At 26.9% G+C, this 72,089-nt stretch overlaps 3 protein-coding genes across 4 annotated transcripts; 2 read left to right on the plus strand and 1 right to left on the minus strand.

Annotated features, from left to right (window-relative positions):
• Positions 1–21,750: 21,750 nt before the first annotated feature.
• Positions 21,751–24,782, minus strand: LOC145839180 (EF-hand calcium-binding domain-containing protein 10-like). Its single transcript, XM_082946788.1, has 4 exons — positions 24,620–24,782; positions 24,114–24,201; positions 23,792–23,868; positions 21,751–21,851 (listed from the first exon to the last, which is right to left on the minus strand). The coding sequence occupies exons 1-4, from the start codon at positions 24,780–24,782 to the stop codon at positions 21,751–21,753; spliced, it is 429 nt and encodes a 142-aa protein (XP_082802914.1).
• A 5,899-nt stretch (positions 24,783–30,681) lies between these two features.
• Positions 30,682–51,684, plus strand: LOC145838057 (uncharacterized). Of its 2 annotated transcripts, none has more exons than XM_082945586.1 (13): positions 30,682–30,917; positions 32,354–32,512; positions 37,987–38,122; positions 38,419–38,587; positions 40,933–41,016; positions 43,691–43,859; positions 47,129–47,259; positions 47,610–47,798; positions 48,438–48,601; positions 49,686–49,862; positions 50,106–50,252; positions 50,677–50,849; positions 51,263–51,684. In XM_082945586.1, the coding sequence occupies exons 1-13, from the start codon at positions 30,728–30,730 to the stop codon at positions 51,463–51,465; spliced, it is 2,091 nt and encodes a 696-aa protein (XP_082801712.1). In that variant the 5' UTR covers positions 30,682–30,727; the 3' UTR covers positions 51,466–51,684. The 2 variants fall into 2 exon arrangements, with proteins under 2 accessions (XP_082801712.1, XP_082801713.1); XM_082945587.1 differs by having other exon boundaries at positions 48,438–48,583.
• An 18,121-nt stretch (positions 51,685–69,805) lies between these two features.
• On the plus strand, positions 69,806–71,206 carry LOC145839182 (protein FAM221B-like). The gene is made up of 2 exons (XM_082946789.1): positions 69,806–70,635; positions 70,966–71,206. The coding sequence occupies exons 1-2, from the start codon at positions 69,806–69,808 to the stop codon at positions 71,204–71,206; spliced, it is 1,071 nt and encodes a 356-aa protein (XP_082802915.1).
• The last annotated feature ends 883 nt before the right edge of the window (positions 71,207–72,089 follow it).

A 72,089-nucleotide genomic window follows, 5' to 3' on the forward strand; every position in this document is an offset into this window, starting at 1 on the left:
ACATACTGTTAAGCTACTTTAAATGTGTTTTTTAATAAAAAAGTGAGGAAAGCACTAAAAATAATTATATGATAGATATTTTGTGCAAAATAAAATTTCATAACTCAACATGTAAAAGTCTTTAAAAATTTAGGGATTTTCAAGATTTTTTAGCCTAAATTGTCGAATTCAAAGTTTTTCCAGAATTCAAGGTTTTTTGACAACACTTATTGTTCTCACTTATATGTATACAATAATCAAATAATTTTTCAATTTGTAGCAGCTGCTAGACTTTAAATTTTACATATATTATTATTAAAACTAAAATTGTGAACTGAACAAAACATACCTCACAATTTTACCTTACAGCCGTGTGGCAATGTTAAATTGTTTATTTGCTTATATTTTAACTATCTTGATTAAAAACGAATAGAACAGAAAATTTACAACCCCATGATCCAGTTTGTATTAAACAGGTAGTTCCAAAAAGAAGTATCTGTGTATATAAGTATGCAATGAATAGAAATTATTTACATTAGCCAAAAAAATATTGTTTAAAAAATAAAAATAAATACTGAACAAAAAATGTTTTAAATAATGTCATATATGTTGATTAAAGTATGTCTGTACACACTTAGAAATTATATGTAAAAATACTATGATAGGAAACTTTGCTTAACTACACTTAATCTAATCTAAGTTTAAATAAAAAGTGGTTTAGAAATGAGCATCTTTGTACATTGGTGTATTTAGGAACTAATTTAGAGTGCACAGAAAACTTCTAGAACAATAAAAATTTGTTAAAATTCTTAAAAAAACCTTATTTCTTAATATCTTAAATGCTTTTGTGCGCACTCAAATACAGCATATAGTGTAAAAAAATCTAAAAAAGTAATAAATACAGAATATAATATATATACCTAACCTAACCTGTAAACGAATGAAAATTTAATTAATTACTGTAATTATTTTTGTACTCAATTAAAAAAATTTACATTTTTTTAATTTACTTAATAATCATTGTAAAATAACTAACTAAGTCTTAGTTTTTTTGACACTTCTTTTAAAGACCATAAGTTGATATTGTAAAATGAAAGTTATAATGAAACTGAGAAAAAAACACTGCTAAAATGCTAATCTGTATTCTCACATTTTTAAGCCAAATCCTTTAATTTTTTTTATTGTTACATAATATTAAACATGGACTTACAACGAAACTAATAAAATAAAACTAATAACCGAAATAAAAATTAGCTTAAAATGTACTTTTGCTCAGCAGGCCACATTTACATGCTCGTGGGCCGCAGAGTTTTCTTTTGCGGGCCGCATTCCATTCAAAAAATAAACGTGCTCGCGGGCAACAGATTTACTCTTCAAGGGCCGCAGTTTGCCGACCTCTGGTTTAGGTGGTTAATTGAGTTATAAATGTTTTCATGAGTTATAATAAAGTTTTGCATTTTACTAAATTTTTTTTGAGCTAGTTTAAAATTTCGGTGGTTATCAACCTTTTTATATACTTTTTGTAAACTTCTGTTAATATGTTAGGCTATTTCAAAATCTAATGTTACTGTTTTATCCTTATCATTTTCATATAAAAAGGTTTTGCAGTACTTAATTCGAGATTAGGTTTTACGTAGCTACAAATATTTTCAAAATTTGGGTTTTTTCAAACATTTTCTTTGGTAGCTGTGAAATTTGCACGAGCGTACAAAATTGCACGAGGAGACAAAATTGCACAAGTGCACAAAGATGCACCAATATGCTTTTGCACGAAGACACTTTTGCACAAGGAATAAAACTGCACGAAAATAATATTGCATGGATACAATTGTGCACGAGTTAAACTTTTTTTAATCATTTTTTTAAGCTTTTTATTAATTATGTTTACTTATTTTTTCAATTTACATTTTCTTTTATTATCACTGTTACCCCTAATTCTTACCCTCGGTTTGTTAGTTTTATTTTTTTATCTAGTTTTTTTTTAATTTAAAATCTTTATTTACTATCACTGTTACCCTAACCCTTACCTCAGTCTGCAGCATTTTTTTAACAATTTTATATCATATTTTTAAATTTATATTAGTTATTTTTTTTACAATCACTGTAACTCCTTACCCTAGGTCAGTAGTTTTTATTTATTTAAGTAATTATCTTTTTTTTTTCTGTTTTTATTTTAATTTATTATTATTCTGTATCTTTTTACTCCCGTGCAAAATTTAATTGGTGCAAACTTGGCTTCGTGCAATTTTGTCTTCGTGCAAATTCGACCCGTTCCCATTTTCTTCATATTCAAAACTTTTTAACAGCTTATTAAAATTTATTTTGAATTTGTTTCATAATGTTAAGAAAATGACTTGTTTGTCTTACTTTTTTTTTACTAATTAAGTTTTTCATTTAATAATTTTATAACTTAGATCGATATATATTTCTTGGTTTTGTTATTTTTAGAATAAAGTGGTATAAAACGTTTAATTGAGGTTTGAATTAAGCTGATGAATGGTCATAAGCATGTTGGAGATTTTTTGACTTGTCAAATAGAGTCCGATTATTTTTCGACAGTTAATTATTTATGTCTTCAAAATTTGCCATTTTAAAATCACACGAATCTTTTTTGTCATTGATAACTTGTTGAATTTTAATTTTAAATGAAATCAAGTTACGGTCACAGGTATTTGTTAATGGAAGGTAGTTGAATGAGACATGATTCTATCTAGACTAAAATTGTTGCAAATTAACAGATTAAGTATGTTTCCACTTTTATGGGTTGGACTTTCGATTACCTGAGTTAAAAAATTATCCATGCAAAAATTAAGAAAAAAACTCATGGGATTCAGTGTAGTCTGCGTTAGGAATATTAAGGGGTACTAAGTTTTGATATATACGCGTAATGCTTTGAAACTGGAATAAGAGGCGCCCAAGGTTTTTTGACTTGGAAACTTATAGCAGTGCTTCTGAACCTTTTTCTAGTGGCGGAACCCTTTTCCAAAGTTCAACTTTTCCGCGGAACCCCTAATTTTAATTTTACATAAAATGTTAAATTAAATAAATGTTCTTTTTTAAATTTCGAAAGGCTTCGCGGAACCCCTGAGAAGCGTCGCGGAACCCTAGGGTTCCGCGGAACCCCATTTCAGAAGCACTGACTTATAGTATAAAAGTATATACATTTAAAAAGAAGAGACATGAGTTAACTAGTTTTAAAAGCCTTTAAGCTATAACATAATAAATTAAAACTTGTAACTTAACTTACAGAGCAAATTTTTCAATGTTGTTTAAATGTTGTAAATAAGTTTTAACAATAATTATGAAAACAATTGCAGATACTATGTTCATTAGGGTGCTTATTTTTACAGCTACTTTTGATTTTCCGGGTGGAAAAACTTTATTTTTCGAAATTATCATAAAAACAGATTATGCAAAATACTAGATGATTTGAAGAAAATTTCACCTTGGCACCAACCGATTTTCTAAAAACCCCTCTTTCAAATGTATTAGACCAAAAAATGCGACGTTGGAGTTTTAAGTGTTGCCAATTATCACACAAACACATAGTGAACTATTTGAAACAGCTTTAAAAAGGCTTTATGGTGGCTTTTCTTGAATTTATGTAGTTTTTATCAATTTTGTAAGATTTCTTGAATATCCAGTTCTTTTTTTAAAAATAAAAGAAATTTTGATACAGTGAATACCTTAAGAGTAAAAGTGTTATTTTAAATTTTTAAGATAAAAGTGAACACATAACTGCTAAACATTTGATAGACATATATCATGTTATTTTTTCTTAAGTTTACTAAGTTTGTTGGATATTGTATTATTTTAACTGATCAAAAAATAAATTAACTCTTAATTTTATTTTTGTTACTCCATAGAGAAATTAATTAAGATAAACGAACAAATTTAATTAAATATTCATAAAGTTTAAACTAATAAATTTTGTAACTGATTTGAACTTCAATTATTTCATAACTACTTTAAATTTTTTATAGTGGTATTTAAAAAGGTAGTAAAAATAGCTAAATTTTAATTTAACTCTAAATACATTTTTGTATATTTTAAATACATTACAAACACCTCAAGTACCAATATAACTATGCTTGTTTATAGCTAAACTTATAGTGGTGGTACAAAACTACAATTATTTAAGTAGTTGTAATAAAATCTCTTAAAGAATAAAAAAAAATTCATATAATATATTTTATTTCAATCTTTGATAACCATTAAGTAAAATGAAGTTTGAAAATAGTAAGTAGATTTTATAAATATTTTCAAGGTTATTAGTATATAAGTGCAAGTTAGAGGAAAAAATATTAACGAGTAAGATATTTTACAACTTTATTGATATTCTTATAGTATACATAGTTACATAATAGTTTAATAACGATGATTGCCTACCGGACCCTTTAGCTTAAACAAGTTGCATGCGGATAACAAATTAATAAAAACTAGATTCAGAAAAGCTTTTGTAATGAATTTACTCTAAAATTATTCTAACAGCTTTCAATAAAATCAATGCAATAGAGAACTTTTAAGTTGTAGTTGCTTTTGTTTTCTAATTTGCTATTTGTAAATGCTGTAGTTTGTAGCTCAAGCCAAATTTAAATTCAAGCGTTTTGAGGTATTACAAAAAGTATATATTTTGTATACAGCTCAATCTTATGAAACTTGATTTTTAGCGGCTCTGTTTAGAAAAAGAGTCAAAAAAAACATCAAAAAAAAAAAAATTTATGTCAAGCAAGGTTGCAAGAAAAATATAACTCTGAATATTCGCTAGATATTTATTTACCTTAACCTTAAAACTTAGTTGCCGGAACTATTCAGCTATCGATTGCCCTCCTATTAGTTTTGTCTGAAAATTGACGTTTACAATTTTTAACCGTCGAGTGTCGCTACAGAGCTAAGTTTGACTCTATTTAGACTAACAATAAAAGTTTTAGCTTACAGGTTATAGTATAGCTTAAAAGTTATAGTATACTGCTTTTCTCACAAACTTTCAGTTTATGAAAGTAAATTTATTCGTAAAAATACTTAAAGGCATTTTGCAACCGAGCAAAACAATATTAAAAATTTACTTGTAGAAAATACATTTTTATTTATTAAAGTGCTTATGATTTCCAAAACAAAGAGTCTGCTCACTGGGTTCGCATATTTGAATTAGCCTACTCAGTTAATTTACCAAATTTTTACTTCGCACTGCTGTTTAAGTTTGCGTTTTTAACCTAAAAATTTTGCTTTAAAATATCTCTTTCCGATTTTAAAATAATTAATCTATTTTGAAAATTAATATTTAAACATAATTACTTTAAACTTAATGAATCGTTTTACAAACAGGTGATCTGAATTTGTAAAAAAGTAGGAAAGTAAAGAAAACATATTGTAGAATTTTTATTTATGTTAAACGGTCTAATCAACTAAAGTTATTAGTTAGTTCACAATCATAGTTTGTCTTTGTAAATTCAGTCTTAAAATAAAAGTAACAAACTTTTTTAATTCCTAAAAAGTAAACTATACGATTGTTTATGAACTTTTATGGACAACCGACCCCGTTATATATAAGTAAATTAATTTAATGTTTAGACTTTTACTAATTAAAAAAAAACAGTTTACAGTAACTTAAACATTTATAATTTTTTTTGTTGTAAAAGTTTGCTTAAATGTTTAAAATCAAAATGAAAAAATCAAACTTTCTTTTATTTTTAATAGATTATTTTATTTATCAAACATAGTTGTTAGGCATTGAACACTGTCATTTATATTTTTTACAAATATACATTGACTAAACAATGACAATTAAGGTTCGTGTACTTAACAAAAACGTTATTTTAAAGTTTTATACTACAATTTATAAGCTAAAAGCTTGTAACTTAATCTCATAAGAATATATTCCTGTAATAAACAACTTTTTGTAAAAACATAAAGAAACAAATAAAAATATTTTAATGTAATAGTTGGATGCATTTTGGGTATAGGGTACAGAAAATTTTTAAATATAAAGAAAATCTACTAGCAATAAGTTTATATTTTAAAGCCAAATTATGCATTTTTCACGTACTTGAAATATATTCAGTTACTTATGAAAAAAAAATCAAAAAAAGTTTAACATAAGCTAATAAAAACTAAAGCTTTATCACAGTAAATACATAAATAGTATAGATAACGAAACAAATCATTGACTATACATTTATTTATTTTACTATTTTACTGTTTACTATTTTAAGTTTAGCAAAACTAAAAATGTAAAAACACCTTACAATCAGTAAATATAGTTAACAATTTAGAGTACCCAGATAATTTTTATTTCAAATTTCAAACTATAAAGCTCACCAAAAGTTTGAAGATGGTATTTTCTATCAAATAACTTCTATTTAATGATCTAATAACTATAACGAGTATCAATAATTATAAGTTTATTGCATTAAAATAGTCATTGAGCCTAAAATATATACTAAGGAAAGAAATAGCATAAAATCGTTCTATGTACGCGATACTGAAAATTGCGAAGCTAAAAAAATATCATAAAATTTTAAATCTTAATAATAACTTCAATAAAAGTTTTACAAAGTCTACTACAGTTAGGACATTTAAAATAAATAAATATAACTTTTGTTTGTTTTAAACGTATAGTAAAACATTTTTTTAAAGCTTAAAGAAAAAAAAAACGATTAAAAAAAATTGTAATTTTTACAGAGAAAATGATTTGAAAGAAGTTAATAGCACTTATAAAGCTGAAATTTGTACATGAAAAAATAAAATTTATATAAAAATATAAAAGTGAAATAAATTTTGCATGCAAAAAGTCTGTTGTGAAGTAAAGCAGTGTATAAAACAACTATACTTTTCAGCAAGCCTGATAACAAAATAAAGAATGCTAACTTTATCTCAAAGCGTTGAAAACCTTTCTAAATAAAAATTTGTTTTTCTATAAAGATTCTTACGACAACAAATTGTTGCTTTCATTTCACTACTTATGTTTTTATTGATTACTTAAAAGAAAAACTTTTAATTAGTAAAACAGACAACACAATTAATCTGATTACAAATTGATATAATAGTAGAACATAACCCTAACGTAAGCAGTTTTAATGATAAGATTTATGGAAAGTATAGCTTTTAAAGTTTAAAATAAATCAGTTTTTACTAGAATTTTGTTTTCAGTTTCTCTAAAATAAAACATTGCATACGTACTCTTGTAACAAAATAAAGTGTAAAATACAGCAAATTTTAAAAAGTATAATTTTAAATTTTATTAACTATAACACCTGACTTAAAAAAAGGTTTATTACACTAATTATATAGCTAAATGTTACTGCAAAAGTGTAATTTGGTTACTGAAAAATTAAAAATGGATTTTTAACCTTACTTAAATTTATTGTTCTTGCCTTGTTTTCTATTAAAATACAGCTTTTAAATTGGTTTTATAGTTTGTGAAGATCAAAGCACCTGATGCCGGATAAAAGAAACAAGTTCGTCAAAAAGTCTCATGAGTGTGCCCACTACAGAATAAAGATGCGCAAAATGGAAGGAAAACAACTGAAAAGCGACAAGAGTCAAAGACCTACAGTTGAGCATGAGGAAGACAAAAGTTCTAAAAAGAAGCCAGCAAAAAAACAACATAGTTAAAGTATTATTTCAGTGCATGAGTCTATGACTTATGAGTGCTATAATTTAGTTTATTTATATGTATAAATTGATACTAATAACCTTTTGAATACATAAACGTATATTAAGAGCTTAAAAATTTCTGTTAATTCAAAAGTTAGATTGCATGCATATCAAATGCTTTTTATAAGTTTTAAGCTAATGCTTTTTATAAACTGCTTCAGAAGTTTATTCGTGTGAATAAAATAACACCTGAACCTTATCTTCTCATATTATGAAACTTGTTTAGAACTATATTACGTAAGTTAATTATTTTTTAAATTATGACTTGAATTAGATGAAACATAAATAACTTAAATTTTCAAAATCCTTGTCTTATTATTTGATTTTAGTTTGCTATCTACTAAAATAATATATTGATTTTATTTGTAGTTCCTAATCATTCTAGTCAAAAGGCTAAAACTAAAACGTAATCGTATTTTTGTTACTCTACTTTTTAATTGATTTTTTAGTATGATGGTTTGGTTACAAAACGGTTGTTTTGGTTGTAGTAAACGGTTGGTTTTGAATAACATAATTTCTTAAATTGTTTCAAAGTATAAATAAGATACTGAAACTGATAAGTTATTTATATGTGAAACTGTGGCTTTTAAAGATTAAGTTTTATAACGTTTTTGTGATATATTTTTTATTATATGTTTACTTAGTTTTTTTTAGCAAATAAAGTGTTTGTTTGAGTCTAGTTGCTAGGTTTTATTGCTAGAGTTTTATCTTGTTGTAAAACATTCATAGAAGACGGTAAAACTTAAAAAGAAAACACTAAATTAATTAAATTATCATTGAGTTTAAAATGGAGCCAGTAAATGATAGTTATTTTTACTATTATAAGTATATATACAAAATAAGGTTGTTATTTAAAATTGAACACCTTCTACAGAGCCCACTTGAAGGGCTTTTAAATAAGTTACTGGAAAAGTAAAATTTTAAGAATACAGTGCTTATTCACTTATTCGGACACGTTGGGCAAGATTTTTCTGTAAATAAACGGATAACTAAAAATCCGGATAATTACAAAAACTTATTTTTTTCATATAATACTATAACTGCTGCATATAATGCAGTGCATAATAAAAGTGTTATGGTAAAAACAAATACATAGTAATTGTGAGTAATATATAATAAAAAGATAAATAATAAAAGCTAAACTTTAAGTTAACTTGTTTTTTTTATGGTAGAAAAACATCAGACTTACTAACCCTCTACAACTAAATACGTTTTTTGAGGGTCAAGCAAGTAAAATTCATCATTTGCAATTCCACCTCCCCTAACTAATAATTAAAAAAAAGATCAACTTTTGTTTAAGAGAAAATATGAATTAAATTGATCTTTAAAAAAGAATGATCTAAAACTATCCCTTTTAAATAAATAAAATATTTTTTTATTAAAAAAACAGACAAAAAGAAAACGAGAAACTTTGACTAAGTTTAAAGTTAATTTAACGGAAACATATCACTCCTAACAAACTAGTTTTTATTTGAAGTTTTACTTAAATAAGAAGTAATAAACGTTTGTTTTATATTTTTTCCACGTTTTTCAGCAGAAAACTCATGGAATTTAAAAAGTTGTGAAACTTTTTGAATGAATTTTTGTGTTTACTATTGAAATTTTTTTGAATTTTCTTCTGACCGAATCTGTCCGGATAAGTGAGCGTCCGGATAAGTGAATAAGCACTGTACTGTTAAGTTATACAAAAAAACAGAAAACTTTATGACGTAATATTGTGCATTACAAGAATTCAGTACAAAAATCGATCTACTATCTAACTTTCAAACAACCAAAATTAACAAAGACCCTAGTTAAGTGTCTATAAAACACTTCAAAATTTATTGTATTTTAAGAAGAGCTTTTTCATATGTCGACAAGACTATATGAATTCATTCCTCTTATTTGAACAACCTTCCTTTTTTAACGCATACATAACAGCTGTTGATTCTTTAAAGCACAGCCAGTAGGATCAAACTACGACAGAAGGAAAAAAAGATAAAACGCATTGTTAAACAGTTGTTTAATACAAACAACTTTGAGAAACCAAACGAAAAAAAATACTTGATGAATTAAGAACTTTACAACAAGTAGACCCTAATTTAAATATACATGACCAGAATATTTTTTTATAGATTAAACCAGGGTTTCCAAAAGTAGTAAATTATTCAAAAATTTTAAAAAGCCAAGTTTTTTTTTCATTAATTTTTAAAAACAAACTTTCATAAACTATGTCCCCTAAATAATCAATTTTGATTTTAAATATACGTATTTATCTTACATTTATGATCGTTACATTACTTAAGCAGCTAGCTAATAACCACCATCAATAGAATTAAGTTGTGTAAATTATTAAAACAATGTTTCGAAATATATGAAACTTGTAGATACTACACAAACCACGGTAATAAAATATAGTTAAACATAATGAGCTTTGGAACACTAGAAAGACTTTGATTATGTAAATTTTTAACTCTACAAGTTAAATTGGAAAAGTAAATTTTACATAAAAAATATCCTATTAAACTTGTTAAGTGAGTAGGATTTAAGAAACAAAAATTTATATTCAATTTTTAAGCAATAGACTTTAGCAATAGAATTTAATATAAAACTTAATACTACATAAATTATATTTCATGATGATGTTTTATGAAGTTTTTTAGCAACGAGAATTATTAACTTATGCTTTTTTAACTTTAAAAACAGTTACTTTAAAACATTACAACTGCACTCATAAATATAAAAGTTCCCAATTATATTTCTGTTCAGTCTTTTTTGACACTTATGTTTGCATTTTCAGTAAAAAAGCATAAATCAAAATAAAACAAGCTAGTTTGCTTACAAAAAATGTTATTTTACTGATTTTATACCCTAATTTTTACATTCCTCTAAAAAAAAAGTAAAGCAAGATATTTATGTTTGACAAAAAATAATTAATGTTTATAACCTGTTTCATAATTACAACAGGTCATAAAATTAGTCTATCAACTTATAACAATATTAAATATTGTAAAATTTTGTTGTACTTTTGACTCTTCTTAAACACTTTTCGAACTTTAATTTTGTAACACTTTTCGAACTTTAATTTTGTAAGTTTGATGAATCACTAAAATTAAACTTGATATTTAATCTTAAACAATTTTTTCACAGCTTATACTACTTTGTTATAATTTTGAAGTTTTAAATATTTTATTGTTAACGTCACAAAAAATCATAATAATTCAATTTGTGAAGATAAAATAATTTAAATATATTAGTGATTAAAACCTTGGATATCGTTTAGTGTAACAGGCAAAAATCAAGTGAATAAATATTTTTAACATATTTTATATTAGGCTTTCTGCTTGGCTTGGTTTATTTTTGAGATGAATTTTTTAACATTTCGTTTATATCTTTGCACATAGTATTAAAATAATAATTAGAAGGCAACTTTTGTTAAACTTTCTAAATAAACTTAAACAATCTATAAACTTCAGCTAATCAAAATAAACTAGTTTTTGCCGTATTTTTGCAATTCAAAGCACACAATACAACTTTTAAAATGTATTTAGAACAGTTATACGCATAGACGAAGTAAATTTTTTTAGTTTAATTTGGTAGATACTAAAACTAAAGCATTCATTGAAATTTAATCTTTAATTTATATCAAAAATAGTAATTTCAGAAAAAAACTGTCCTTATTTTTTAAACACTAGTTGTATTGCTACATACTGTTTGTTGCTATTTTGAAAAATTTACCACTTATCAGTACTTAAACAGTTTATTAACAACTCATAGAGTTACAATAAAAGTATTACGAAAACATACATATTTTTATTGTTTCGAACAGCATTTGCATTCCACACATGTACACACTTTTCCTTGAGCTGTTAATTGAATTGTTCAACTTATATATTTTAACTTATACATATTATCTGTAAAAATAAACTTGTTTTTTTTTTGACTTTTTTAAATACAACGGTTTAAAACAAGCTATTCAAAAAAGAACAATGATTAGCCCTTGGTAATAAACTTAACATTAGTTTTTCCTACAGTTATGGTTAGACTTATCCAAAAATAATAAGGAAACAATAAATTCATAGTACTGCAAAAGAAGGGTTGAATTTAATTACATCCAATTTACAAAGTTACTTTGAAAGAAAACTACAGTTTTTTAAGTTCGAAAATATAATTTAATCTTACCAAGTACTTATTTAAAACTTAATATAATATAGTGAATTTTTCAAAACTACAAGCTTTACCTTTCACGTTTTACTGCTTGAAGCTGTTTAGAATTTTTTAATAGAAAAATAGACAAGACTCATAAAATAAAATAAATACATTTAATTAAATTTTATGAAAAATTACTTTTACATCCACAAACGTCCATTATTGTTTTTATTTGTTTTCAAATTTTTTCAAGTTAGCAGTTCGAATATGATTTGATACGATTGCAATCGAGTATTTAAACAAAATTCAAATACGTCATCATTAACATACGTCATAATCGACCACACGTCACGTATCTTCGATTCATTTCCGCATGCAGTTTTCGTCATGTAATGTTTTCTTATTCAACAGGTTAGATGACAATCTATTATACAAATAGATGTTTAATATGTTTTAAGTGAGAGTTTTAATTTGGGAAAATTATTATAAAGATAGTTTTTAATTGTATATAGCAATATTACGTGGCTGTGTCCTGTACAACAAGTTGAACTGTATCCAAGAGGTGTGTGACTCGACAACCGAAAGGTTTTTTTGTTCACTAGGTCCTTGACTCAAATTTTTTTGAAGGCATTTTTTGTCATTAAGTAAAAATTGTTAATCAAACTGAATGTTTTTTTTACATATTTTTACCACATGTACCATTTAGTATATAGTTTTTCATGTTTATTCAATAAAAATTCGTAGTTTTTGCGATTAAAGTCCAGATTCTGATAATTTTGCTACTGTAGAACGCTTTTATTTTTAATATTAAACTAACATAAACTGAAAAAAAAAGTAACACGATTTTGGGCAATAAGCAGCGGTTTTTAAAATTAAAAATAAATAGTGCAATTAATTTGTAAAAAATACCAGACTATTAAAAGTTGATTGTTTTCTGATCTGTTTATAAAAGTTCGTACTCTTTTTAATTAACATAAAGTTTGGTACTAAAGCGGTTGTTTATTAAGTTTATTTTAGTAAACTAAAATAAGCAGTTTTTGACTAGTATTTAATGTATTATTTACAAATTTTAATAAAGGTTTTTTTTTCTCTGTAACTCATTATTTTGTAAAAAAACTATGTTAAGTTTTAAGTCGTTTATAATATTCTTTTGGTTTTGAATATAACAATTAGAGATCGCAACTAGTGATTAAGGAAAAATATGTTTTTTAAATTTCTTTAAGTCATTAAATTTCCAATCACACCAATTTTATCTTACAGCTTAAGATTTAAAGACGGTAAAGACTCTAAATGATAACAAACCCTTTACAATCAATTAAAACATGCTTTGATTAAAAACAATAGTTTGTATACTTAATAAAAACGCTTTTAGTGTATTTTTATTATTACTTATAAAAACCGCAACATAGTTTTTATTCTATTTTCGTTATAGATTCATATTTCAATCGGATACAAAAGCTTCTAGCACTATTTAAGAAAATAGTTTAAACACAGTGCAATGAAACGAACACGAAGGCAAAAAGATGAAAGTTAGGCATTTACGGCTTCAAGTTATAAAACTTATTTAGAGATATATGCTTAAAAACATTTTTTAACAAGTTTAAAAAACAAAACTTTGTTCTTGTTTTCGTTATTTGCGTAATTATTACCGAAGGAAATGAGTGATATTACGTTCACAGGCTTAGAGAATTTAAAAGCTGACGTATAAAACACTTTACAACCTTATATAGAGTTTTCGAAACAATTTACTTGTTTTTATAAACTTTCTAAGAAAATTGCATCTTCATAATAAAAAAGTTATGAAAGTTATAATGTATGATGATTAAATAATAAAAAAATAAATGATTGAAATAATACTAGAGAACAGTTAAACTTAATAGCTTGTTACGATTTATAAACTGATTTTTGTATAAAACATTTTAGTCTAAATTAGGATAAACATTATTTCAAAGTTATAAAAAAGCAAACTTCATGTAAAACTATAAAAAGTAGAAACACTTTTTAACATTTAAATTGACACTTAAATGCAAAAAAGTATGCAGATGTAAAATATTGACATGCTTATGAATTATGTTACTTGTTATATAAAACTTTCATTATTTACTTTGTTAAATAAAAAAGGCAACAAAAGCCATATGTTTTTTGAGCAAATAATTATCAAAATACTAAATTACTTAACTGACGAACCTAAGCATACGTTTTTAAATTACACAATTGAAAAATATGTGACTTGCATAATACCAAAGTTTACCGAGTATAGTTGCAAAATTTTAATTACTTAAAAGTAATCAACAAACACGTATATGTGCGAATTTAGGCAACTCTGCTTTCTAAAAATGTACTAGGCAAAAAGTTCGAAAAGTATTTTTTACAGTCTTAAAATCTGTTGATCTTATTTGAACAGATCTCACTTGTTTTAATCGTACTTCCGAAATAGAGGTGGTCAGTGTTTTCGTCATTTAAAATCTTATCCTAAGCTAATGTTAAACAATCAAGTTGCGGAACAGCTTTATTTAGAAAAATTGCACTGAAAAGTTCAGAACAAAATAATGGAGCAGAGAGCGTGAGAAATGCTCAAAGGCACATTTGCATGCCCTCAGTTTAGCGTTGGTTTGAACTTTCCGCTTTATTCTGCCACTGTTGTCCCCGACTCTTGGTCGGTAAGCGGTTTTTCTTGCCGAGTGTTGGGGACTCAACAAGTCGGCCGTGGAAAATTGACTGTACAAGTAATAGTAACAGTTCGTGAAAACCAGTCTCCTAATTCAACTGTAACTTGTATCCGTAGCGAAGGCCCAAAACGAATTTGCGTGAACATTATCTAGTATCTAGTTTTAAAAGTATATAAATCTAAACATTATTCTATTTAATATAAGTAAAAAGTTAAGATGTGATTCATAAGAGTAGAATCAGGACTTGGTTTGAAACTTTTAGTGATCTGTTGTGATAAAGAAATATCCAACTTGACAGTTTTTGGTTGCAATTTAAACCTACTAAATATTCTACTAGTAACTTTAATTTTAAGAAGACTTTCAGTATATCGATCAGAATATCTAATTGGTTTTGCTTTAAAGTACTTTCAAGTTGTAACAAAAGTGTTAATAATCCTAATCGTTACTTCGAAAATCTAACCTATTTTTGTCTTAAAAAATAAATATAAATTTAGTAGATACTTGGCATAAAAACTTTATCCTTATCTGCTGCTTAACTTCAGTAAAAATACCTACAGTTAGGTTTTACTTTTAAACAAAGAGGCTTAATCATACCAACTCGATCATCAGACCACAAGCCTTCGGTAGACTGAGACCATACTGCTTCGGTTTCAGTCTACCGAAGGCTTGTGATCTAATGATCGAATTGGTATGATCAACTCTTTTGTTAAACTTGTCTCACGGCATACGTAGTCCACGCTTCTGCTTTGCAGACTTTTGCCGATGTTTTTATTGATTTTAAACAGAAACATACTTTACAACATCTAAACATCAACTAATTTTTTGTAATAAAAAAACGCCTAAAGTTGTTTTTAACCGTTGTAATAAATTGAAAGCAACTTATGAGATATAAGCGATTATACTTTTTTGAGTTTTAGATATAAAATAAACAAAATAAAACAATCTAGTTTGCTAAAGTATAATACTTTTTCTTAAAGTTTTATGCCCTATTTTTAATTGTTCATTTGAATTTTTTATCATTATATTGTACTACATAAAAAGCACACTATAATTTTATGTTTGACAGAAAACTTGTTTATGTTTTAATTAGCAGTTTATAAATTTAGTCTATGAACAAACAAAGATAAGTTTGTAAAACTTTGTTTTAATTCTAGATGTTGTTAAACATTTTACAATCTTTTGTTTTGTAAGTGTGATGAATCATAAAACTAAACTTGAGCTTTTTTTCACTAAGCAGTTATTTTACTATCCATTACTTTTTCGTAGTAATTTATCATTACAAGTTTTATTCTTAAACATCCAAACTAACCTTTTTTAATTTAAATGGCTAAGCATTAATAACAAAAATTTTAAGGTTTTCTAGTGCAAATGGCCAAAATAAAAAAATAAACAACTTTATAAACTTCTTGAATAGCTATTTATAAAATTTTTTGAATACTTGTGTTTTGTATATTTCTTTGCACATATAATTCAAAACAAGAATATTTTGTTTTAACTATCTTTAGCAACTTAGTAATTCACTTTTTTTTATTTATTGAATTATAAACTCCTTATGGAAATCCTGGTTCAAACTATTATAAATTATTTTGGTCATGTAAAATTAAATTAGGGTCACTATTACTTGTTGTAAAAATCTTAATATATCAAGCTTTTTCCTTCGTTTGGTTTCTCAAACTTGTTTATATTACACAACTGTTTACCAATGCGTATAAAAAGTATAAGGTTGTTCTGAGTTTGTAAACTGTAAAAAGCAACTCAGACGAAAGTATTATAACTTATCATGAATGTAGCTTTGGAGAAACAATTAAACAACATTTTTGTAGATAACCTACCTTGGGCTTAATTTTTTTCAATTTTTACATGAAACAAAAATGTAAGCATATAAGTTTCTTTACATAACACTTAAATATATTTCGAAATATTGTTTAACATTATACAAAATAACTACTTGGTTAAAAAATCTAGTTTTAAAACAATTCTTGAATCTTGATTTTGTATCTATAGCAGATCAAAGTGTAATGAATACTAAGCACAACAGAATAATTTATTCACTCAACTGTTTATTCCTATTATGTATATTAAAAAGTCATAAAACTTAGTTATTGTATTTTTCTGAACAAGTATCACTAAGTTACTTGTGTTTTAGCTGAGCTAAATTATAGTTAAAAAAGAAACTAACTTCCAAAAAATATATCTATACAAGATCTGTAATATGAGTAGATAACATGTAGGTATTGTTTTATTAACACGAATAAACTTATAAAGCAGTAGCTGATGACTTATAAAAATAATTTAATACGCATGCAGTCGAACTATTGCATAAACTGAATTTTTAAGCTCTTAATATACGTTTATGTATTCAAGAGGTTGTTAGTAGCGATGTATACACATACATAAACTAGTTTGCAGTACTCATAGAAGCATGCACATAAGTTAAACTTTTAATTTAACACCACTTGTCTTGTTTACTAAGTGGTTTTTGAAAAAGACACTCTTGAAGATTTTCTGGAAGAAGTCCAATTTTAACTTGTGATCTCTCGCAACCTTTCTATAAACATGTTGTTCTTTGATAAAGCGCATCAAACGTATGTTTAGCTTCAAGTTTTCACCTGATGGATCTTTAAAGTTTGTTTCTGCAAGTATCTCGTTGAGAAGGTCTTTGTCAGTCTTCTCTTCTAGATTATAAACTCCTTTTTTAGGTGCACCTTTCTTCTTTTTTTAGAATTCAAAGCATAGTTTAGAATTTGCTCATTGATGTGCAGGCAGTCAAAATAATGAGCTTTTACATTGAAAACTGGAGGACAATTCAATTTCTCTGGTAGAACCCGAAAAAACTTGTGGTATGAGACTGTTAACCCGACATTTGTTGGTTTACTTGCTCCCTTTTTACGTTTTGGACCAGCAGAAGGTTCGTTTTCTCCATAATCAGTTACATTTTTATTCTAGTTATTCTGCAAAGGGGTAAAACTTATTAATTTTGTTTACTTTAAAAATTTAAGTGTAAAAAATTTTTTACTCGCGACGCCCAAGTAGTTTACTGGCTTCGTTTTTCGTCGAGACTTTTTGGTAACTTTGGGTGCATCATCACCAGTTTGCCTTTTCTTTTTCACATTTTATTTTCTAGATTGACTAGTTGATTTGGTTAAAGAAATTTCACCAGTTTGACTCTCGTTTTCTCACGTTTTGTTCTTGGATACACCTACCTCAATAGCCTTATTTGCACGATTTTCTTGAGTTGGAGTCGCTGATACAGGTGTATCAGGAGAGCTGGTTATTTTAGAGGAGTATTCATTTGCAGGTTTGTTGTTTGAAAAGATGTTTTCAGAACTTTCAGACATTATTTTTAACTAGATTTACTGTAAATAGTTAATAAACAAAGTATTTTTAAAATCTTGACTTTATAGCAAAAGTTTTATTTTACATTATAAACATACTTATTTTGCAATCAAGACTTTAGTTTATATTGAGTTTAAAACTTATGTTAATTTTTTTAGAATAACAAAAAATACTATAAATCAAAAAGATTTAGTAATGTTAAGTACACACTATACCATTATTTAGAATGTCTTTTGTTTATTTGTTATAAAACCAAACAGTTTCAAACTTTTTTTTATATTTAATTCTCAAGTTATTATTAATTACCGTGTTAAAGTTTTCGGTATCCCAAACAATATATAAAACTAAAGCAACTGATTTTTTTTTAAATCAACATTGATCAAATAATAACTGTTTAGCTCTAATTCTATTAAAGAACAAAGAATGAGTAAAACTTTGAAAATTTAAAAGTTATTTATTTTTTTGAAGCCAAATTCTACATTTTCAATATAACAATATAGATCTGTAGCAACATTAAGGATGTTAAATAAATTAAAATATTATATTTTAAAAACTATAAAAAAGACCAAACTTACTGGAATTTATATATAATTAATTAGTATATTATATATATCCTACTTTATGAAGTTTTAAAAAAATGTTTTCAAGTTAAATCTTGATTAATTCAGACATTTAAAGCTATACTTTTATGACTTAAATATTTAAACTGTTCATTAGTTTTGAGTTGTTTTTCCTAAATGTCGATAATTTAAACAGATTATTTGAGTTGTCTGCTTTATTGATTATAAATTTTCTTTACAAATAAAAAGTAAAAACATTCATAAAATTGAAAGCAACGACTTGTTTTTTATAAGAAACTTTTAAAATAAATAAGTGTCTTTTTATAAATGTTTAAAATGCTTTATACTAAGTTTAGCATTCTGAAGTGTTTAGTGAATTGAAAGCAACAATTTGTTGTCGTAAGAATCTTTATATAAAAACAAATTTTGATTTAGAAAGGTTTTAAACGGTTTAAAATAAAGTTAGTATTATTTCATTTGTTGTTTAGTTTTTTAAACAAAACAGTTGTTTTATATACTGCTTTACTTAAAAAAAATTACAACAAATTTTTTTCATGCATAGTTTATTACACTTTTATATTTTTGTATGAATGTCGTTGTTTCATGTACAGCTTTCAGCTTTAAAAGTGCTATTAACTTCTCTCAAGCCATTTTCTCTGAAAAATAAGATTGCGTTTTTTATTTGATTTCTTTAAAAAAATTTAAATAAAGCTTTAGAAAAAAAGTTATATGATACGTTTACAACAAACAAATATTTTATTTACTTATTTTAAATTTTCTTACTGTAGTAGCCTTTGTAGAAAAGTTATTTTTACTAAAGTTAATATTAAACTTAAGAAAATTTTAGAAAACGTTTTTAGCTTTACAATGTGCAGTATCGCGTACATAGAATTATTTTATGCTAATTATTTCACTTATAAGTATTTTAGGCTCAAAAACAGTTTTAATGCAATAAAATTACCACTATTGTTATTAATTATAGTTATTAGCTCAATAAATACAAGCTATTTGATAAAAATACATTGTTCTAAGTTTCTGTGCACAAACTTTGAACTTTATAGTTTGTAATGTTGCTTTTTAAAATTTACTAACCGCTACTGTAAAGAAAATAAAATCAAAACGAGAGTATAAAACTTGTAAAACAAAAAACAAAAAATTCTGAATCACGTAGGGTTTAAAAAAAAAAAAAACTAAAAAAATAGTTTTAACCCTTAAGTTTGATAGTTTATAATATAACACAACACATTTGTCGTAACGAATCTTTTGCTTTAAAGGTTTTTTCTATGTAAAAAATACTTATATTATAAATAAAAAGTTTGAGATATAAATAGACTTAAATGTATATACTTTTTAATGTCTGAACATCTCTTGATAAACAAGTTTATAAAATTACATATAGCTGTAAGACTAACAAGTTTATACAACACATCAAAAACTAATTTTTGATCTGCTCAATATAACTATTTTAATGAAATACTTTCAGCTTTATATTATATAATAGATATGTTTGTAATAGTTAAAGTAAAAAATTAACTTCATCACACGACCATTAACAACAGCATTCGAGACAACCTACGACCGGTTTCGTCGTTTTCAAAGTTGACAAAGTTTTAGCTTGGCCTTCAACAACGACGAAACTGGTCGTCGGTTGTCTATGATGCTTTTGTTAATAAATGTTCACTATTTATTATTCATGGTGCGAAACATTTCAAATTTGTTTAATGATGGCCGTAAAGTATACTGTTTAAGAATCATAGCAATTAATATAGAATAAGTTTTCAATTGGGAAGCTTTGATTATAACATAGATTAAATAAATTTGTTAAATGTTAGTTTTAATTAATATAAAACAATATTAGTAAAATATCTGAGCAAATTCTTTATCTAGAAAGTTTAAATTATGAACAAATTTCATGCAGAGTCATTTATTTACATCATTATTTGGTTGAAATTTGTTTAAATTATTGTAATCAAACACTTATTCTTACTTATTTTTTTGAACTTAAAAGCAAAATTAGAACTTTTCAAAAAGAATCTTGAAATGAAAGCTGTTTTCAGAAGTTTAAAATAAATAAAAAAATTTCGATTGTTACAGTAAAAAAAATACAGATTGTGAATTCTATTCTATTATAAAACAAACATTACCTAGAAACTTATAATTTTTAAACTGAATTAAATACCAAAAAAATTTACCTAGGGTTTGGTTTTTGTAACTTTAGATAAATCTTTAGTACATTAAATACCAGTTTTATATTTTAAAAGTCGATAACAGTGGTTAGTAGTGTCATTTTACTTTTCTTTAAAGACTTTTATAGTAGAGCGTTCCATCAAATACAGAATGCAGTTTTTATATATGTGGTTTAACGCTATATAACTGTATTTGCTATTTTTTAATACTTAAGTTGCTTTTTTGCAAAGACTTTCAATTTACGTAATTCTAAATTACCAAAATTAACCACAACAAAAACTGTTTTTAAATATTAACTGTTGTTTTTTAGTGTTCAAGAATCAAGTAGTAATAATTGAAAAGTACATATGCAGAGTAAGTTTTAAAAACTAACTTTAAGTTTTTATATGTATTTTTTAGCGTGTTATTTGTATGCTGTTCATATGTTCATATACGTTCTGGAGGTATACTATTAAAATCTACCCGCGTTCAAAATCCACCCGATTTTTTTCTTTTTTTCTTTATTTATTAGTTTTTTTTTTCACTATCACTGTTACCCCTAACCCTCGATCGGTAAGCGGTTCTCGAATTTGACTGGGTGAATTTTGATCGGGTGAATTTTGAACGTGGGTGGACTTTGATCGCGGGTGGATTTCAATCTCGTCTCGTCCTGGATAAGACAAAAAGGTGTCCAAATGGTGTACGACTCGATAACCGAAAGGTGTTTTTGTACACCAGATCCTTTGATTAATTTTTGAGCAGTTTTTTTTTGTTCAATAAACTATTCATATACTCAAACAATAAAAACTAGTTTTGTTATCACGTTTTTTGTGTTTTCTTATGACTTATATATAGTAACGTTTTAACTATTTCAAAAACAAAAATAAATAAAAGTAGATAAATGATTGCATTTCTTACACAAGTATAAGAATGTGAAAGTATCAAAATGTTTAAGTAAAAGTTTAGTATCTAGGAAAATTTATATGAATCATTTCTAGAAAATTCAGTCTAAAACTAGTATGTAAAATTTTCGTTAAATCAAGAAGCTTTTACAATTTTCTTTAAAAAAATAAGTTCTTTGACTGAAAGTTATTTATAAAAGTAGACTTTTCCAAATGAAAATAAACTGGAAAAAACGCATATAGCATAATTTTTTACAGTTTAGAAGATTTTTGCACAATATTGGAAACCAAAGTTTGTTTTCAAACAAGAAATGAGAATTTAAAAGCTTTAAATTAAATAATAGCAGTTCTAACTCACGCCTCGCGTATAAAAGTCTTTTTGTCTACATTGAACTTCGCTTTTGTTTCATCCACAAAATATTTGTCGTAATTTTTCACTCCGATTACTTTCAAACCTGGTAGTTTTTATTACGTCATTATACTTTCTTATGTAAATTTTTTAATGAAGTTTTAAAAAGTTATGTCTCAGTACATATGTAAAATTAAATTTAGTTATTGGATTAAAAAAAAATAACTTAAACTTGACTAACTTTTAAGTTTATACAACAATATACTTCCATTTATAAGCTTTTAGCTTTTTTATAAGGCAGAGAATTATTAAAGTAAATGGCAAGTTCATAATATATGTAAAATTCTGTTTGTTTTTTAAAAACTATAGTTTGTCTGTTTGTTATTTTTGAAGTAAAAGATTAGTCTGGTGTAAACGAAAGATTTTTATACATTACAGCAAATATTTTATTAAATGCATACAAAATAGTTTACATTTTTGAATTTTAAACTAAAACACGTTGTCAGCAAAACTTTGCATTACTTTTTTTAATTTAACTTCGAGCATTGTAAAACACTTTAAAATATTAAAAACATTAAAATTCTGAATACCTAATCAATTTTTTCAGACAGCCTGTATGTTTTATATCGTACATTTATTTGTCTTTCAAAATACTTGTACTTATAATAACTTTACTCCCTAAATTGTTTCCTTATCTTTGTTTTATAGTTTGTTTTATTGTTTTTAGTTTGCATTTTTCGATATATTTTTTTTTGTTCTTATAACTGCAAGCTTTAATATTTGATGCAAAAATTTAAACAACAATTATATCTACAAAACTTTTATTAAAAAGTGTAGTAGATAAAAACAACAAAGCTATTTAGTAAAAATATTAAATTAAGCTAGTTTATTAATTTGATTTAATAAAGCTTTTATTTTTCACAAAACAAATTTAATTAGATCTTCGGAAAACAACTATCAATTGAGGTTAGTTATTAAATTAAACAAGTTGGTTACAACTTTGTACAAAATAAGTATAAAAATAGTTTTATTAATGTCTTGTGTCTGACAACTATATGACTTGAAAAAACAATTGTCATGCCAATGAAATTATCGAGATATTGAAATAATTCTAAAACTTCTATTAGATATTGAAAAAATTCTAAAGTTTAAGCTTCAGGTAATGAAATACATTAACATTAAACAAACTTAAGCACAAAAAAAAAATCACAGAGTATTAATAAAAATTTTAATCAAGCTCTACTTTAAGATAAATAACACAAAAAACAAGCTAGATGTCAATGAAGTCACCAAATTTAAGTTGTTTTTTACCTTAATTGCCTTCTACTTAGTAAAATTAGTACAATTTTATTAAAATATACATTTTTACCTTGCACAGCTTTTTTTCTGGATGTTATGTTGGCGTTAATTAAAAACATCTATTAATTGAGGTTAGTTTTTGAAATTAAACAAGCTTGTTTTTACTTTGTACAAGATATTCATTTTAGTTTTTAATAGTTTGGATCTAAGCCATTACTTTAAAACTAATTATTTTTTTAACAAGCAACAATTGCACGAAGTACATTGGATAGAACATTTAAAAGAAAGTATATTTCATAATTTTATAAAGCATAACTGAAAATATTGAAAACGATCTTATTTACTTGAACTTATAGAAAAAATTATATACTCGAAATCGATAAAGGTAGTACTAACTTAACAAAGGACGTTGTATGATTGTTTGACTGCTAGCAAAAGTTTGTTAAGTAAATATCAAAAAGTAGTTTAAAATAAATACTAATAGTATTAAAGTAAGTATTAAAACGAAAAACATGTCTAGTTTAATTACGTTAGACTGCCAATAATCTTAGCTTGAAAGAGTTTAAACGACTTTAAATTTACTAAAAACATTACAATTTTTTCAACGGTATCTTGTAAAGCTTTTATTTTTAAATGTTCAGGTGAAAAGTTACTGTTTTTAAACAATTAAGCAACCATATTTTTATATACAAAAACTTACTTATTTATAAACCTAAACGTCATCAAAATTCAAATATACATTTTTACCTTGAACAGCTTTTTTTCTCGAAGTTATGTTGGTGTTGATTGGATCCAAAGCATTAAACACCGATTCCAGGTTCGACCTGTTTATGATTAGGTGAAATAAAATAGAAAAACATAAAAAAATATTTATTTTTTTTCGGACTTGCTTGTGAACAACGTTAGTTAATATATTTAACACATTATTTCTTTTATTGACCTGTTTGTGATAGTGGGCTTTCGATATAAAGTGTTTTTTATAAATAAAAGTATAAAAGATTAGAGGTTGAACCAATTTATATATTTTGTTAATTAATAAAACTAAATTAATAATAAATTTATTAAGGACCTGTTTATAAAAGTGGGCAGGTCAGCACTCTTGTCCCTGGATTCGACCAATTTCTTCAGGTGGTCCACCATGAACTGCCGTGGGTTGCCTGGAAAAAATGTTAGCTTAGAGACTTCGGTGTACATGAAAAATATTTCAAAATAATAAATTGAGTAGTGAAATATAAGTTAACGTGTTTGAGTATTACTAAACTTGTTATCACCAAAAGTTATTTTTCAAACATCAAAAAAAAAATTTCTTTCTAAGTTTTGGTTTTTAAAACGCAACCAGCTTGTTTTTTTTTGTTGAACTCAAAAGGGTAAAAATTTATTTAATAATTTTCGGTTGATGTTTACCAAAAAACTAAATTCTAAATCACAGAACATTTCAGTAAAAACTTAAAAGTACTATTTTTTCAAAGTTTTTGAACTTTTACTTGGTCTGTTTAGAGCTTTATGTATGTTCTGCATTGCTTTTCTTACAAAAGTAATACTACTTATTGTTTCAATATTTCAATTAATTATTACTTGGCCTGTTGTACACTAGCAGAGCAGTGAGCATGTGAATCAGGTCCTGAACTCTGTGCTCGCTCAGGTATTCGTTCGACTGCTGGGCCTTCACTGCCAGGTGGTCTGTCTTCGTGTGAAGATCTATTTTGTCGTCAGAACACGCGTTCCTTGTTGCGAACATTTCTCTGAATATTATTTCATTATAATTTTTGAACTATATAACAAATTATTCTTTAGTAATCTTTTTTTTGGTTAATTGTTAATGAAAAAATATAATTATAAATGAGTTAGTAAAAGTAAAACTGTATAAAAATTTACATAAGTAAAACTTTGATTAAGGTTTAAAAAAATGTTTTATCAAAGCTGTTTCGTGTTAAATTTATTCTTTTGTCTACTAACATTGTTCTACACGTATATTAAAATAACAGTTTTAGTAATAACATAAAAGTATATGCTTAAAATTTGTACTTAAACCTATGTTTTACTTATATTTTCTTAGTAATGAGTATTTACCCGTTTATAACTTTTATTCTTCTAAAACAAAAAATAAATAAATTCAATTATAAGTTTATATTTACTTTATGTTTATTTGTACTATCTACAAGTATATGACACAAATGTTATAGTTTTTAGAAGTAGTTAAACTATTCAACTTTTTTACAAATATACTTTCAAAATAAAAGCTATCTTAAAAAATAAACAATTAGTTATAACTACAACTCTTCGATTCTCAGCTGAACAAAAAAAAAACCGAGCCTTTCCAATAAGTTTTAAATTGAATAGACACATTAAATATTTTTTAACATTTTGTATTGTAATAACTATATTAAGAGGTAAAAAGTATAAATTATAAAATAATTTTTCTTACCGTGCAATCAAACGTTTTAATTCATAAAAACCAACCTTATCACTCAATCTAAATATTGTTGATGAAATACACTCAATCAATCATAAGAAAAGTTTATAAAAAACCAGTAAAACCGCATTCTTAAACCTATGTTTTACTTATATTTTCTTAGTAATGAGTATTTACCCGTTTATAACTTTTATTCTTCTAAAACAAAAAATAAATAAATTCAATTATAAGTTTATATTTACTTTATGTTTATTTGTACTATCTACAAGTATATGACACAAATGTTATAGTTTTTAGAAGTAGTTAAACTATTCAACTTTTTTACAAATATACTTTCAAAATAAAAGCTATCTTAAAAAATAAACAATTAGTTATAACTACAACTCTTCGATTCTCAGCTGAACAAAAAAAAAACCGAGCCTTTCCAATAAGTTTTAAATTGAATAGACACATTAAATATTTTTTAACATTTTGTATTGTAATAACTATATTAAGAGGTAAAAAGTATAAATTATAAAATAATTTTTCTTACCGTGCAATCAAACGTTTTAATTCATAAAAACCAACCTTATCACTCAATCTAAATATTGTTGATGAAATACACTCAATCAATCATAAGAAAAATTTATAAAAAACCAGTAAAACCGCATTCTTAAACCTATGTTTTACTTATATTTTCTTAGTAATGAGTATTTACCCGTTTATAACTTTTATTCTTCTAAAACAAAAAATAAATAAATTCAATTATAAGTTTATATTTACTTTATGTTTATTTGTACTATCTACAAGTATATGACACAAATGTTATAGTTTTTAGAAGTAGTTAAACTATTCAACTTTTTTACAAATATACTTTCAAAATAAAAGCTATCTTAAAAAATAAACAATTAGTTATAACTACAACTCTTCGATTCTCAGCTGAACAAAAAAAAACCGAGCCTTTCCAATAAGTTTTAAATTGAATAGACACATTAAATATTTTTTAACATTTTGTATTGTAATAACTATATTAAGAGGTAAAAAGTATAAATTATAAAATAACTTTTCTTACCGTGCAATCAAACGTTTTAATTCATAAAAACCAACCTTATCACTCAATCTAAATATTGTTGATGAAATACACTCAATCAATCATAAGAAAAGTTTATAAAAAACCAGTAAAACCGCATTCTAGATTGCAGCAGTTATATTTCAAGATTTATTTTTCAATTTAGATTTAAATACAAATAAACATGTGCACAATAAAATAGTTCCCGACCTTTGGTAAACATTTTTTTAAACTTAAAAAGTAATTAATCATGAATGCAAGTTTTTAGACACTCCCTTGTACAAACAAATATGACAATTACTTTCAAGATCCTTAGAATTAGTCAAATGTAGAATTTCAAAAGTTAATACCATGCAGTTAACAGGTAGTTTTTTATTGAAATTTATGCAAACATTTTGTTATTATTTTATGCCTGAAAAGTTCGTGCTTTTTTGTATTACTCAATAAGCTAGACTGCTAAAATTAAAATTATGCTTAAACACATATAAAAAACTTTTTTTCAATTTTAAAAACCTGTTTAAAGTATAAAACAAGTCACGAGCCAACAATAACTTTTCTCAAACTCAATTGAACTACCTGATATACTTGTACAAACTTGCTACAACTCAAGTACTAACATTTAAACTAATTTTCATATAAGTTTAAGATAGTAAAATATTGACAGAGGCTCGTGATTTTTATTACTATTAATAACATATTATCCCTTAAGTAGCTTAAACATATTTTAAACTTTTATTTCATTAAGAAATTAATTATGTCAGTTGCAAAAAAAGTAATGTACCAGCTTTAAGAAAACTCAAGTAATGTAAATAGAACATAATATTTTGTATAATGTATCTTTTCAAAATAGGACAAGGCGTCTTTAAACATTAATATATTTTGACAAGTTTAATACTTAAATTTGACGTTAGCAGTCACTTGGTTAAATTACTTCTTAATATTTGTATGAAAGTCTAATTTTTCATTGTGGTTTTTTTATAATCAGAGTTTAACAAAGCTTGAACTTATTTCAAGGTTTAAAAACCAAGTTATAGAGCTTATACTATCAGAATAGGCTTTATCAAAGTTTTATAAGTTTTTGTTGTCTAGTTCTAACTTTTAGATTAGTTGTTTTGAGTTAAATTTTTATTTATTTCATACTTTTTTCATTCAAACAAATAGCTATTTGGCAAAAAAGAACGTTAAAACCTAACAATTTATGAATCAAAAGACTTACCGTAGTTTAATTTATCCCTCAGCTTAATCCTAATACGTAAATACGTTCAGTTTTATAATGTAGTCTGATAAATGTTATGTGACGTAACTATACAAGATGGATCGTTAAATTTTTAACGACTTGAAAAAATTATTAAACTAATTTGACTGAATGTATAACTTTTGTATTAGTTAGCTAGTTTTTTTAACATTTTGTAGATAAAAATCTTAAACCAAAAAAAACGTAATTTAATCAAAATAATTTCTGAAAGTATTTCTAGTAATTTGTGTTGATTTTGAATTATTTTACTGGTTTAAGTTTAAAAACAAACAAATTTTTTTTTTTAATACAGCGCATTTACCAGCTTTGTGTTTTATCAATAGCTTCTTAACGATCAACTAAGAAACTTGACGTTTTAAGAACTTTTCTGCAGTTTATTGTAATTAATTCGTTTTAAAATTCTAGAGAACTTTATTTTAATGATATAATTAAACTATAACAAATACAATACTGATTATGAAATTGATAACTTAATTTAACTATTTAGTTTTTAAGTGGTGTTGAAATATGTAATTGTTCTAGAGTGGACAGTTTAAAGAAACTGTTAACTATTGAGAGGCAATTGCAAATTATTTCGTACAATCAAGATATCTTGTTGCAGAAAACCAACCACTTTAAAACTTGGTTTCCGCGAAATTTGTTTGCCAACCTAAAAACTTAAAGAAACAAACACGGCCAGGCAGTAAGTAAATACAAAACAGCCACAAGTGCGCGGTGCGGAGCCGTCAAAGCGCGCATGACGTCATAATGCAATTGCAGTCACGCAAGAGAGAGCTTGAAGAAGATGGTGTGGGCAACAGAGCGCGACCATGTTGAGATTATCTCAGTTGTCCGCAGCTCTATTTTCGCTCTGTTCAAAATGATAAGTTAATATTGAGGTTTTGCACGACCAAATTTTGTTTATTGAAAATTATTTGCTCCGTTTGCGTTTGCGACCTGGAGCTTTAATATAATAAGGTTTTGTGATTTGTTTTTAGAGTGCTTTCATTGTAGGAGGTATTAACCTTTTTTTTTCTAAGTTGTCAAACGGTTTAGGCTTTAAAAATTTGAATAGTTTTGTTTTGATCTTTAAGAATCAGTATAAAAACCAGATATTTATTTATTAAAAGTTAAAAAAGTTATTATTGAAAATTAAAATAGCAGCTCTTTACATTTAAAAAAATAATATTTACTTTAGATAAACTAAAAAACATACTTTTGTTCTTTATACTTTCCATTGAAACTTGTTTAGCTTTTTGTCAATAACAAAACAGTTTTAACTTGCTTACAATCATAGCTACTTAAATAAATTGTACAAAACTTCTATTTTTTTTCAAGAGGTCATTGATTTATTTTGACTCATATACAATTATAATTGTGAACAAGGTAATAAATGTGTGCGAAGACGCATAATAAAGTGTTTTCTTCTGTCAAATACAGCTGTATATAAGTGCCAGCTGGCTGTTTTTTTTTGAATTTAAAACACAATTTAAAAATAAAGTTTTTGGAAATTATAAGTTTTAATTAAAACTTTTAATTATAAATTAAAGTTCAATTCTATTTAACGAGGTGATTAAATGTTAATGCTTCTAAATAAGTATTTGCAGTATTAATTTTCATTAATTTTAATTTTAAGATAATGTAATAAGCAGTTTGGTTAAGTTTTTTTTAAGTGTATGATGGTTTATCTAAAAATTGTTTTGAATCAAGAAAATTAAAGTTTTAATCAGATAGTTTTTATGTTTAGTAAGTGCGTTAAACATAAACCATTTTAGCTTGCTGTAGCTATACTTGAACAGCTTATATGCGTTTATTCACTTTTTTTGTTATAAAAGTGTTTTTAGTACATTGAAACCACATAAGCACACAAAATTAAAACTTTTGTTTGGCTAAAATTCAATTATTAAGTTTTGTTTTCTTTATAAACAAACTAAGTATTCATAAATTTATATTTTTAATAAGTATACCGTAATTAAACTAAAAGTCGTAGATTTGCGTAAACATATAATATATTTTATTATTATTTGTTTTTCTTAGAACAATCTTATGAAAATACTAATGTTTAGGGTATGAGCTTAAGTTAAAAGATTAGTCTGTCGTAAAAAGATTAACAAATTGTTACACTTAGTTAACAATACTTAAGAAATTATGTCTACTGAAAAGCATTCTAAGTGCTAGTACTTACTTTTGGTATTATAGAAATGTATACACTTCATTTGTTTAATAGTCAATTTAATCACAAGGTAAACATATTTAAAATATGATAAAACTTGTTTAATATATCCAAGTGTGTGGTAAATATTTAATCCTTAAAATTTTTGTTATGTGGTTTTTTTGAGAATTTTAAAGTAGTTTGGAAATTCACAAAAACCAATAATCTGCTTGATCTGTAAATAATGAAGAAATAAAAGAAACAGCTTTTATTAATCTAAAAATATTTGTAAATTTTTATACTTTTAACGTACACTTATACACTTAAGTTTTTAGTGGTTAGTTTAAAGTCAAACTATTTATTCACTTATACTTTGAAAGCTAATATAATTTGTATTGAACTTTAAAACTTTGAAAATACAATATAAAAAACTTCACAATTTACTGATTTACAATTCTTCTATTCAAACAAAAAAATGCTTTCTGTAACAAAATTATACAACAAAAACAAAATGGGTTTATAAAACTACTTTACAACTTTAATAAACTACAAGCTTATATAACTCTAAAAACATAAGTTTTTACAAAAAATAGTAAGTTTTTATAAAGAAAATCGAAAAAACCTTTGAATTTGAAATCTTATACTGGTTTATAGTACTTGTCTATTAAAACTTAACGATTTTAATATACGTTTTGTTTCTTGTAACCAAACTATAAGTTGTAAATACAACTACTTTAAAACTGTCAAACTTGACAAATTATATATGAATACTGCATTTTTTGGCAGAATTAAAAAATAATCTGTTGATGAAAAGATTGCGTTGAGAAGATCAAGAGATGATAAGATACTTTTTATTTATCTTTTTTACTGCCTCTGCCGCGGTGGCGTCTCCCCACGGCAACAAGACCCGACACCACCACCATGCGAGGAACACCAACAACACGGGTTGCCAAGCAACGGTGGAGTATTTCAAGAAGATATATCAGATGCCCGAGGAGTTGCTGAACTCACAGAACGAAGACATTGGTTTGTATTTGAGTTTAAAATTCATTTGTGTGTATTTTTCAAGATATTTTTATCTAAACATTATAGTAGTTAGATTAAATGAACTAAGGTATACAAACGTGGTATCTCTGAATTAAATGGCCTCTGCATAAAACGTTTTTGAAGAACTTTTTTGAACTAGTTTTTTCTCTAAGGATTTTAAATAAATTTAAACATTTAAAAATTTTAAGTTTTTGACTAGTGATGTAAAGTTTTTTTACACCACTGTTTCTGTAGATAAATTCCAAAACAAGATATTTTTGAAATACGTTTAGTAAATTTTTAAAATCAATTGATAAAATCTCGTATGAAAACTTTTATTCACTCGAATTCAAGCATGGCGAAACTTCGAAACAATTTCTTTTATACGAGTTACGTCAACAGCAACATTTACCCAACATAATCGCAACAATATAAATGAGTAATTTTAAACACAATAACATTACTCACCGGCCTTCTATAATTATACCTGTCACACAAAAAGTCAAGAAAAAGAAGAATTTAAGAACCGAAAAAAAAATTAAACTAATTCACTCCTTTAGCATTGCACTCAGTCTTAACAAGCTAACCGTGAAACTTTGCAAAAACGAAAATAAAACAAGTGTTAAACACGTTTTAATAGCCAACATGAGATTTGTTTTTGTATAATCTTCAAGTGCCATTGTGGCTTCTTGAAAGTTTATTTAAGAAATTTATTTGCAATTTTCTCTCATTACTCATTTATTATTACACTTAGCATCAGATGCTTGTTTCTTAATAAGGTGTTGCCAAGTTTTTGCGTCTCCCAAAAGCATGATTTATAAAAATCACAACGTCGTCAAAATGTTTATTTAATTAAATGCGAATGCACTGTTTTTCACTCCTTTTTCAATTAAGTATGAGTTTTTTTTAAGAACGTGTTTTTCAAATGCTAACTTTTAGTTTTTATTTAACCAAGATACAAACTTTGTTAAATAGAGTTTGTTTTTTAATAAGGGTAGATACAAAATTAAACAAAGAGTTTTGCTGACTAAAAGCGATGAGTAGCATTTAAATGATAGTTTATGATATCAAATTATGCTGTTTTTTATTATGTGTTTTATACAATGATGAACTTTACTTTGAAATATGAGAATACTTTTAGCTAAGGAAAAAAACATTTTTACAAATCATTACTTCTGTTTGTATCACTCTTTTATATAAAAGGTAGTTGAAAAAAGCTCCCTTTCAGTGTGGAAAACTACCAATATTTTTCAATAAAATTCAAGTTAAATTTTAATAGACGGTGAATTAACTTTACAAAATCAAGTGAAGCGCTTAAAAGTATCTGGCAAGACGCCCATAAATCAATACTAGTACTTCTAATTGAAAAGTAATGCAGAAAACAATAATACTATATATTAAATAAATTTACATTTATTTAACATTTCAATAAACAGACGGAGTGATGCTGTGCAAGAGGACGACAAACTCCTGCTGCAACTACAAGATGCAGGAGTTCCTAATCCCCAAGGTCAAGGGAAGGATCGACGACTTCATCCAGGCGCAGAAGCAGAACTTGCTGGAGAGAGTGCGGAGCCAGAAGGAGCAAGTTGAAGGTGAGGATTGAAATGTTCGAATAAAAAAATAAAGTTAAGCTGTGTGCATAAATCAATTAATTAGCAAGTTGAAGGTAAGATTAAAATCAATATCAGTATGAAGACTATAAATACTTACTTATTTTACCGTTTTGTTACATAAATGTGCTTTTCATTGTTTTTAATGTTTTGTACAAGTTTAGTGTTTTGAGCCTAACACGGTTTTGGCTGGTGGCCAGGTTTTTGTTCTTAACTATAAATAACAAAAGAAACTAGTAGTAGGTTAAATTCAAAAAATAACTTGAACAATTACAAATAATCAATTTAGAATTAGCTAAAAGTAACAAGTTATATATATATATAATAAAAGAGTTTAAGCAGTTAAAAATATAATGGATGAAATATATTAGGAACAAACTAAGTATAATTTAATACTATTGACGCAAGTAAAGATACTTTGTCGAATGCAAGTAAAAGAAAACCGTAGATATCAAAACAATAGAAACTTTGATATCATATGTAAAAAAAAGTGTATTGAATAAGTTGTAGGAATATAAACGTTAGCCAATTATAACAGCTAAAAATTTATAAAGTAAAAGAAAATAAAACTAATTAACTATAAAGTTTACCTGACTTTTTAGCGATGTTTATTGTACTGATGTTGATTAGAAAAAAATACTTTAGAATTAAACAAGAACAGTCTTTAAGCAGTTAAAGTACAGCTAAATGAAAATAAATTAAAGGTACGTTAACAGCACTTTAATTCATTTCACACAGTACAATTTCATGTGTTTGAATGCAATTTGAGAAACATTTTTGTAAAGTATAATGTTACTTGGACCGTCTGAAATTAAAAAATATTCACACATGACAACAAGCGAAATTTTGTAAAATATAAACAAAAGGAGGGAAACATGCAATTTACACAAAATTATAACACTCTGAAAATTGCAACGTCCGGCGCAAATTTTTCGAGATTAATTTGACACGAGACGCATCAAACCAGCTACAGATAACAACTTCTCAGCCCGAAGCGAATTGCGAGAAGCCTGGAGGGGTGGCAAGGCGAGTGCTGAGAAGCAAACAGCAGCTTGGCAGGGCGGGCGCGCAGGCAACAAGAGACAATTCGAGAGAGCTGAGCTGATTCTTTGCTTCTCTCGTTTTTGTTTGCCCAGTGCCCGCCAACCGTATGTCTGAAAAGTTGTTTTGTAATTTACAATGTCTCGGCTGTCGGTTGAAAATTGCACTCTGAGTTTTAAAAGTTAAAAAATTATGATGGCCTTTAAGATCACCGTTGTTGTGTAAGGTTAAAAAGTTATGAATTGAATTAATAATAATTTTGAGTGTATATTAATGCTATCACATTAATCTTTTTATTAATAATTCACGTGCGACAAGTTAAATCGAAAACGATGAACAGTTCAACCTTTCTGCGGCGTTATCAGTCAAATCGGCTGAAAACAAATTTATACGAGAGAGACTCAAAGTTCATACTGAAGCTGTCTCGAAAACGGCGATCGCTCAGCTTCGGCGGTATGCAAAAAATTTAATAACAACTAGGAGAGCGTTGAAGTTGAAAGTAGTTTGAAGAATTTTCGGCAGCCAAATTGTTTTGGTGGTTGAATTACTTACATTCAAATGTAAACGGTGTAATGACAAGAATGATAACTGTTGCTGAGAAGTAAGCTACAAAATACCGACTGGTTTCTTTGATGAAGTTTTTTTCCAACATTTGCTAAAGTCTTTGTAGCTTTTACTATAGGAATGCTTGTTTTTACAAACAAATTAATATAACAAAAAAATGTATGTATAAATTTTCTCACAAAAACTTATTTGCAATTTCAAATAAAAGTCTAATAATAGCTTAGCACATAATACATTTGTTCGAATAAAAAAACAACACAAAATAAGCTTGTCTTGTACAAAAATTCACAGAAATGTTTATTCGCAGTATTTAACGCAAGTCTAATAATAGCTTAGCGCGAAAACACTCCAAGACGAAAAGCGCAAACGCGAAACGACAAATTACCGCACAGCAATTTGAAGTGGCGCACTTTCGAAATTTTCGCAGCCCCTCAACCCTCCCCCACTCAACCCTCCCCCCCCCCTCAGCCCTCCCCCTTTCCACCACTCACCCACTCGACCGTGTGCTTCTGTTGGGCGCTAAGTGAGAGGCTCGAAATACTTCAGGGGCTGTTAAAAAATTCTGTTTTAAAATTTAACTAGAAATCTGCACAAGGGTTTCGTGCAAAATAATTTCGTGCAGTATAAGTTAAATCTACGCAGTATAACTTGAAGCTGCAGGTGAACTTTTAAGTAATTCTCTTTACAGAAAAAAATTTTAAACTTTTATATAAATGTTGTCGTGAAAAGTTGTAATTTTTTTCGTAATATTTTTGACCTTGAAATCGCTGAAATTTGTAAAGAAATCTGCACAGGGGTTTTGTGTTGTCAAAATATTGTTGAAACGTGTTTGCTAACGAAAAACATATTAACGCTGTAAAAACTTAAGTTTCATTTTTTTAGGAATTTGTAACCCTACTCACTTGAAACACAAGTTGAACTTTCACAGGAATGTTGGCTATGCTTACTTTTTTTTAATATTTATTTTACCCTTACTGATTTACATTCTCGATTTATACCGTGCAACCCTGTTTTGACCAACTCTGCACGCTTGTGGCTTGTTAAAACATTTTTCGAAAGACCACAGCTACTTGAATATGCTTTTATTAAACCACTTTATGAATTATCTCTTGGTAATTATAAAATAACCAAACTCGCTTATAACTAACCTAAGCGCAGGTGCTCAAGGCTAAGCAAAGAAAAGCAGATAAATAAATTTTACGGACGATTAGTTTTGTGTAGGATAATTCATCATTGATGTTCTTGAATGAAAATAAACTTTATACGCATAAAACTCTCGCTCCGAAAATTTTAGTAAAACATTAAAACACGTTATCACCAGTTATTAGATAATGGCAAAATGTTTGTGTTGCTACAAATAAATCGAATTTTGCCCAACGACGCAGCAAATTAAGGTTACTTTCGGTTTCTTGTTGCTAAGCGACCGTAAGGGGAAGCTAATTTGTGTCGCCAGTCGTGACCCGTGACAGATTTGGTTACGCTCCGGGGTCGTGCGAAATTTCGGAATAAATTGTCACTGTTGATTTTTTCTTGCAAATACATACAAACCTTATGTTGTTGTTTCCCACCAAGTAACATTTACTACTTGCATGAAGTTGACGTGAAATTAAAGTTCATTTTGAACTCGAGTACTAGGTTTTAGATTTTAACTAAGTTGAATATTATCAGGTGCTTTTATAGAGTTAATAATTTAAAAATAACAATTTGCGGACTTTAACTTTATTCACCTTTTAGTGACTTAGGGTAGTAAAGCCAACATTTGGTGATTTAATTTTTTGATTTTTATAAATTTTATACAAGTGTTTGTACACAGCTCAAGTTAGAAAACAGCATCTTGCTGACTTAAAAAACTTGTTTTTTTTTTCTTGAGAACTTTTATTTGTTAAATTTGTGAATTTCATCTTATTAAAGTTGGTACTTTGACTGTAATTTTTTATGAAAATTTCTCAATTTTCAGCCTTTTCCTGATTTCTGTTGACTTTACTAAACCTATCAACAACTTGTTTCAATAAGTCTTTAAATTATGTTTGTAGAAATTAGATAATAAATAACATGCTTAGTATTTTTTGTATTGAAAAAAGTCGTTCAAACTCATTCTTATCTTACCTCTATTATTATATTTATTACCTCTAATATAAAATAAACTTTAACCCATAAAACAAAAGGTTTTTTTATTGATTTCCTGTTTAATATTTTGATTGTCAGGTATTCATTAACATATAAATATCCTGAAGTTTTTCAACTTTAGCCTTTTTGTTGTTTTCACAATCAAAACGAAAATAAGACGGATTGATATTTTTCGAAAAATTTCATCTGTATAAGCAAGTTCGACTGGTAAGAACAAATTAATCACTATTCGATATATTCTGCGAATTTCGTCACGCATCAAAAATCACTTCACGGTTCATTAAGCAGCACCTGCACATCATTTATTTTAATTTTTTTCTGAAAAAGTTTCTGCGCATCACTGCATTACTATTAGAAAAAATAAAAAAATATATTTTAAGCTTTTTTGTGTTCAAAGTTCAACTCTTCGGACTATTTGTACATTGCTTTTTAGTTTACTACAACGAATCAACGATATTTCACCACCTAAGTTTGCTAAGGCGCTGTTCAATTATACTTTAACGTACAATAAAAAGATTTATACAACTCCCTTTAAAACGAACCGAGGCTTTTAAAAGTTATTATTTACGCATTAAAAACTTTTCTCCGTCTAAATAATTCAGGCATGATTACAAACTAGCGGTTTAATTTTAATTTTAATAAAACAAACACACGTTTTAATAGCCACGAACGTAAATAAGCCGTGTTTCGTAAACAACGGCTTTTTACAGGGTTTTGCGAGAAAACTTGACAAGGCGCGCTACTCACCTCTCTCATTTTTACTCTCTCGAAATTGGTTGTCTTAAATTTTCAGAGCCCCTAGATATTGAGGTGGTTTTATCTGACGCGAGCTTTAGCTGAATTGCAAATTAAATTTGGGAAGTTTTATGTTTAAAAAATAGCTTTAAAATCTAGAAAAGTATCACGTCCAAATTTTAAAGATCCCCTCAGTTTAAGAAACTATGATAAAGTAAAACAAAGTAAAAATCTTAAAGGTTTAGTGTGACTGGGAATCGATAGAGTAATTGAAACAAATTGAAACTAGACTTTTCTATTTTTAGGATATATTAATAGAGCGTAGAGTAATAAGTTAAACACAAAACAAATAAAGACCGCATCTCTAGTAAGTTACTACTAATACGTTTCCAATTAAATTGTCAACTATCCGTCGCACAACAGTTTGCAGAGCGTGCTATATAGTATTTCTACTACAGCGGTTCTTGTAAAGTTGTGATTAATTTGAAAAACAAATATTATCGCGACCGAGGTTTTTTCCGAGCTTTTGTTTGAGGCTAAAGTAAACATTGCTGTTGTTTAAAAACTTAATTCAACCGAAATAGAAGAAAAGCTCGTAGTATTTCGTGTTGTTATTGTAGTAAGTGTTTACAAACTTGATTGGTTTTTTAGTGCTAATATAAAAAGCTACAAAGCAGAACAAAAAGCAATTTTGAATGCAAGGTTTTTGGAGCTGTTTTTAAACAATAAAAAACTTAATGTGTTGAGTAGAGATAAATCGTTATTTATATTAAGCAAAATTGTTTTTAAATTTTTTATATTGTGTACTTTTCACTAAAAGTACTAAAACCTGCATAATGTATATTTAAAAGGTAAACAAAAAACAGCTTCATCTACTGATTACAATGTTTCATCGCTTTTAACTGTTTTTTAAAGCAAATAAAAAAAATAATTATAAAATAAGATTTAAAATTAAACAAGTTTAAATATTAATAAATAAAAAAAAACAGATTTAATGAACAAAACGTTCAAAAGTGCATCAATGTTCCTCCACATGAAATTTCTCATGAGTTATGGAAAGTATTACTCCATTCGCCAGGAAGCTTTCACCGACTTTTACAAGGAACTAGATGAAATTTTGAAGAAGTAAGAACTTTTTGATAGCCTTAAAAATATCTGTAACCTGCTTAAAATTACTTGACTAAATAGATAAATTATTCTGAAGCTTGTTAACGTTTTGTTTTGCAAAATAAATAGAACATGCTTTTCATCGCATTCAAAGGATAAGCTTAAGATTATTTCTAACATATAACTTTAAGCCTTTTTTTACTCAAACAATTGTATAACATTTAGCTTGAGGGGACTTGTAATAGAAAAATGCAAGAAAAGTTACTTAAACTAAATGTAAAATGTAGATTGTTTAACAACAACTTGTACCACAGAGACGGGGACATAACAGTAGTGTTCGAGAAGATAGCAAGGAGGATTGTGAACGAGTGCTTCCCTGCCATCGTGCCCAACTACAGGTACTCGGAGGAGTTCAAAAAGTGCGTCAGCACCGACAAATCACACCTGATATTCTCCGAGTTCCCCAGGAACGTCATCAAAAAGGTTCGTATGTAATTGTGTTTATATGATTGGTTTTATTTAATGGTTTTCTGGTCAGTCTAGTCAGTTTGTTTTGATTTTTTTTTCTTGAAACACGTTTTTAACACCAAGTTGTGTGACAGTTGGTTAAACTAAAGAGGTGGTCATTACCAGGCGTGTACTGTTAGATTAATTTACTAAATTTTTATCTTTTAATAGTACTTTTCTAGTTGTTCTAAGATAAGATAAAGTTTTAGCTCTAACTTTTTCCACGTATGGCTTTAAGTCCAGGACATAAAACATATGTAAGTTTTAAAAAACTTTGTTTAACAGACTTTATCTTTAAAAAATTTTTACCAACTCCTTCGCGTGTTTTAAAAGTGTGTTTTACTGATTTATACACATTTTCAAAATCATGAAAATAAAAGTTTTAAACTATGTTATATAAAATAACTTAAAATTTAATAATTAAAATCAAAGTTAACAACTTTAAAAATGTATTAAAACTACTGTAAAAAAGTTATAACTAATGTTTTAAACATAGATTAAAAAGGACTAGCTGAACTCAACTTTTTAGAATTTTAATTAATTAAATCCAATTTGTCATTCGTGAGCTTGCTATGATGACAAAATTTAAATTGAATAAAGTCATTTACGTCTTTATAAGTTTGTAATATACTTGTTTATAATTTTTTTTTGTTTAAATTGCTTTTTAGTTAAGCTATCCAAGTAGAGAAAAAATAGCTGTAACAAAACTTGCGTTGAGTTAGCAAACAAACCAGTTCTTAATTGAAAGCAAGAGCTGCTCGAGATTAAGACGCTTAGGAATCAAAATATTATTGCAAATCGCTTCAAAACCAACTCCCCGGGGGGAAACCATCAGTGACAATCTGCGAAGTTGAAATGTCGTTCTTAATACTTGGCTCCCACAGGAGAAACTGAATTGTAAAAATAACTCGAACCAATTGGATGTTAATTTCTATCTTGATTCTTTGCATTCGATCTAAACTTCAAAACGTGTAAAGTAATATTATTTAACAATTGTTTAAATTTTTGTTAGATAAAGTTTCACTTAAGTTTATAAATAACTTTTTATAATTGATTGAAATTAAGTGAACTAAAACTGATACGTTGTCTTAATTCTTTGCACTCGATCGTGATTTAAAAAGTTATGTAAATATTTAATGTATTTTTTTAACTTTTGCATTCGTTTAGCTTTCAATTAAACCTTAGGTCAGTTTACAATCAGCTGAATTTATATTATTCTCCCAAAACTTGGCTTTTTTAATAAAACCAATAATAACAACCATAAAGTTAAGTAGTACTAAATTCATCATAAAAAAAACGATTTCAAAAAAAATTATTACAAATCAAACTTTCAAACGGCATGAAAACCCAGTTTTGATTTTTATGCTCAGAAAAATAAATAAAAGCGACTCCGGTAAAACATATGCCCAATTCGCATGGCCGCAATATGCTGTTAGAAATCTTTTCGCACGATAAAATGTTATCAATTATTAATTAAAAAAGTTATACCGGCAGCAGACCGTTTGTGTGTCTGCAAACTTCTATTGTGTGTTTTCGAATAGGAAGTACTTAACAAGTTGATCAATTAAATTTAATCTTACCTGCGGTCTGCTGGCTGTCTAATTAAAAATTCCGTTTGTGATAATTCCTGCACCTAAATTGATTTTGTAGGCGATTTTAGGTTTAAGCGGAAAAATTGTACTACAACAAAATTTTGCAACAATTTCTGTGGTAGTTATGACATTTTTGATTGTATGTAACAACTATTTAAAGGCTTAAAAAGTAACAGCTCTAAAGTATTAATAAAATTAAACTTTGAATACATTTATAAAGTAAAACAAACACATACGTTATTTTAGACTTACAGTTTTAAATTATTACTTAAACTGAGCTCAGATTTATTTTTTAAGAAAAAAAAATGCCTTATTTTTACAACTAGAGCCTCGTAGTCGCTTTCTGACTTACTTGTGTTGTTTGTGCCGAGTGCTAATGAGATTTAAATGTCTTGGATAAGCAAGTTTTAGACGACGCTTGAAAATGTTGTGTCAACAAAAAACATCATTAGCCTAAGTACTTGATGCGTTCAAGTTTTAATTTTTATTTTTGTTTGTTTTTCTAGTGCTTTGACTTGCACCATGAAAAACCAACTTAGAGTTGTGTTTTTAGTTTAGAACATGTAAACGATGTAAGTCTTTAATCATGTCAAGTGCAAATTATCATTGTTGTTATGTTCCAACGAACTTTTTTTGTTTGAATCTCTATTTGAAAAAACATTATAAGTAATTAGTCATTTTTGAACACGTATTTTTGTTTTATGTATTTTTTCATTTGATTTTTCTCAGGTTGGAAACGCTCTTCAAGGTCCAAGGAGAATTTACAGATCTCTGAACAATCTTTTGGAAGACTTAAAAGAGTCGCAGAAAAAGGTAAGAACTGTTAAAAAAATAAATAAAAGTAATATGAAATTAAAAAAGATAAATTTATAACTGATCAAAGGAAACAAAAACTATCTTAATAATTTAACTACCTTGTAATATGTATATCTTAAACCATTTTTCATCTTTTAAGAAACCTTTGTGCGTTTATTGGAATAAAAATCATAATAATAAGATAAGTAAAACTATGTACATATACACTTTATTACAATGTCAATCAGAATTCTTAATGTCTGGAATTCTTATTTTAAGAAATTTAAAATTATTTTATAAATATTTCAGGTATAATTTATTTAAGCAACACTCTCGTAATAAAAAAAAAGCTACTAATCTCAACTTTGTTCAACTTAACAAATAATTCAAAAAAAATATATATTGATTAAATTTAAACTCTTCTAAAAATTGAAAACAACTATACTAGTCATGAAACACTTAAAAAACTAACTATACAAACTCTAACAGTCAATTTAACATAACAAACATTAATTCTTGTAAGTTGAAAATTTGTCTTCACAAATCCAAAAGACATTACGTAAATTTTATTTTTACATAATACCTGTGACAAATATACAAACAACCCGCCCCAATGAACAATCTTCAGCCTGAATTTGTTCTTCCGAAGAGATCACGTTCACTTGTCACTTACGCACTCATCCGTGACAACTGAGATCTCGTTCACGCGGATTAATGAGGACGTCTCCATGGCAACTCTCTGGTTATCTCAGCGAATATTTTCTGTCAGAGATAATATCTCAGTACTTTGTTTTGGGGTAACGTCTTTCGCGTAAAGTTTTTTAAGATAACGCTTGTTACCGTGTACAAAATATTAGAGATATAATAATAATTTATTTTTGACAAAAATTATTGCCACATTTTATTTGAAGTATTCACTGTAAACTTAATTATCTGTTATGTTACTGTCTAAGTAAATTGGTACAAAAAAACTTGCTTTCAATCTCTATTTTGTTCTATATTAAAAAGGAGCAAAAAAAATGTTCTGTTCTAAACTGCCCACAAAAAGTAAGTTGTGGATAATTTAGATGTCTGTCCGTCAAATTAAAGCAACAAAAAAGTTAAATTATCAGAAACTATAGAAAACGTGCCAACTTAAGGTGGTTATCTGCGACATAAAACCACCCTAACTACACAACAATCATACTTGATGCAAAAGTTTTATAAGCTCGACTTAAAAAAAATTTTTTGATTTCTTTTTATCGGCCCTTCTTAGCGTTAATCAGGTTGATTGCTTTATCAAAATATTTCTTCAGCAGTCTTATAAAAGAATATTAACAGAAGAATCGTCATCTGTTTTTATTTACTTATCTAATTGTAGACATAAACTGCTATCAAAAATAGCTTATATACTTTTTTTTAATGTTGCAATACCAGCAGAAAAAATATCTATAAGAGTAAATATAAGTTTTTTTTTCGATTTTTTGTATGTTGCATAAAACTTGAAATGATGTTAGATGATATAGTCTTTTTTTTAATTCAACATCGTTTAGAAAATAAAACGTTGTAGCATTATAGCTACTATATAGACTTTTTGCACCCAACTCAGTGTCAATACTTCAAGTTGTTTTTAATCTTTCAAGCCACGTGTTACAAGGAGCTTGTTAGTTATTTAACTAACGCCGGGTCAAATAAAACTCTATTGTTTAAAACGTTGCATGCTTCCTAAGACGTTTGCTATTTATAGTAAAATAATTGGGACTTGAACTAATTGGCTTTCACTTACGATGGAAATTGAGCGCAGCTTTTAGAGTTAAATATTTAAGTATTTCAAAAATAACTTTTGGCTTCCGTTCTTTTGTTTTTTAAAAGCAATTACAAAAAAAGGGCAACTTAAAATTATTTTACTTAAAAATATGGAATTAAGTTGTGTTTTGGTTTGTGCTTTAAAAGTTCTAGCATAAAATTTTTGTAAAAAAGAGTATAATGTATTTACAACTACAAGAAAAATTTATTTTTAACGTAAGTATTTTCAGCCACTTTATTTTGCAATTACTTAATCGCAAAATAAAAACATTTTAAACTGCACATGGTTTTCAAAATATTTTGTTTTTAATTTGCTTTTGTTTAGCAAACAAACATAAAAAAGGATGTTTTTATAAACAAATACCCAATTGAACTCGTTACCTTAATCTTGCTTTTCAGTAACTTATTAACAAGCAATAAAATTACAGATTACAGACAGCTTAAACCATCAAAAAATTAAACTAATCAGCCTTTTATATATAGTTTGAAGCCATAAAATTTACTTATTTATTTCGATTTCATCTTAATTTTTAATACTTTCCAGACCTTGGATATATCGAATAAGTTAAACAGCAGTTATTTTTATTAAACTTTAAATCTATTTAATTATTACAAAATATACAGATACTAAAACTAATCTAATAAGTAAACAAAATAGTTTGATAGTTTTTCTCCTAAAATTATGATGTAATGAACTATCCAAAATATATTGTTAACATCAAAGACTTAGATGTATCAAAGAATTGTAAAATATATTTTGCCATCCAAAGCTCTAACCTAACTATTTACCACATGAATTTCAAAAATAAATGTGAAACAGTACAATAACTAACACTTTTGAACTAATTCAGGATAAAAAATAATACTGACAATAACGCGAAAAATCAACGTTTAATTTTTCTACCAGGATCTCGACGTGTCGAAGAAGTGTTACAACAAGATCTTCCAGCTCCAGTTCTGCTCCCAGTGCAAGGGAGTGATCACCTACAAGCCGTGCCCGGATGTGTGCAAGTCCGCCGCGTCGGAGTGCCTCAGGAAAGAGCGGGAAAAACTGGAGGTCCTCACCAAGGAACAAGGTTGGTTGAAGTTTATAACTTACATTTGTTTTCTGCATAATGTATTAGTAAAACAAAAACAATCCTAACTAAAATTTTACGTAAAACGAGCAATGTAGGTAATTTTATATTATCATCGTGTTTAGAATAAAAAATACAAAGTTTAATAAATTTTTACTTTAATCACTGAGGAGGGCTTTTATGAAAATTTTATTGTGAAAAGCAATTTGAAAGATATGCAACTGTGGTCGCGTCTTTTGGCTTTTAAGCTATTCAAGCTTACTAAGAATCATGGTAAGAAAGTATTAAAAGCTATTTTGGTTATTGTTCAGAAAAGCTGCAAATTAAAAAAAAAACATATCTAAGTCACTTTTATGTTACAATAAACTGAACATCTTTAACAAAAATGTAACATCTACTTTTAATTGTTATAAAAACTACAACAACATTTTTTTATGTTGGAATGTCTGAGATAGGAAAATTTTAGGAAATAGTTAGAAAAAATAGAGCAGTGAAGCTAATATTGTATACATTTTAGATTTACACAGAGTTAGTAAATCAGTTTTAAAGTGATGTTAAATTTTTTTTAATTTTTTTTACTTTCACTTGTCACATGATAAAGATAAAGTTAAATAATACAGTTTATATTGTATTTTGTCAAAAAATAATTTTGGCTTTGTTTCAAAAAAAAGTATAATATTATTAATGCAAAAACAATTAAACAATCTCATAAGAAAAATCACAAGGTAACGACCGCTGATAAATGATTTAAACTCTAAGTAGTAGCAGTTTTAAAAATCAAAATATGCTTGTGTTACAAAATATTCTAAGGTCATGTTAACTACTTGGCATTAAATTATAATTTTAATCAGAAGAAATTATTTAAACTCCACGACCTTATACACTAAAAGAATTCTTAATCTTTTTTAAACTAGTTTTTATTTTAAAACGATAAACGATTTAAGTTACACTATTTGTTTTTGTTTTCAACTACTTCAAAGATATCAATGCTAAATGTTTGATATTAAATTAAAGTATTTTGATTTGAAGTATCTAGTTATGTTATCTAATTACAATTTATTTATTTTTGTAATATTCAATTTGTCTATAATTAGATTAAATAATGAAAGCAATAAAACTTTCAGTTTATTTAAAACGAAACAAGTTATGTACCGGAAATAAAAATGTTTTTTTATTTTTTAAGTACAATTAAAAATTTGGCTTAACTTATGTTTTTTTAATAAATTTATGTCTACAAGTAATTCAATTTAAAGCCATAATACGTTAATAGTTTAATGGCAACTTTTAGCATATTTTCTGCTAAAATTATTATATTATATCATTTAAGGTTTTACATTTTTTCTAAACAAATTATTTTAAACTACTTTTATAAATTTTGCGTTTTTAGGGAAAGCAATTGAAAATGTTTACATTTTCGGCAAATAAAGGATTAAACTTTCATAAATATGTTTGCTTTAAATGTTTGTTTTATTATAAACGTGCCAAAACTAAACAGGTAATAAATAAAATTAAACGCTAACAACCGCACAAAATATAAAACATTCAGGCCCATCGTCATATTAAAAACAAAGTTATTACAATCTTAAAGAGTTATTCAATTTAGCATTTAAAGTTACAACCAGCAATCTCGCCCGCCCTTTAAAAGAACACCGTCGAAAAAAAAAACCGAAAAAAGAAACTGTAGGGTGTTATTAGATATTATTTTTAGAAAACAACTTCGACATCAAAGCGGTTGCCACCCGCGTAATTTGCCAAATCGACCAAATTGTTGTTATTTTAAAACGCGCCACAGGTTACGCAGGGTTGGTAATTGAAAGCTGCTGGGCGCGTTAAAGCTGCAATTATTACGTAATAAACAGTCATCATTCGCCATGTGAACTTTCGATTGTGATTAGCGATTGTTTTATCGTGTTTGTTACTTTGGTCGGTAAAGATAAGTTGAGATAAGGAAAAAAATCTGTCAATACTTTTAGTTTACATTAAGTGTGTATTACTTCTGTCTGTAAGCTTATAACTAGGATTAATATGTTTTTTATACAAGTTTCAAATAGAACCGTAATTAAAACTGTGAAACTTGCTGTAAAATTTTAGCAGATTAAAGGTGCTTATGGCCGACTAAGGAGTTTATAAAATAAACTTAACCGATTACTTATCATCTAGATCTGTCCAAACACAGACTAGTTTATCCAAATAAACAAACTCGATGATAAAATTTCTGCTTAATAAGGATGTTGTCGCAAAGTTAAATTGATGTTTTGAAGTGTTTCGGCTGAAATTTCTTGCTGATTGAATTGAAAACATTGTAGTAGTAATGTTAAAACTTTCATCTAAAATTTTAAAAACAAATCAACTTATGTTATCAGTATAAAACTGTTCAAGTTTTATATATCCGAACTGTTTTATCAAGCAAGTAAGTGTATAAAGCTGTAAGACTTTTTTAATTTTGTCAATAAATCATCAGTTATGACAACTTTAAACCTATCTGACAAGTTGTTATCGTTCAAACACTATTATTTTTTACACTTGCCAACAGTTCTTATTGTTTTATTGCAGCACAAATTTGCAATACAACAGCATCAACCGCAAATGTTGAAAACAATTGGTGTAAAACTTTCAAAAGCAAATTAAAACACAATTTGCTGAACCAAAGTTTAAATATAGCATACAAACCACAACGGGCTAGTTAAATAAATTTGACTTTTGTGCTTGTAAAACAAACTGTTATTGATAACGGAAACACTTATCAGTTTTGTTTTTAATAAAAAGCACAAGTTTACATTTAGATTAAAAGATTTTTTTGTTTACGACCGAGCAAACTGAGTAAACAAAACAAATACTTCTAGTCAACCATGCGTTACAAACGAATACTTTTCACTAAAATAGCAATGTTTTAACTAAAAGTTACAGACATGCTCTTTTTAACAAACTAAAAAAAGTAATTTTATATTAAACTGATCGAGCTGAATAATACTTTTAGCTGACTGTGCTTTTAAACGTTTTTTCGCATGTAAACCTATTTGATTTTTTTTAATTAAACATGCAAAGATAACTTTAAAAAGTAACAAACAAAAGCTTTAGTAACTTAAAAAAGAAAACAAATAATATAAACTAATCACTGAAGTCTATTTACAACTTTATTCAATCAACAGTAGTATCTACAAATCCAAACCAATCACACAACATCATTTAAAATTTAAACCAATCACGTAATAGTGCTTGTAACATGAACCAATCGAACAGCAGCATTTACAAGTTTAAACCAATCACAGAGAAGGAGATGCAGCTGATCGAGGAGAACCTGATGACTGATCTGAACAACATCCTGAGCACGATGCTCACTGAGGAGTTTTCGTTCGCGGTGATGGACCTCGAAAGGAACAAGACCGTGCTGAAAGATGCGGTATGTTTGAAATTAATAGTTTTATCGAGTTTTTTTTTTAATTTGTAAAACAAAATCTTTTGTGTTCTTTGTGTATTGTGATTAGAAAAAGTAGCGTATTTAGTAGTATTTCTTCTAAATATTTCTTACTACTGATTACTAAGTTTCTTATAAATAGAGTATGATAAAACACTTTGTTATATCAGACTTAATTATAATCAATTATAAACCATATAACTTAACCATATAACTTAACTGAAAATTTTGATTTGTTTACTTTAAAAATAACTTGCCTTTAACAATAAAGTAGCAAAAATATTCCAATAGTATACATGACAAGTTAATAAATTTTCAATTAAAACAATTTCAAGGTGTTCGCCACTTGCGGCACTCCGGAGGAAATCCCCAACTTCAATTATGAAAAGTACAGGAGGGACTTCAGGGCGAACAACTCCATTCCCCTCCCCGCCACCTTCGTTCCCAAGCAACCGAGACAGAAGCGGTCGACCGACAAGAAGAACCACAAGAAGAGCAAAAAGGAAAGGAAAAATCGCCACAAGGTTTATAGTAATTGTAAATAACAATAATAAATGTATTTAGAACATGATTAGTAGAAAAGTAGTACTTTTAAAAACATGATTGCCTACTGAGTTTTATCTTTGTTTTAAATTTTTCTTTTATTAAATATCATTTTAATTTCTATTAGAACTTTTGGCAATTTTTAACTACATTACACATCTATGTGTTGGTAAAGTCAAAGATCAAAGTTAGTTCTTTTATTTAGTCCAACTGCACAATGTTTTTCGAACCATTCTAGTAACAATAACTAGTTTGGTAAAATTTCTAAATGCAGTTGCTTTCAAAGTAGTAGTCTGAATGCTTTAAGCTAACTATGCTAGTACTTCTAGGTCGAATTACAGTAAATTAATTCAGTTGGCAGTAATTTGATTTACATTGTTATTCATATTAAGAACTATGCTAAGCAGTTCAACTTTTTTTTGCTTTTTTCGATCAATAGTTTTTCTAAGCTGTAAAAAGAACAGTTTGTTAAAAAACACGTAAAAACTCTAAAAATACTAATAAACAAAAAATCATTAAGTTTTTATTAAAAGCAAAAACCGTAAGAATACAGAACCTTACTAGATGATTTACAACCAGCAAGTAATATTTGATAATTTAATAAATATTTTCTTTTTTAGAAAAAAGATCACAAGAAGCGTCACCACAAGAAGAAAGACGATTTCCACGACGACCTCCACGAGGATTGGAAGAACGCGGACGCTTCCGATTACGAGGACGACCCCACGGACTACGTGGACACTAGCCCACCCCTTCAAGCGCCCAAGTTCGGAGAACAGTTGAAGTGATGCGCTTATTAATTTGTTTGGAAAATAACGTTTTTTAACACCAGTGGTTTTGAACCTTTTCGAAGCATGTGCGCACAAAATTACTGGGCGACAAGTCTTGTGCGTATCAGACTGTCAAATTAAAACTGTTAGAAGGAATATTATTGTTTTTAGGTTATAAGTATTGAATAAAGTTATAAATATTACAAATGAAAAAAAATACAAACTCTTATATCAGCTCTTTCTATTAGAAACGTCAATTTTTTCAAACCTTGCATAATTTTAAGTGCATAATAAAATAGTTTGTGTGCACTATGCAAGGTATGCACGGTGAAACCACTGGTTTAAACGATACTAACCATTAATATTTACAACACTGCAAATGAAAAAGTTTGAAGACTATTTAACTCTTGTTTTTTTTTGTGAAATAATAGCTCAAACTGTAACTTTATTTTTTATTTATTTTTAACTTGTAATTTGTAAAAACATCTAGCTGACACAGTTGACTGCTGCAAAAACACTTTTGAAATATGTTAACTTTTCAAATTAAAAAGCTTCGTAGCTAATTCTCAAACGCCAATGCTTGAAGAACAGTTGAAGCATAAAGCTTTTGTTTTCTGAAAAAGCGCTTAACATTTGTAATATAATCTTCATTTGTAATATTATCATTCAAAAGAGTGTTACATTTCATTAATAAACAGTCAAAATGAAAAATTTCTATAGTTCTGAAAAATGGCTTTGCTTGTACTAAGAATTAGAATGTTTTTTTAATTTTTAATAGTTCATGCTGTAAAAAGTTCAAACTAACACAGTACTAGTTGCAAAGTTGAAATTACTTTATACTCTAAAATCTTTTATTGATCCAGTAACTGGACGTTTTAAAAAATAGTTTATCTGTAATTTAATAGTTATAAATAAGACTAATAAGATATAACTGTATTTTTTATTAAAAATGGTTAATAATAAATACCACTGATAACATTTTAAATATACAGAATAAGTAACTGATAAATTTAATTGATAAACTACTAACTCCTTAGCAGAAAAATTTAACTTAATTCTTTTTTAAGTTAGTGTAATAAACTTTTGTTTTCTTGACAGGAAAATCGAGCAAGATTTCGAGAACAACAGGTTCAAGATGGCCCTGGACAGGACCATGGTTTTCTACAAGAACCTGCCGCTGAGGTGGGAGGTGGTGGAACAGTCCATATACGAGGAAGTCATGCCGAGTCAGGGCAAATCGGATCATCTCTGCTGGAACGGGACTGACGAGATAGTGTAAGTTTACAATGTTGAATTGTTTTATTCAATTTCAGCTGCATTGTCTCTTAAACTTGAAACTTTTTAGCTAAAATCTGTAAGCTATTAAAACCGACTTGAAGTTAAACAAATGTTTTAGTCCCTAAAATTCTTGTCATATTTTTAAGTGAATAAAACGTTTTTGAGTCTACGAAAAAAGCTTTACTTCACACTGATAGTATCCGGTTGATTAATATCTTAAAATAAAAAACAACTTTACAGAAAAAACGAGACCATCATAGTGATCGAGCCTCACCTGATGACCACAGCAGCTGTGACCACTGAGATCCCTCATGATAAACACGAGAGGAAGAACAAGGGAGATTACTACGAAGGAGGGGAAGATTACAACAATGGAGAAGACTACAAGTAAATAATAAATACTTGAACACAAATAAGTCATTTTTATGAGTATTGCAAGTTAAACTTCAGTAAACAAAAGCTGCAGTTCTTACCACTTTACTAACTGTGGGTAAACGCTGACAAGGTGTAAAATCTGACCGAGGCTAACAAGTTCCTATACTTACTAATAGGTCTTAGTAAAGTAGTTAAAAAGAGTTTGTACTTTATCGTGTGCTTGCTACCATTTTTAGACAACTTGGTATGACAAAAAAAAATTTAATTTAACAATTTCACAAAACAATGTGAAAATAAACGTAATATATTTAAAAAGGTACGACGACAATTACGTTGTTTGCTTGTTGCAACTTTTAACAACTTGGTGACGTTTGAATTTAAACGTTTTACCAGACTACAAGCTATAGGTTTAAATACAAAACAAATTTTTCAACAGATACGACGACAACTACGAGTACGATTACGATGAGGATTACGACGAGGACTACGAGGATTACGAGGGTGAGGAGTATACGGAGTATGAGGAGGATTATGGCGATGAGGGCAACGTTTACAGGGATCAGGATTCAGACGACCGGTATTACGTTGACGAAGATGAATATTATTCGGGTAACTTGTTAAATAACTTTTAATGACTGTAATTATAGATATCAATGAATAAAACTAAGATGATCTGTTTTATGGCATTAAAAAACAAACCAGAATCTTTCATTTTTTTTTTTTATTTTTTTAAAAATTAGTTATATAGATTTTAACACTTAAAACTTGATTGTTATAAATTTAAAGCTTTTCAAAGTATGAAAGAAATAAAATATTCTGTGCAATTAAAAATCAATTTAAAACGTAGTAACAACTTAACTTATTTTAAGTTTAAACTTTAGTACTTTCAAAAAATAAATAACTTAATTTAAATGAAATTTACATAATAAGACATTACTAATGTTAATTAAAAAGTTTTCTATACTGAAAACTTCATAAGATGGATCAAATATCAAGTTAGAATTTTTTTGTTTGTATTTCAGGTGAAGACGGATCAGGTTACGCGTCTGGATACTATGGAGACGATGAAGACTACAACCACTCCGGAGCAGGTGAAGAAGGGTCTTCGGGAGCAGGGGAAGAGAAGACAATAGAAGAAAAACTCGAACCGGAATCGTCGTCGAACCGCGTGTTTGTGACGTCACAATTGATCTTACTGTCGGTTTTATTCGCGCTCCTCCGCTAAACTTTGTTACGTCATTCATAGCTGTGTGACGTCATGATAGAAAAATCTCCTTTGTTAAACATCGCGCGTGTGACATCATAATTGTGACGTCATAGCGGTAGACAAAGCCTTTAGTTTTAATTGAACCCTTCTCTCGACTTAGGGGATTTTTCCGGGCGGAAAGCTACCTCTGAAACGTCCCCGAGCAATAAGTGTGCCACCAAGTGTTAAAAAATGAAAGTATTTTTGAGAGAAAAGTCTGACCTCTTTGTATTCGCTATCAGCTTCCTATCTCAGATTTTTAATAAAGAACTGTTATAAATAGTTACAATAATACTTTAATAGAGTAAGTAAAATAAACACAGTTTTATAGAGATAACTTTAAAGTTTTTATTCCAAAAAGTTGCTTATGATTATTAGTAACTAGCATATTGTGTTTTTTTATTGAGTTTTATCAATTCTGAATCGGACTTATTACTAATTTTTCTGACTTTTTAAGTAAGCTTTCGTAGAAAAGTCAGTTCAATCATAACTTTTATTTTTTGTTTTTCTTTAACTCTAAGACTTTTGATGTCTATTTTAAAAACAAGTAATTTTTTTTGATGAGGTCATAGTTTTAGAACTAAACTTTTTTTCGGCTCATATACGGACCATCTGTAGAAAATGCTTTAAAATATTTTCTGTATTGAATCTATTTTAGTATGAACCGATTTTTAGGAGTAATTTTTCCCAGCTTTTAAGACGATTGTGTACGTTTGATTTTTTTTTGTTCACAGCTTTTTGTTTTAAAGCAATATTACCATTGTGTCCAAAAAATAGAAATTTTTGAACTTTTAAAGATTACTCTTTTAAAAAGTTTAAACAACTGAATTATTACAAAAACAGTTACAGCAAACAAATTACACCGTTTTTTTATAGCATATGGTATCACATTTCTAAGCCAAAAATACTTTTTGATGCAACCAAAAATGTTTACATTCTTTACTGAAACATATCCGTATTTTTTCCTGTATGATGGCTCCAGTATTTAGTGCCTGATTTAAACTGTTACTTTTTTTTTTTGTTTTACAACAATTAGTGTACATTTTTTGTGTCAATTATTGATGTAAATACAAAAGTCATACTATATTTGTTGTTGATATTTATTCTAAGGTTTATAATATCAATAACTTTTTTTTTTTGGAAATAAAATAGTAGGTATTTTGATAATACAGAAAATAAATATTTGATAAAGGTTACTTTAGGCCAAGGTTTAATCTAAAAAAAAAATAGTTAGATAAAATTCCTAAACTAAACCTTAAAAAACTGACCTTAAAATAACCTGTAAGCACCTCAACCCAACACAGTCAGTTAAGTCTTTTTAAAGCTTTCGTTTAGTTTTTCAAATAAACTAAGTTATTGTGCTATACAATAAAACGAAGCTAATTTTTCAGCACAACAAAGCAAACATTTGTGTGTTTTGTGTGCTAAACGTAAGTTGTAGGTTACAAAAATAAATTAGAAGCTTTTAAGGTCAGCAAACAACAGTGAATATGAGAATAATTAAACCAATGATAAATTGGCGTATTGACACTTTTTGTGTAAATAAACGATTTTGTTTGCTCAATACACCAACTAAATAATAATCACAATGCAACTTTTGACAAGTGAGGTGGTTTTGTTTGTTGGCAATATTTTTGGAAAATTAATATAAGTAAATATAACCTTAACAAACAAAAATGATTTTTTAAGATTTGTTTCGTTTTGAAATGTATTTAAAGGCAATGTAAAAAGTAATCATTTTTTCTTGAGTTTATTACTTACGAGTATTTAATAAAGTTGTTATTATTCAAAACAATTTTACATACATTGTATTTAAGCTATTTGCAGTTGAAGGTAAAAATAATCTTACTTTAAAAACAACAACTTTTTTTATAGGTTTTATCATGTTCGTTTTAGTAAGTTTACAGTTAATCTAATTTTTTTCTTAAGCCAAATAATTACAATGTATGAGTTTTTAATTATTTTTAAAATCATTTTTTTTACTTAGTTAAGCAATTTTCAGTATAGTGTACAGTTAAATATACAAACGTGAAATTTATTTACAAATATTAACGTATGTTCTGAAGATGTCTTTTTAAAGTAAAAATATTTTATAAGCCTAACTAAATTCAATTAAAGAAAAATTACTTCCTTAGAAATTATATAAAATCAAATTCGGCTTCATTGTCCAATAAAGTATTGTATCTGGCTTTAGTTTTTTTTTCTGGTATAAAAACTTTCTAGACATGTGGTTACATTATTAGACAGTTCTGATATAGTATATTAAATTTTGCTGCCTACGTAGACAATTTATTATTGAAACACTTCTCCTAATACATTATAGTGAAATTGGAGACGATGTCTAGTTTGTTTTTGTTGACTAAAATTTCGTACTAAACTCCCAAAGTACAATGATATTTTCGTAGTTAGAGCTTACAGGAATTATTCGAGCCTTGGTGATAAAAATAAAGTGTTTACAAAGTAATTTAGCTACTAAACAATAAATCTATAATAAAAGTGTTGACAATTTTACATGTATTACATCTTAAAAAATACATAAAATTTAATATAACATCATTTTATAGGAAGTTTAGAAAGATTAATTTTTCACAATCTTAAGAGCTTAGTTACAATAAAACTAGAAATGTCTTATTGTAGTTTAAAAAGATCTTTTTAAAATAAGCATAGAAGTAATAGTTGTGTCGTTTGAACATCACATTTACATTAAAGATCGTATCAAATGTTATAACTGTAAGATCTAAGAAAAGCTAGTTTTTTTTACTAGTACATAGTATATTTTTGTCTTGATTAAGTAGTGGTTAGCAATTTTTTTAAACTAACATTACAAACCAATAAGTTTAAAACTTAAGCAAAATAATTTAAACTTTTTATTATTACAAATCTTCTATTTAATAATCTAATAACTATTATTAATATCAAACGTATATATTTCTTACAATAAAACAGTTTTTGAACCCTGAATTTTTTAAATAAAATAATAAAGCCTATTATATATATGAACTTAAAAATGGTCTAAAAAGTTTAAAACTTATATTTTATACGTTTAAAACATATTATGCACTATGCCCACTACAATAAGCAAATGTTTAAGAAAACATTATACCCGTTTTTTTAAATTCTAAGGATTATACAAACCGAATATCAAAACAGTTTTTGTTTTCAAGGAAAAAGATTTGAAAGTAGTTGATAGTATTTTTAAATCTGAAAGTTTCTTATAAAACAAAAAAAATATATACAAAACATTTAAAAGTATGATAAATTTTTCACCCAAAAAAATTCCCTGACGTTTTTAAATAAAGTGTTTTTAAGTTAATTACTCATTTTCAAATTATAATGAAAAACTCAAAATAACAAAAAGTTGTTTTCTATTTATTACTTAAGTTTCTAATAATTAGTTCTAAAGAAAGTTTACAATTAGTACATCATACAACACAACTAGTCCAGTTAGAAATTTATAATAAAGCTCAACTAAATTCAAGTTTATGATGAGTTTTAATGATTAAATATTGATAGAAGTATATATTTAATGTCTAAATCAATTTAACTTTTACATGAGAAAATTTTTGTTTAGTACTATATATGTCTAACTTATTTTTTTATGTGTAAGATTCCAAACATATATATTTTCGCTACTGAAATATATATGTTTGGAATCTTACATATAAAAAAATAAGTTAGACATATATAGGACTAAACAAAAATTTTCTCGTGTAAAAGTTAAATTGATTTAGATTCCAAACATATATATTTCTGTAACGAAAATATATATATTTCAAAATAAGTTTAATTCTTATTTAGATTTGTTTTGATTAATGGAAAAGTTAAAATACTTATGAATATTTCAAAATGTTTAAATGTTAACTTAAATCTTGGCTAATAAGAAATAAAAATTAAAACCATCTAAATCTAACTCATTTACTTTGATCTAACAAAAATATGCTTTTTTTTAATTTTAAACATAAAGTGTTTTACTTTCCTATTAATAAAAATGTTTTTTATTAATAATACTAACAATTTTGTATGGTAAACAAAAAAGAATTATCATAAAAAAATTACTGAAATAGTTGATCTTTAATAAATACAAACTGGAATTATGAGGTTCTAGTTATTGTGTTTATTAAATAGTGTTTTAATGTTTGTACTAGATAAACAACAAACTAGTTGCACATAACTAATGACAGTAAATTTCTTTTTAAATATGCTATTAATTTCTTAATTTTTAGTTATCTTAGAAAAATTAATGAAAAATTGTTATGTTACTACAAATATCAAACTAATTATTATTCATTATCTTAATTTTAGTAATCTATTATAAAACAATAAAAGTTTATATTTACAGTGCAGCTAGTTAGAAATAATATCTAAAAATCCTGAAAACACCACTTCCAACAACAACCCTGCCGATGAATCCTCCTCTAAAATAACTAGCTCTCCTGACACACCTGTATCAGCGACTCCAACTCAAGGAAATCGTGCAAATAAGGCTATCAAGGTCGGTAAACGTACAAAAACAAAAGGTGGAAAAACAAAAAGTCAAAACGCTGAAGATTCTTTAACTAAATCAACTAGTCAACCTGGTAAACAAAATGAGAAAAAGAAAAGTAAAACTGCTGAAGATTCATTAACCAAATCCACTAGTTAACCTGGGAAACAAAATGAGAAAAAGAAAAGACAAACTGGTGATGATGCAGCTAAAGTTACCAGAAAGTCTCAACGAAACACAAAGCCAGTAAACTACTTTGGTGTCGAAAAAAACTACTAACACTTTAGTCTTTAATTTAAACAAAACTAATTAATTTTATCTTCTTGCAGAACAACAAAGAAGAGAAATGCAGCTGATGATGGAGAAAATGAACCTGGTTCAAAACGTAAAAAAGAAGCAAGCAAGTTTACAAATGCCGGGTTCACAAATTCTAAACCGCCAGTGTTTTTACCCTATCGACAGTGGGGTTGAAATAATAGCAACGTTTCCTCCAGACTTGAATGCATAAACTCAAGGTTTTGACCACTTGATGGAGATAGAGGAGGCTTTAATCGAACTTTTGAGTGCTGTTGCATATAGGAAGCCAACTCCATCGGGAGATTATCAGTTGGAAGAAAAGTCTGATGAAGATCTTTACAACGAGATACTTGAAGAGGCAAACTTTGAAAATCAAAAAGGAAATGAAAGAAACTTAGAGCTAAACAGACCTTTGATGCGGTATATCAAAAAACAAGGTGTATACAATCAGGTTGTTAGATACCATCGTCAAAAACTGGACTTATTCAGAAAAACTTTCAAGAGCGTTTTCTTTTTCAAAAAATTCATGGTAAACAAGATGACTAAAATTGTATCAAAAGTCTAACTTCTATGCATGTTTCTCGCAATTTATTTTATGCATTTATTAACTTTACCGATTTATTTTGTTTGTTTTATACTTGATGTAAACTTTATTGACATACTTTTGCAAGTGATATCTTACTTTAAAATTTGAGTAACTATGTATTTTGTCAAAGTATATATAAATTTATAAAGAATCTTGAAACTTCTTGCATTGAAAGGTTTATATTTTTTATACGGTTTGGCTACTTCGGTATAGTTTAATCTTTGTAGCTTCTGTGAATAAAATTATATACCTATAAGTTTTTTGTACAAAATATCTAATATTCTAAATCATTTTAACAATTTATAACATCTAAATGTCTTTAAATCGCTCCATCAAAATAATATTTTTTAATTATTTTTCGTTATGACTATAGATAGACTTAATTTTTAATGTTTTCAATTATCTGGCTTGATCAACCAATATAACTTGCCTACGGAAATTTTGAATTATGCGTAAAAACTAAACCAAACCGATAGACCTTGTCTTACTTTATAAGTTAAAACATAAGTATTATATTATTAAGTTAGTTTATGCAGAATTTTTTATTTAAGTAATGCTTTGCTTTTTAGAATGCTGTAATTACAACTAATAAGTGAAATAGAATAAAAAGGCTTAGTAAATGGTTTATTTTCATATATAGTTTAGCTTTTCTTTAGTATACAAAGATACAAAGATGTATTTAGTTGCTTTTAAAAGGTTTGATGTTTAGAAAAAAATATTTGGTATGAGTATCTAATTTATTTTACTTTAAAAATTAAAAAGTAAGCAATATGACCCAACAAAACGGTCGGCAAACCTTAAAAATGAAAATGCGGCGGCGATCATGTAGATTTGACCAGTTGAAGAAAGTTTTCAAAACTTAAACTAGATGTTCTGAGGTTTAGAGTAAAGAGAAAATAAAATAAGGGTCTTAAGTAAAGTTTGCGGGAAACTCAAAATATAAACTAGATATTTTGGAAATTTAAAAAGGGAAACTATAACTACAACTGCGGTCCGCGAGCATTTTGCCCTTTTATGCGCCAGGCGTGAGTTAAAACTGCTGTTATTCAATTTAAAGCGGTAATTTCTCATTTGTTGCTTGAAAACAATTCTTTTTTTAATTTTATGTAAAAATGAATTAAGTCGAGACAGTTAAAAATACTATGATGTGCGTTTTGTTTATGTATTTTTTTATTTGGAGTAGTATACTTTTATAACTTGTTTTAAGTCAAACTACTATTTTAAATGATAGTACACTAATGCTAACCAATTGTACAATGATTTTTTTAATTATTAGTTTAGGCTGAGATTTGTAGAAGTTTTTTTATGTAACGTTTACCAGTTACAAATCTTTTTATTAAGCTTACTTGAAAATTCTTATGTTTGTATAAAAAATGCAATCATATATTTATGTTTTTTATATTTCTCCTTTTAGAATAGTCTAACAATAACTTAACATAAGTCATATATATATATTTATTGGGTAGCTTTTAAATTTGCCTGAGCGTACAAAATTGCACGAGTGCACAAAATTGCATGAGTGCACAAAATTGCACGAAGGGTCACTTTTACACGAGCAGATAATTTTGCACGGAGACAATTTTGCTCAGAGAAAATTTTGCACGGAGAAATTTTTTTTAACCTCACTGTTACCCCTAACCCTTACCCTAAGTCGGTAAGTTTTTTCTTTTTTGATTTTTTTTTGTTTTTTTTTTTTATTTATTTATTTACTATCACAGGTACCCCTAACCCTTACCCTCAGTCAGTAACTTTTTTCTTTTTTTTTAATCATAGTTTAATTCTTTTTTTCTGTATTTTTTACTCTCGTGCAAAAAAATTAACTCGTGCAAAATTGATCCTTGGTGCAAAATCGTCTTCGTGCAACTTTATTCCCTTGTGCAATTTTGTGCCCTCGTGCAAATTTGGTTTCGTGCAATTTTGTGCACTCGTGCAATTTTGTTCTCGTGCAATTTAGTCCCCTCATGCAATTTAGTAACCTCGTGCAATTTGGACCCGTTCCTATATTTTTTCCGCAGTTTTTGTTATTTGAATGTAAAAGTTAAGTGTTTAAAATAAGTACACAAAATAATAGTATCTGTTTTTAAAATTTAATCAGTATTTTGTTGTTTATTATTATTATTATCATTACCTATTTATATAACAATGAAAATGAAGTATTTTCTGTAGATATTTTAGAATTCAGATAATTTATAACTACGTAAAATAAAAGCCTTCGCAAAATAGCCACTTAAGTTTTAATAATTAGCAAATACAGTTATGTAGCGTTAAACCACAAATATAAAAATTTCATTCTGTATTTGATGGAACGATTTATTACAATTTCTTATTAAATAAAAGTAAAATGACACTAGTAACCTTTATACTATATTTTTTGAATAAAAAACCGATCTAATCAATAAAATAAAAATATATATAAAGTACTAATGGTTTATCTAAAACTACAAAAGCAAGGCCCATTAATTATTTTTTTCTACTTGATACAATTATACTTTTTATCTAAAAGAAAAACTTATTCTACATCTGAAAACTTTATTAAATTTCAATTTAAAATGGTTTGTAAAACATAAATAATTTTAAACCAAGAAAAAAGTTTTCATTTGAAAACTATTCGTTTATAAGCAAAAGCTAGCAAGTTTATTTTAGCAAGTTTTTAAGAATATTTTGTGATTTTCGTTTTTTGTAACTACTTTTAACATTATAGTAACCTAAATAAAACTTTTTGAATTTTTTTAATCTTTTTATTTTCTGAGAAAACAATTAAATATAAATTAACAATACCTTTAGCTGAAAGTCGTAAATGAAAAAGAAAATTTATAAAAAAAATAAAATAAAAGTGTTGTCAACTTTGCATGCAAAAAATTCTGTTGTAGTCGTTTTTAAGAAAAAGTTTTATAATAAAATTGGTATTTAATTTTTAAAGTCCAATATTAAAACGAAGCGTATTAACGCAATATTAAAATTTTAAAAACGTTCCATCAGTCAACTTTTACTAAAATTTTTTAAATGACAAAAAGTTTATTGTCCAAGTTTTTACTGATTAGTTATAAAGAATATTTATAGTCAGTAAATCATACAACACAAAGCTTTTTCTAAATTGATATATAAACAAAACAGTTCTGAATCTACAAAAAAACTTATTTGATCAAAACTTGTAGTTTCTTATGTATAAATTAACCTTGCTTTTACTAGGAAGATTTTTGTTTAATTTCATACAACAAGATTCACTACTGTATATATACTCTTTTTATTAAACAATGAAGCTTTCTTACTTAAATAAATTTTAGTTTTATTTTTGTCTAATACAAAAATTAACTTTGTTTTAAATACTTACTCATATTAGAAATCACTAGTGTTATGCTTAAATATGATTTCTAAAGTAGAACTTGGCTAGTGATAAATAAAAAAGTTTTAAAACTCATAACCTTAAACATCATAATTATACTTAGTAAAATTATTAAAGGTATAAAAATACTATACCAACACTGTTGAAATAGTATTTTTATACCTTACTGTTGAATCAACAGTTTAAAAGATTTTTTAGAGGTAAGCAAACAATTATAGTTATTAAGTTGTAATTTTTGTCTGTAGTACCTGAAAACTTTATGAAAATAACAACTTTAAAACTCCAATATGTAGTATAAAATGAAACTTGAAAGTATAGGGTTACATAATAAGTTTTAGTTATTGCGTATTGAGTAAAATTAATAACCAAATAAAGTGTAAAGCTCTATCAAAAACTAATAACCCACTAGTTGTAGATAACTGGTGTTAGTTATGACTTTTTTAAGTGTTTTATTTATTCTTTATATTTTATACAATACAATATAAAATATGAAATGTGACTAATATTATATAGTAAGTTGTTTGTAGTCAACTTTTTTTATTAAAAGCTTGTTTTTAAGTCAAAACTTAAATAAATTTAACTTATTTTTTTATCAAATTACAGTTTTTAAAAATTTAAAAATCATGTCTGAAAATCCTGAAAACACCACTTCTAACAAAAAACCTGTTGACGAATCCTCCTCTAAATTGACCAGCTCTCCTGACACATCTGTACCAGATACCCCTGTACCAGAAAACCGCGGAAATGTACCTACTGAGGTCGGTAGACATACAAGACCAAAAAAAAGAAAGATGAGTGATAAAACTGCTGAAGATTCTGCAGCCAAACCCACTAGGCAACCTGGAAAGCAAAGTGGTAAAAAGAAAAGTAAAACTAGTGACGATGCGACCAGAACCGCCAGAAAGTATAAACGAAACACGGTGCCAATAAACTTCAACGAGAAAAAGGTAAAAACTGTCAACACTTGTTTTTTATGTAACCAAAACTGATTAATTTTATCTTCTTGCAGAAAAAGAAGAGAAATACAGTTAAAGAAGATGAAAACAAACTTGTTGATGAATCCCCCTCTAAATTGACCAGCTCTCCTGACACACCTGTATCAGAACCTCTTACCGACGAAAACCCTGAAAATGTGGCTACTGAGGCCGGTAAACGTACAAGAGCAAAAAGTGAAATAAAGAAGAAAAGTCAAACTGGTGTTGCTGAAACCAGACAATCTACAAGATCAAAAAAGAATGTGAATTATTCGGAGGTAAATAAAAACAAAGATTAGTTATAACTTTTTCTTTTTAAGTTCAAAAAATTTGACTATATTTTTTTACAGAGTAATATGAAGCGAAATGTAATTCACGAGGGAACTTACACAATTTCTACTGGTGTGCCAAGTAAGGAAAAAGCAAGTAAAACAAAAAATGTCAGATCCACAAGTTCCCAACCCACTAATGTCGGGTCCAAAAGATCCAAACCCACAAATGTCGTGGCCACCAGCTTCAAACCCACAAGTGCCGGGTCTAAAATTTCTAAACCACTAGTTATTTCTGGTTCCACCAAAATAGTCGAGTCCTCCAAATTTTTTCCTCCAACTTTTCGTATAAAAACTCACAATTTTGACTGTTTAAACGTCACTGAGGAAATTTTAAACCAAGTTGTGGACCCTGCAGAAGAACCTCAACCAAAAGGAGTTTATCAACTTGAAAGGAAGTCTGATGAAGAGCTTTACAACGACATACTTGCAGAGACGAACTTCGAAGATCAATCAAATGAAAACTTGGAGCTAAACTTACCTCTGATGCGGTTTATCAAAGAACAAGATGTTTACAGAAAGGTTGCGAGAGATCCCACGTTAAAAATAGACTTATTCCAGAAAATCTTCAAGAGTGTCTTCTTTTTCAAAAAACAACTGGTAAACGTAAGCGAGTCGACTGAAGCTGAACAAAATATTTAATTTCTGTGCATGTTTCTCGGGGTGTTATAATTTCTTATAAATTTTTATATCGTATTTATTCATTTCCCTATCTTGTTTAATTCTTGATGTATTTTTATTGAAGTTATCTGTAAGTGCTGTTTTGCCTTCAATTTTCTAATTATTATAGGTTGTAATTATGTATATTTAATCATAAATAAAATATTTTTTGAAACTTTTTGCAATGCATATTTAGCATTTTGGTTAGGCCTTAGCTACTGCTGTTCATTGGACTCCTGCGCAATTTAGTTTTTCAATAAAACTGTACAAATAGCAATGAATACATATTATAAATTAATATTAGATTTAAAGTTACAATTTATGCAAATCAAGCAAAAATATTGTTAAACTTGAGGTGGTCCTATTTAAAGTTTAACATTTGGATTATTGATCACTTGTACTAAATATCTTCTAGTTCATCCTATTAATATTCTAAAATATTTTGCCGATTAAATTAGTTATTCGGATAATTAAAATGTGTTCATACTTTATCTTAGAAATAAGCCTTTATAGTAAAGATCAGCTAACAAAAAAGATAGATTTAATTATAAAATAGTTATGACACTGGGTATCACCATAAATATTTCTTTTAAACAACCTTACCATCAAAAAGCTGACACGTGAAATTCAATGTCTAGTCTTGGTTTATACCTTGTAAGCCCAACTTTTTTAGATGTTTTTTTGATAGCTGGTTTATTGTAGAATAATATTTTTAATGTACTGCTTTTCTTTACAACGTTGTACATATTAAGAAAAATTAAACGAAACAGAAAAAATATATTCACTAAAGAAATCCTAACTTCATTTGTTTAAAAAGTAATATATATTTAATACGAATTTTAGCTTTTCTTTGTTTTGTGTATTAAGGTGTTTTTAATTATTTTGAAAAGTTTTGAAAAACTGACCTAGGTATTAGTGATTTTAAAGAAATTAATGATATGAGTATTCGGTGTATTTGTCGTAATTAGTTATATTGAAAAAGTAGTATGCTTCATTTGTAACAATACTATATGTTTTTAGACTTCAAGACCCAAGTATTTAAGGTTTATATTAAATCAAAGTTGTTCAACTCAACAATGACTAATGAACAAAACGATTTTATGCAGACCAATTAATTATTCTACTTAAATTTGTAAGATTGATTTTCAAATATCCTGAAATAACTTATGCTTAATGCAAGAAACGCTTTTGTTAAAAACACACACATTTTTTCTAAAAAATCTAAGAAGTTAAGGTTATTCTCAACTTTATATAAAACGGCATGACATTCTATTTTACAGCAGTGTTCACATTTCTTTCAAGTAGTTAGAAAAATTAAAACAAGTTTAGGAATGATATGCTATATTTTTTCTAAATGTTTTTATTGCTTAAAAAATTGTTGTTAACTTGTACACCTTTCTAGTATGTATTAAATTCTTTTACTAAAAGCTTGTCTTAGATATAATTATGACAAATCTAAAAATTATATTTTGTTTTATTAATTTGATCTCATTAATAATTATATTAGTTGTAGAACAGGGGTCGCTAAAGCTAAACACCTAACAAAAAACATGAATATTAGTCCCGTGATGTAAAATTTAACTAAAATCATGTTAGTTTTAGAAAAGCTAGCAACTTTTAATAAAGTTTTCCTTAGTTTAAAAAAAAAGTTGAGTGTAGCTAAAAGTAACAAACTCTGTTTTATACTACTTTAAGCTGATTATAGCATTAAACTACTTACAAGGTTTTATTTTGTAATTTATTATACAAACTGTACTGTATCAAACATATACATAATTAAATTTCACGTGTTTTAGTCGTTCAAAAAGTAAGTAGACAAACAATTATAAAAGTTTAAAACTAGTTTAATATAACTTAAAGATTTTAAAGATAATCTAATACTTAGCAATATTATTTATTAAAGGGAACGTTTTCATAAAATACGAAAGTTACAATTATAATAGTCTCACAAAAAGTTTAACTTAGATTTTAGATGTAAGAGGTACTAATAAGCTTTTGTTAAAAAAGATTTAAATAACGTCTAACTATAACTTGAAATAGTTGTTGATTAGTTTGTTGAAAACAAACCGCTAAAATTAACTTTTTATGTACGAAATTATTAAGTATATATTCAAAGATGCTTGTAATTTAGCAAAAAGAAACATACATTTTTACAAACAAACATTTTTAGAAAGAAAGCATCGAAATGAACTGTACGCTTAAGTCAACAACAAAAATATATTAAAAATCTGATTATAAATTTATAGTATAAGATATCAACTTAATATGATTCTTAAACAAAATTACTTTTTTTAAACAAATTACTTTAATGCACTGATCACCCCAAATCAGTTCGTTTAGAGCCTGCCATTTTAAACAATATATGCCTTTTTAAAGGGAAATCATTGTTCAGCTTATCTGAAACTAATTCATCCTAGTGAGTCTATTCATTGTTTTTAATGATAAGCTGTTGCTTTCGTTCAATAGTCTGTTAAAGTTCTTAAGATCCTGATGTATTTTTAAGTTACAAAACAATTGTAAAAAGTAAGCAATATAGTACTGTAAAAAAAGTTATACCGTAGAAAGTAAATACATAATGATATATATCTTATTTTTATTTTTTTCATTTACTTAATATTAAATGTTTTATGTTTATAAAAAAAAAAGCATTATATTTAAAAAAATCAACAAAACTTTTATTTTAGTCTTATTATTATAGCTTTAAGTTTTTAAAAATGCGTCATCGATTATATGTAATTAAAATCCAAGTATGAATAATTTTCGGACTCTAAATAAAATCGTATCTAATCTGTTTCAATCCAATTAATTTAAGTTAAAGTCAGTTGAAAGAAATATTTTTTATTAATATAAATGTTAGTATTAATTGTTGTTAATTAACTTGCATGAAAACAAATAAGTAAAAGGTTTAAGTTAAGTGTAAATAAATTCATACCATAAAACTTTTTTTTATTATTTTTTAAAAAATTTTTTAAAGCTAAGACGTTGGTACTTTTTAAAGCTGGTTGGTTAAATTTGCCTTCTCATAAATTAGTATCATCATACTCTTTATAAAAAGTATTGAAAAATATTGTAAGCTTGAAAAGTCCATTTTAAAAAAGCCATAGTAACTTAATGCTAAGTTCAAGACTAAAATTTGAGTTCATTCACTGAAATTTAAATTCTAAAAATATGAAAACAACCATTAAAGAGAAAAAAAAACTCACATTACAACTATGGCTAGTGGACCTAGTATGGAGTAAAACCTTTCCGTAATAATTACTCGTTTTTTAACTCCTTTGAGCTGTATAAAAGTATACATTAGTTAAAATTCTAAACTCAATAAACACATAAATTAAGTTAATAAAACAACTTTATTAATTATTACTTTTTCTTTTTTGAACAAACTGTTGTCTATATTAACTGTTTAAATCATAATTTACCTTGGAAACCACACGTTTTTGTTTCTAGATTTTAATTTTCACATTTTTTATGTTAATATTTTTCTTTTGCCTACTACAAAAGTAATCAAATAAACCACAAGACTCAAAAAATAATTCATCTGATTTTTTATACCACTGTAAATCTAGATTGAAAAGTATTGTAAAAAGAATATAAACAAAAATCCACAAAGATAAAAAGATTTTACTGTAAATAAAAGTATTGGTTAGCATAAATAGAATAGATCTCTTATCAAGGGGTAGTTAACAGTTGAAAAAGTGTTAATATTTCTTTAAATTTTTTTACATCCATCTTTAATTGAATTGTTGCTTAAAAAATTCTGTAGATAAATAATGTTGATAAAAAGCAATAGTTTTTAGTTTACCACATACTTAGTGATTATATTTCTTAGTTGTTCATAATCTATTATTTAAACTCTGATATCAATTACTACATTTTGAATAAGGAGGTAAACTCTTGAAGATAGTGTAAGCTGCTGTCACATCTAGAGTTGAAGCTAAAACTGTTTCTTTCACAACTTTGTATACTTATAACTGAGTTGATACTTACTCAGGCTAGTTTGAATTTTTGAAAAAAAAAGCTAGTTTTAACTTTTTTAAAGAACTCAGGCAAACTCAGGATTTATTGAATATTTTTTAAAGCTCAGGTAACTAATGCTAGTTTTGATATAGATAAGAAACCTCAGATTAGTTATATAGCTATAAATACTTCTTTTTTATTTATATTATGTTTTTATTAAGTCATTTTGTTTGTGTTTCGATATTTTTTAAGTAACTAGACTTGAAAAAAAAAAATAATTTTTGATCATATTCATTTTAAAATACTATTATCTTAAGTCAACTCAGGCTGAAGTAACTCAGGCTGGCTTTTATGCCTCAAAGATTAACAACCCTGTTTTGAAAACTAGCTCTCTTTTTGCCAAAAGAAGTTTGTATAAATTTTTTTATATAAGTTATTGCAGTTTTAGATTAAAGGTCTTGGATTTGTGTGTCCTTTTTTTCTTGGTGACTCATGGCTTTATAAATGTGCTATACTTGAAAATTTACTAAGAGTCCTTACAATCTGACTTTATATTGTTTTTATCAGAGAAAGCAGACACTTGACACAATTCAAAATGATTTTTAAGATTTAAGCATCAAATTTGGTGAGTTCAATAGGCTCCTTATGGAAAATGCAAATTATAAAAACATTAAATACTTTTCCAGTAAAAATTTATCTTCTCTTTTTTTCATTAAGTGTTCTTCAAGTTTTTACAGTTATTACTAACATTTAAATGTTTAAAACTAGAATATTTTAAACTTCTATAAAATAATTTCTTTACTTGGAAACATCTAATGTTAAAAAAATATAACACTAGAATTATTTTAAAAGATTAAGGAACTTTTCTTAGAAATTTGAGGTCATTCCTTACAAAACAAAATAATAGATATATTTTTGTAAACTTTTTAATTTCTAAGAACAATGACAATAAAAAAAGCCTATACATGTATATTTGAATCTTTTTACAAATATGTCTGTACTTTAAAAATAAAATATTTTTTTTGTATTCCACAAAAACTGACTTATACTTAAATATATTTATATAAGACCTTTAATCTTAGAAAACAGTTTTTCCACTTAATTGTCAAAAGAATTGAAAATATTCTAGTTAGTAAAATTCTAAGCAAGTGCTCTCCAATGCTAAAACTAAAGTATATTTAATATCTGGTTATTAAACATTGCGTTAAGTAACTTAAATGTAATGTAAACAATTAAATACCGAACTATTTTTAATGTAATACTTGTGCTTTTTAAAGATAATATTTAGTTTTGCTAACTTAAACTTAATTTATATGAAAGGCCACTATTATTAGTTATTATTATTAGTTGAAATAAAGTTCTAACACAGTAACATCTGTGGTATATATTCCGATAAGCTTAGCTTATCAGGATCTCCAGGATTTAACGCCTTTTAACGTTACATCTTATATTTATATCAAAGACTTAAATTAATAAAATTATATGTGTCAGATTTGTTTTTAAATCATACAGGACATTTTTAATTAGTTAGAGATAAATATAAAATAGTTTTTTTAGTTTTTGGTATCTCATAAATTAAAGCTTAATACGTTAAACTTGTATATATATATCAAAAAAAATGTATTCAAATAAAGCTTTAGTTTATTCGAAGTTTGTAGATTTAAAGTAAAAAAATATAATAAGATACTTAACTTTTTTTCTATATTTTTGGTGAAAAAACAAGCCTATATTTAGTTTTACAAGATTTTTTTTTCTCTAAACGGAAAATATTTATAAAGTTTTCTTATTAATATCTGAGAACAAGACTGTAAGCTGAAACTTTAATTCTTACTATATCTCATCATACAACCTTTATCCACACATTTTAGCAAAGATTTTTAGGAATACATTAAAAAATAGTTCTATGCAAGTCTTAAAGACATGATGATTTTTTTACTTAATTTTTTCAAACAAAGCTTAAGTTTAACATATAAGAAAATACTATATTGATACAATATTTAAAAACAATCTACAATAGGATTGTTTATTATTAAGTTGAAATAAGGCTGCTATAGGAAAATATTGGTTTTTAATAAAATTATTTTCTTTCCGTTCTTAATCTGGTTCTTCCATAGGAAATTTTATAACTATCACACTTTGTACCCTTATAACTCAAAAACAGTAAAAGTCAGTGGCTACCTAATTATCTTTAAAATGAGCCCTTTGTCTTGTGACCTTATTAACAACCACCATCTTAAGCAGTAATACTCTTACTCAGTAAAACATTCAATTATATACACTTTCATTTCACAATCATTTTATTTAATCACACAGTTTGGATTTTTATTTCTACCAGGGCTGCTTACTCAGGATAGTTTAAAGATTTTCAATTTTGTTTGAAAAAACTCATGTTTTCATTTTTTTTTAAGTTTTAACTAGTTTAAGTTTTTCTTTTTGATCCAGGCTAGTTTTTTGTCACTTTATAATAACTCTTTTTCCTTTAAACTGATATTTTTCATCTACATACTTAGTTCCTGTTTTATTATATAGATTATTTAAAACAACCATGCTTCATTAACACTTATTTTTTTAGTTTTTGCTTCTTTTTACTTTTTTAAACTTCATAATAAAAGCAGGATATTTAGATACAATTCAGGCTTTTATGAACCCTGTAGACAATAATTTTAGGCTAGAATAAGTCAAATAACTTTTTTCAAATTTTCACCTAGTTTAAAGGTGGTCAGAAGATATCCTCAACAGCTTTATTATTTCATTATTTTGAAATCTTGTCTGTGTCTCGTTTGGTTTAACTTTACAATTGTAGCATATGATTATCAAGTAGTTCTTGACTTAGCTTTTATTCAAGTGTACTATCAAGTTCTGTTTTTTGTATTTGACAGCCTGTAATTTAAAAGTTGAACCCAATCATTTAAAATTTACCTTAAGTTTATGCAAGATAATAATTAGATAAACAACTTTAAAAATTATCTTTTATTCTGCTAATTGAGGGTATCTTATAAAAGTTTATTTGAGTAACTTCTTAAAAGGTTCAAAATTATGTTAAATACTCACTCACAAAATATTTGATTTGGTGTTTTTGCTCCTAATTTTTTTTTTTGGTGTATTTTAACCATAGTAGAAACATCAATAAGCTATGCTTTAGTCTAAAAATTAATTAGATCAATTTTTATTGAAAAACATGTTTTTTATGATAACTTAGTAAACAAAAAAATTACCTTAATATTGTTTAGTTTAAATGTAACATATATATTATACTATAGTACAGTAGACTTGTAATAGTTTAGAATAGTCTGTATTTTTATTGAAAACAGAAATATACTTGCTGTTATTAACAGTGGAAAGGGTAAAGTTTTTCTCTATACTGTCAAATATGTACTTCAGGTAAGGTACACATTGTGTCTGGATTCAAGGTTATGGGTATCTCCACTGTATACACAAACTAGGCTTAATGTTACTAAAAATAGAATAAAATTATTTCAGTTTAGAGAAAAAAAAATTTAAATTTATAAGTATTTTGTCAATCATTTGTAACTAACTTATAACTTAAATGAAAATTTTTAGGAAGATCTATATATTTTAAACATAATTAAAGTAAATTTATAAGCCTATCATAAACCCAATTATTAATTTTAGATAAATTTTAATGTTATTGTTTGTCTAGTTTTGTTGTTGTTCAAAAAACATTAAGATATGAATGAAAATGCACCTGACAAGACAGTTAGCTCTAAATCTAAATCAAAAACTTCATTTACTAATAAAGATGTCTTAAAAAAGACTAGTTCAACTATGAAAGTGGTCTTAAAAAATAAAAACTCCAGCACTAACAGTTCAGACCCAGTTGTTAGCTCACAATTCAAGTCAAAAACTTCAACTGGTAATAAAGAAGTTGTGAAAAAGACTAGTTCCAAAACGAAAATGGTCTTAAAAAATCAAAGCTCAGCTAGTAATAGTACTGACAAGACAATAAATTCAAAATCTAAATCGAAAACTTTAGTTAACAGCAAAGTAGTTACCAAAAAGACAACAAGTTCCAAAACCAAAATTGCTTTGAAAAAACCAGCCAACTACACCATAAGAAAAATAGTGCCAGCAGAGAAACCGGAGCTGATTTCAGTGGCCAAGTCAATGCACCAGGAAAAGTTTGGCAAGAGGGTGCAGAAGCTCTTCTCTCCCGAGACCAATGCCGCCATTGAGGCCATCCAGACCGGGATCTACGTGGGTTGGCGGATACCGGGACAAAAGTGGGACTGCATCAGGGTTGGCATAGAGTCCAAGTGCTTCTGCGGGTGCAAGCTGTCCCAGCACAAGCCTTACTACTTTGACAAGAGAGCGGGGTGCTTGAGCTGCAAGTGTGAGGAGTTCCGCTTTGTGCCTGGCAGACCGGAGGACGTCGGGGAGTTCTGGCTGAAGAAGAGGAGGAACTTTGACGAGAGCAAGTGGAGGGCCAAGTGCCGATGCAAGTGTCCCCATGACCACCACGACCAGAAGACATTGAAGTGTAAAAAGTGCTCCTGTTTCAGGTTTGAGTTTCTTGATTTAAATTCTTCAAATTAACTATGGTATTATTCAATTTAATTGTTTAAAAGTCTAATTCTATGTTATAAATTTGATACTAATGTTTTGCTTTAAATGAGCTAGGGATGTTGTTGCCAATTATATCGAATTTTATTGTTTATTAATACCTTCACAGATTGCTCATTATTTAAAACTAAAGCTTGAAAATTTAAAAATGGGACTTATTTTGTGCTTGAATAACATTCTGCATGAATAAGAATTTAAATGTAACTCAGATTCTCACGAGTTTTACTTTAAAACATTGTTTGAAAAAATGCTTTAACTCATTTTATCAGGTTCGAGTCCAACTTCCTGTGTGCGGCTTGCGACCGTCACTGGGAGGACCACCAGACCTTCTTTGACACGGAGAGGGACAGGAAGTTGGAGGGGCTGCCCACTGGGGAGGACTACATCCCGTTTGCGGAAATCCCCTCTCTGAGGAACATGGCGCTGAGTGGGGAGGCGCGAGACGATTCCAAGTACAATCAGCTGCACTTGAGGGGTGCTGAAAACTTGAGCATTGAGTATTTAAAGTGAACAAATTTTAATTTTTACATTTTATTAGAAGTTGGCTTTTGTTTTTTAACTGGTACATTTAAGCAAAGGTTTTAATTTGAGGTTTGGTTTAATGCAATCAAACTGAACACTACAATATTTATAGTATAAAATTGAGTATTTGTAAGATTTAATTTATTTTTTTCTTATGTGTATATTTAAAAGTTGCTTTTGCCTTTGAATTGGTACATTTTAAGCAAAACCCATGTAATTTTTCAAACTTGTTTGAATTTTGTTATAATCAAACATTCTACTAAAACATGATTTATTTCTAAACAAAAACTGACAAGTATCACACTGTTTGTTAAAATTGAAGAAAAAAATTCGTTTACATTTAGACTTTTATGTCTGTATAACTTAAAGTTTCACTGCAAAAGTTTCAAAAAAATTCTGAACTTTAAAAGCAGTTCTAAATTTTATTTTGTGCTCTAGTTTTTGTTTTGATTTATTTACTTTACTTGACTAGTATGAAAAACATTTTCTGTTTAAAAAATTACTTGAAAAAGTTTTAATAAATTAAATTAGTTTAACATAATAAAACTTTTTTTCTTTCAGGTTTTGGCTGGTCTGTTTACTGCCTTATTAGTTTTTACCATTATTTTTTCAATTTGAATCATTATGTTTAATCATTCATACTTTTTGTTTTTGTACGTAATTTGTGATTTTGTCGTCTTAAGCACTGTGAGTTTAATATAGATGCAAAATAAAAATCAGTAGGATGTTATTTTATATAGACAAATGAAAAAAAGTTGCTTTATGATTTTTAAATCATTTTACTTAAGAAAGTTTAATTTAAAATATACATTGTAAGTTTTATTGTTAAGTAAGAACTTATGTATAGAATTTTACTAAGTTCTCTAGTTTT

The sequence above is a fragment of the Thalia democratica genome, chromosome 6 (assembly GCF_965202585.1).
Source record: "Thalia democratica chromosome 6, ktThaDemo2.hap1.1, whole genome shotgun sequence".
NCBI classification, from domain to species: Eukaryota; Metazoa; Chordata; class Thaliacea; order Salpida; family Salpidae; genus Thalia; species Thalia democratica.

Bases quoted from the DNA above. Each gene is read 5' to 3' on its own strand.
- LOC145839180 (XM_082946788.1), bottom strand. From the start codon at position 24,782: ATGTTCGCAACAAGGAACGCGTGTTCTGACGACAAAATAGATCTTCAC. The intron at 24,202-24,619 runs GTAATAATTAAT...CATTTTTTCCAG, and splicing joins GCTAGTGTACAACAGGCCAA to GCAACCCACGGCAGTTCATG. The intron at 23,869-24,113 runs GTCCTTAATAAA...AATCATAAACAG, and splicing joins CTGCCCACTTTTATAAACAG to GTCGAACCTGGAATCGGTGT.
- LOC145838057 (XM_082945586.1), top strand. From the start codon at position 30,728: ATGATAAGATACTTTTTATTTATCTTTTTTACTGCCTCTGCCGCGGTG. The intron at 48,602-49,685 runs GTGATGCGCTTA...TTTTCTTGACAG, and splicing joins AAGTTCGGAGAACAGTTGAA to GAAAATCGAGCAAGATTTCG. The intron at 50,253-50,676 runs GTAAATAATAAA...ATTTTTCAACAG, and splicing joins AACAATGGAGAAGACTACAA to ATACGACGACAACTACGAGT.
- LOC145839182 (XM_082946789.1), top strand. From the start codon at position 69,806: ATGAATGAAAATGCACCTGACAAGACAGTTAGCTCTAAATCTAAATCA. The intron at 70,636-70,965 runs GTTTGAGTTTCT...TCATTTTATCAG, and splicing joins AAAAAGTGCTCCTGTTTCAG to GTTCGAGTCCAACTTCCTGT.